A 70,826-nucleotide genomic window follows, 5' to 3' on the forward strand; every position below is an offset into this window, starting at 1 on the left:
TTTGGAGAACAAGCTCCGTCATGATTATTTGCTATACTTATTTACTTTCCTCTATTTCTATTTTAAACTGTAGAGTCATGATAATATTTAGGTTTTTACGTCAGCACCAGTCAATCAATGCACATCAACGGGCTGGTCAGGGAAAAAGAGACTGGGGCTGAGAGCGTAAGAAGAGAAGGATCAATGTGATAATCTCCCTCTCTGGCCTGCGTTAAAGGAATCCTCTCCCACTGATCTGAGTGCTCTGATGACGCTACATTTCTCCTCCGCGTTTTAAAAGATAAACTAACCCCAAGATAAGTGCTCTCGCTTTTCCCACTCTGACACATTTTGCATGGAGGCACCTGAGACCAGCCTCGGTTTCTCTCTGCTTCTCTTTGTAACAGTGGAGTGAACATGCAGACAAAGAACGGTCTGATAAGACCAACTCAGGTAAAACACAACATGAGTTTGGCCGGGCAGAGAAACAGCTAGAAAACAGGCTATTATAGGATTAGGTTTCCACTTGCATTTCTGAGAGGCTGTGATACCTGGTTTTTTATCTTTTATGTTATCATCTCAAATCAGGAATATAAACACACACACACACACACACACACACACACACACACACACACCTGCAGCCTGTGTGGGATTTTTGTGTGTGCGCTGTGGAGACTGGCACTGACACTGAATGCAGTGTATTGTGGAGTGGTGGAATGTACGAAGCATAGTACTATATTTAAGTACAACTTATACAAACTTGTACATTTCATGCTATTTCATACCTCTGCTCACTACATTTCAAAACAAGGTATTTTACTTTTTATTTATTTAAGAGCATTAGTTACTTGCTTTACTAATTAAGATTTTCAATACAAAACACAAGACCCCTTTTAAATGATGACACATCTGTTCCAAGTCCCTTCTTATCAAGTCATGTGAGTTTGGGATTGGCTCCTAACCTCTTATTTTATCAAAAACTTTGATCAAAAACCCATTGGTGCAGTAAGAATATTCCGGCCTATTTTCAAATCAATGCAAATGATTTGGATATTATTTGCATATTTTTTCAATATTTTCTCAATTTAAGTTTGATTTTTGATAATTCTAGTTCTGCAATGGGACCTACTTGTGTAGGGATACAGTCCTTGGGACAAGTTCAGATCCTCTTACTATGCTAACAGGTCTTGCAGAATTGGCTTTGAAAACCCTTGACCAGCTCCAAAAGTAAAATGCTACTTACACGTAAGTACTTCAGTAATAATAATGCAATAATATAAACAATAACTACTCCATAATATTTGCTGAAAGTGAGACAGATAGTAAGAGATTCATTGCAACATCTCCTCTTCCCTAAACACAGCCTGTGACATGTTTGCAACAATGCAAACTCTCAACATTCACACACATTCATACATGCACACACACGTGTACTATGGAGTTGCGAGAGCCATTTGTTGAATGACGGCCTGTTTGGAGCTGGGGTGGGGTGAGGGGGAGGTGTGGAGAGAAGTGGAGAAGGGAGGCAGAGGTGTGGAGGTGAAGACAAGCTGGACGTTCAGAAACAGACTGTCTTTGTGCCCGAGGCGCTGTGTATGAATGCATGTGTAACTAGGCATAGCAGCTCTATGGAGAGTGTGTGTGTGTGTGTGTGTGTGTGTGTGTGTGTGTGTGTGTGTGTGCGTGTGTGTGTGTGTGTGCGTGCGTGTGTGTGTGTGTGCGTGTGTGGAGAGAGATTAGTTAGTTTCAGGGCCCTCTGCTCCCGGGGCTCAGCTGTGCTGTAATTGATTAAATGAATTAGTATGAAATATAAAATTAATCTGCATGAATAGGGTCATATGTTACCAAGGTTTCTGTGTGTGTGTGCGTCTATGCAGATGGATGTATGATTGGAATGAAATATGAAATTAGCCATGATAAATAGCACCATATGCATACATGTAATTGAATTAACCACCCTGTGTTCAGAGTGTTAGCACAAATGAAATGTTCAACGAGTGAGCCTCATCCAGCAGAGAGGTGCACGGCAGGTTGACAGCTTGGGCAGAGAGGCTGTCAAACGCTGCTTGTTTTAATTCCGGTCCCAATAGTTGGCATCCAGGATGTAGAGCTGGGTGGCAAAATGAAAGTTAAACAGCAATAAGTGTCCCAGCGGGGTGTTGGACCAGTAGGACTGAATCAACTGCTTAAAAAACTGCTTCAACTGAACTCCGCTGCGAGGATGAACACCATTCTTCTGAAAGATATTCCCTCATTCTGTGTTTTGATGATGGTGATGGAGACTGCTTTCAAACATGCTGGCCCAAAATCTCCCATATGTTTTTAACCGGTTATGGTCTGGTGACTGTGAGGGCAAAAATCTTTTTAAAGAGTTTTAGAGCATTTTTGTTCCTTATTATTTGATACTCAACTATATAAAAGGAAATGAATTGAATATGCAGCAAAGTTCCCCTTTATAGTCATAAAATACATCATCAGCATAAGTCCTGGAGTATGTACAGCAAACGTCCTTATTTTAAAGAATGGTTCTTTTGAATGGTGTTATAGTATCATTATTTGTTTTGTAAGAAAGGTAACTCTTAACTTACACTGTCAAATGAATAGAGTGAAGTATAAGGTGCAATAATTGCCTCTAAAATATAGCACAGTAAAATAATAAAATGGCATCAAAGGGAAATACTCAAGTAAAATGTAATTACCCTAAAACTATGTACAGTACTTAAGTAAATTAGTTACTTTTAACCACTGCTAATCGAACATACAGAAGCATGTTTCACCATTCCTTTTTTTCATTTATTTCCTGTCTGTGTGTTAACATGTTCCAGGGCTAAAGGCACAAATACACACACATATGTGTTTACTACAATACAACAACACCTGCTGAGGTTTCCTCATTCACAGACACACACATGTGGACGTCCTCACTGGTGAGATCAGAGGCTTCTGCCACAAACAGGAAGTCAATATAATCTAATATCAGAGCCTGTTTGAGGTGCACACATCATCTCAGCTGGCCACACTTACTGTCAAACCCTCATGAGCTGTATAGTGACTGTGTGTTTATTTTACTGACACAATCAAGAAGGAACGAGTGGCCATGGCCAAACTTATGGCCGGCAGTGGTGTGAGTGAGTGTGTATATACTGTAGTTGAGTCATATTAGTAGTGAAACTACCCGGCTATGACACACATGCAGCACATAAAACATCAGCCACAGAGAAGCTCTGTTTGCTGCAATGGAGACACTCATGCACACACTCATATACGCACATATGCACATACACTAGCAAACAAGTTAAGACAGGGTGACACAATCTGGCAGAATGTGGTTCACACACACTCTCCCGGCAGAATACAAAGTATTAAAAGAACAAACACAGTGCAGATAAGCAAACTAAGTAAAAAATTATCTAAAATGCCTCGGTGCTTGCTTTGAAACCTGTCCAACTCCATAACCTTTACTTGAAAAAGGGAGGTTTGGATCCGGTTCAACTTCTTTGCAAGAGAAAGTTTTAAAATGGATTTCAACAGCCTCCAGAAACTGGGTGTTACGTTATTCATTTATGAATTATAGCTGGCTGTAGGTGGGGTGAACAGGAGTGACAGCAAGGTAGAGGCTGTTTTGCATATACAGCTGTGTGTTCAGTATTCACTGTCTGTCATTATTGTACCTTCTGCTGTTTTGTTTGACTGTGCATATTTCGAGCTGTTTGGTGTGTCTGTGTGTTGTTATGTCTGGACCCTTTTGTGTCACAGAGGTGCTGCCTTCACACCCTGCTCTGCTCTGTTACCGTCCTCAGCAGAGATGCAAACTTATCTGAAAGAAAGAAAGGAAGGTCGATGCACAGCTCCCTCCAACTGCAACATAATTATCTGGCATAAAGTTAAAAATGTGATGCGCCATCCTCAGAGGGTTTCATCGGAAAACATAAAGCGAGATTTCAAACATGGAGTTAGCCACTTGATAGTGAACGCCCCCCAATTTATTAAATTTTCTCTGACAAAATGTCAGAGTCTCTTCTCTTCAGTGGATCAACTACATCAAAGGTTTGATGCGGCAGATTAATATCATCAGCAGAGAGGAATCATTGTACATTAAAATTGATGATATTGCAAGTCACTCTTCAGATTATGGTATTATTTTGGTGATAATACAAAGCTCATAATGTGCATTAACGGTAGCTGAAAAATATAATTCAAAAAAGCGTTTTTATTTAAATAATGAGACTGTATTTCTTCTTTCTGCAGAAAATACATTTAAAGCTGAATATATTTTTAATCATAAAATAAAGTTTTATAATTACATGTAAATCGAAAACCCGAACTTTGCAACAACTATCGTCACTGTCGCTGCTGCTGCTGCAGGAAAGCAAACGGGAGAAAAGAAAAAAAGAGAAAAGAAAGAAAAATATAGTGATTTCCTACAAGCTCTGGTTTGTCTTGATCAGCTTTGACTCTGCCATATAAAATGCCTTGGCAGCACTGCATCGGAAACCCATTATTCTCTTCTTTGTACACAGTGATTTAATGGCATCTTACCAACGTTTTACAACTTTTATCTCCGGCCTCTTCATTATTCTGCAGACTGGCCCCTCTCTCTCTCTCTCTGTCGCTCTCTCTCTCTCTCTCTCTCTCGCTCTCTCTCCCTCTCTATCTCTCCCCTCTCTCTCTCTCTCTCTCTCTCTGTGAGTCTTTGTAGGCGGGTTTTCCGCCAGCAGGGTTTGGTTGATTCTCTATTGATTTGCTGGTGGGGCAGAGGAGGAGGAGAAGAAAGTGAAAGGGGAGGAGTGGAGGAGAAACCCCGGCCTGGTGAGGCAGGGAGAGAGAGTGAGGGAGAGGGAGAGAGAGTGAGAGAGAGAGAGAGAGAGAGAGAGAGAGAGAGAGAGAGAGAGATAGATGTGATTGTGCGTGTTTGGGACGAGAGAGCGAGGAGAGCACACAGTGATCACAATCAAGGCAAAAGTCCGACCGCGGAGGGAGCGCTCTTAAATCACGTGGGGGTGTGGATTTGTACAGGGAAAAAGTAAAAGTGTCGTCGGAGTGACTTCTGGTTGTACTTTGTTCTCCTCCTCTCTTTGCCTTTCCACCCCCCTCCGCCCTGCATTCCGCGGAGCAGCTGTGTTTTAATGCCCCTGCGCACCCGAGGAGGAGAGGAAGGAGAGAAGAGTGAGGAAGAAGAGGCAGAAGAAGAAGAAGAAGTAAGAAGGCCTGGACACCACCCCTCCTCGCCCTTTGGAGGTCTGTCCACTCTCCCCTCCTGGCCCTGCATGGACGGGGATGGGGAGAGCCGGATGCTGTTGCCGCGGGGCTGAGCGCCTCGCCTCCCCGTCTCTGGTGCGCCGCTTCCGGCCAGTGCTGCTGCTGATCATCGCTCTCTGCTGCGGTGCCCACATAGGTAACAAACTACACTTAAACACTGCATCCACGAAACGTCTCTCGGTCATAGTCGCAACTCATCTGTGATTTTACGCACTTTTTTGTCCAGTTTCGCACTAATTGCTGTGCGCTGCTGCAACTACAGCCTCAGAAACTATATTTTATTTTCAGTCTGTTGCATTTAACAGTCATCGGAGATACTTTATTGGTTATTAAGCGATTGCAATCACTGTGTTGCCGATCCTGGTGTTAGGCCCAGAGCTGCCTGACAATGGCTCTCTCTCCAGCGGCAGTGCAGCAGTCTGAGCACGGATCGAGTTTCTCCTCCTCTCTCCTGGGCCGTCATTCTCCTGTCTGCCCCTTAATGGCTCATGGAGGAGGGGAAGAGAAGGGAAGAGAGGGTGACTACCTCTTATATCCATAGCTATATAACAGATTGCAGTTATACTCCATCTATCTGAGTGTGGATGTAATCAGAAAAAGTTTAGATAGAGGCTGTGGTGTGTTGTAAATCCTACAAAATCTATTGTGGAGTACAGTTTATGGCCAGTTGGATGATGTCAATAATTAAATGCATCATAAGAAACGGTATCAAAGTGATTATAGTCTCACAAGCTAGACTCTTTAAAGGGAAAATGCATAAAGTAAGTGCTTTTCTGAACAGCAGTTTCTTTGTATTGGTGCTTGTTCGTTTTCTGATCATCACCAAAAGCAGAAACTCACAAATCTCAGTCTGAGCCCAATGCTAGATATAAAACAAAATAAAACAGAGATATAAACAAAAGAAGAGTGTGTTGCTGAAAGCCAAAGGTTAATAAGGTGTTTGTAAGGATCACTGACACTGACTTCATGATTTACTAACTCCTTATTTACCACATTTCATCACAATTCATTTGGTTATGTTTAGTGAAGACAGATGCATTTCTCATTTGGTGCAAAAAGCAGTCAAATCTTTTTTGTTTTTTTTGTTTTTCTTCTTCTTTTTTTCTTTTTTTTGGCCAAGTGTGTAGTGTTGCTATGTGTGCAGGGGGTTGGCTGTTGTGGCGGCTGTCTGTTGAGCAGTCACACCTCCAGTAATTAGTTTAACACGGCTCAGGCAGCGGGACAAAACCGCCCCTGCACGCAGCCGGGTGGGAACAGAGAGACCCACTTCACATTAAAGACCCTCCTGGCACTTTCTGTTACATGTGCGTCACCTGGAAAGAATGTGTATTATTTAGTCTGTTTAGCCAAACACAATGTTTTATTTGTTATAACTTGAACATTTCAGGATATTTATATCCATTTCACTGTCACTCCAGCTGTCAGCCCCATGTGTCTGTTTAGACTGGAAGGCAGGAACGTCCGAATTGTTGATTATTGTTCGCAGTGTCTAGTCGGGAGAGAGAGAGACAGAGAGAGACAGAGAGAGAGAGAAATAGAGAGAAAGGAGTGCAGGCTGTAGTGAGCTCCTGTAAAGCTTTGTATCTCTAAGCTTGGAGGGCTGTTTGTGTGATTTGAGCTCAGTGTGTGAGAGAGTGCACACAACAAGGTGATCAATAAGCACTTCACAAGCCATTCCCTCGGTTGAGAGATGATCCCAGTAGATCCTTTTCTGATCTCTGGAGATCAGAGAGGTTGGAGGCAGCCGGGTTGGGAGACAAAGAATCGCTAAACCTGCGAGATTCAGCTGGTGGAGCTTTTGACCTCTGTCTGATGGTAGAGAAGGTGCCTAAGGATGCGGAGAAGAGAGGCTGGGAGACGACCGGGGGGGGGGACTGGCCAGGGAATCGGGCGAAGAGGGCTGACAGCTGAAAACAGAGTAATGCTGATGGAGGCAAATGATTCAAGCTGAGGGGAAAAAAAAAATCAGATCTGAACAGATGAAGCTTGAGAAAAAAGAAGAGACGAGACCAGTGCGATGATGAAGTCAGCTGGGAGAGGGGGATGGAGTGAAAAGGAGAGGTTGATATTATGGTAGGACGTGGTGTGGGCATTGCTGACTGTTTTATTGTGTCTGTATTAGATTCTTGCCCCAGGGGATGAAACAGACCAGGATCTGGGTGTGTTGAACAGCCCTCACAAGAGGAGTTATTTATTCTGTTCTTCACACTATTTTCAAGTCAATTCAGTATTCATCACCTCAGCTCTATTTACCACAAATTTCTTATGTGTATGATGAGATTTTCTTTTGAAAGTACAGCTGCGGAATACTTATAGAGAGCACGTAAAGAGGACGTCCTCACTACAGGGAGATCACGGGAAGCCTTGAAGAACATCATATGAAAATCCTGTTTGCTTGATGCGTTCACAGGGAGGAAAGAGTGCGGCGTGGGCTATAAAGGGGAGGTGGTGTGAAACTTCATCAGATGCCATGTCATCAGAGAAGTTTTAACCTTTGTATAAGTCAGCGGTTTGAACCCCGAGTCCTTCAGTTACAGGGTCAACTCCCTTTTTGCTACGTCACCATGCTGGGGACAGTGTCAGTGAATGAGCGCTTTTGTGCGTTTTCAGAGCGGCTCATGATTCCGATACCCTCTGAAAGAGAATAAACCCACTCTGATTAGATTGGAAGCGGTATTTAGGTAGTGCAGGGCAGATAGGAGGGAGAGAAGGAGGCGTTTTCGGTGCGCCAGTCAAAGACACAATGTGTCCTCAGTGCTCAGACCGTCTGTACAGTGGTGGTTGGCATGGAAGGCAGCCTGTGTATGTGTGTGTGTCTGTGGGTTGTGGTGTCAGTATTTAACGGGCTGGAGAGAGATTCTGAGGCATGGTGTGAGTGGGGGTCCGTACCTGCACCCTGCTTTCTAAAACTCAGAACACTACTGCCCCCAAATGGTGACACCCAACTCCTTCATGCCCCAAAAATCAAATAAACGTACAAAGAAGAAAACTGGAATGTGCTGTTTTGCTTGTGCGTGTTTATGTGTTAGTGGCTACTTATGGTTGTTAAGTGATGGTGTGACATTAAGGGAATCTGTTGATTTCACTAAAAACCATGCACTTTCTGCTTTTGCTTGGCCATTAGGAGATCATACCACCATCTGAGGATCACAGACTGTGTGCGTTTAACAGAAGCACAACCAGCATTCTTTCTAAGATAGCTATTTTTGTGTGTGTGTGTGTGTGTGTGTGTGTGTGTGTGTGTGCATGTGTGCGCGTGTGTGCAGCTGCCCATACTCTCTCTCTGGCCTAATCTAATAGGAGCACGCTGTGACTGATGCATTAGGTATGGTCTCTAATCTCTCTCTCGCTCCAACTCTCTCTCTGTCTCTCCCTCTCTCTCTCTGATGATCTATGATATAAAAGGCTGGTTTGACCCTTGTTACATTCAGAACATTCGGAGGACAGAATAATCAGTCTTTTGGATGCATTTCCGTACTTCAGCCTGCTCTGGTGATCATGATTATAGCTGTAAACAAACATTAATCTGCCCCAAAAAAAAAAAGAAAACATAACTTAAAGTCATATTTGATAAAGGGAAATTTTGATTGTGTATTATTTTCAGTGTTGCTGTTATGCAGGACAGGCACAAAGACAGCTGCCTCAAAAATGACTACAGAATTTAATCTACAAAACAGTGTGAACAAAGAGTTTTACTGAATCATGGTAGTGTGTATGCATGCGAAGCAAACGCTGTATTGTCAAGTTATCTCTGGCTACCATACCTTATGTGTTGAAGATTTGTCTATCCTTGGCTTGTGGGAAAATGTTCTTTATCTTTCTCTCTGGCTGCTCTTTGGTTTATTACACTTCAGGTTTATTACACTCGCAGAGCAGCTCTGCTGATTGATCAAGACTTTGAACCAGCGGCTGGTTCTTTTTCCATCTGTATTAGGCTGGATTGTAACAGGCTGGTGGCATTGTGTGTTTAAGATCAAAGCCTTCTTCAGACAGTAGCCGTAGTTGTCTAAAGTGAGCACATCAACTTTCCATTTCTCGTGAGAGCCAGCTCTCAGTCTCATTCCTGCCTAAATTATGAGATGTGTATGTTTCTCTCTTGCAGTATTTCTGACTCTCCCTGTGTGTGTGTCTTCTACAGGTCAGTGTCAAGTGGCAACCCCTCAGTGTCGTATCCAGAAGTGCACCACCGACTTCGTCTCCCTGACCTCCCACCTGACGCCGGCTGTGGATGGCTTTCACACTGAATTTTGCAAAGCTTTACGTGCGTACTCGGCCTGCACCCAGAGGACAGCCAAGTCCTGCCGGGGGAACCTGGTCTTCCACTCGGCCGTGCTGGGCATCTCAGACCTCATGAGCCAGAGGAATTGCTCCAGAGACGGGCCCACTTCCTCCACGCACCCCGAGGTCCACCCCGAGCCCTGCAGCTACCACAGTCGCACCCAACACGCCCACACACACTCCCACGTGCATGCACACACACATGCCCATGCGCACGGCCATGGCCACAGCCACTCTCAGCCTGGGTACCTATTCTGCGGGCTGTTTGGGGACCCACACCTGAGGACATTTAAGGACAGCTTCCAGACTTGTAAGGTGGAGGGGGCGTGGCCTCTCATCGATAATGACTATCTGTCGGTGCAGGTCACTAATGTTCCCGTGGTACCTGGCTCGAGTGCCACGGCAACCAATAAGGTGAGAGGAGAGCTGTTGCAAAGGGGGAAGCAGAGAGAAGTGGGCTTTTTGGGGTCTAATTTGCTGTCATTAAGGCTGAAAGAGTTTCCTAAGTGAGAGCAGCTGGTGTAATTTAGTTTATTTCTGTGAGTGTGTGTGTGTGTGTGTGTGTGTGTGTGTGTGTGTGTGTGTGTGTGTGTGTGTGTGTTTGTCAGAGAGAAACATTTTCTATAATGACCTCTAAGTTGCTTTTCTGTGTTTCAGAGAAGGAAATCTTATCAGTGTGAGCCTGGAAAACACCCTTGCTCTCCATGCTCTATTTTCCTCTCTCTTCCCGTCTCGCTCTCTCTGTGTCTTTCACTCACAGATGTGAGGCAAACAGCCCGATCTTGTGACTGTCTTATTTGACTGAAGCAGTGTTGGAAACCTAACTTGGTTAATGGCTGCTTATAGCATGACCTCTAATAACATGGAATGAGATGTGTGAAAGGACCTACTGTTTACTTATGTGTGTGTTCGCAAGTATTTGTGTGTGCGTGCGTGTCTCATAAGTGGCACTCCTCACACTAAACTTAAAGCACTGTGTGTGTTAAAGGTCCTTATCCCTGTATGACAAAAATGATACACTTGCACTTACAAGCACATACACACACACACACACACACACACACACACGCACACACACTCTACGAAATGGATGACGAGCCACACAAGGTGATCTTTGTGGTGTGAAAGAAGCGATGTTGATGTTTCCCCCGATGATCTACCCTCTCTAGTTGAGTCGATAGCTTTAATTATTAAAGCACATACACACCCATACATACACTTAGTCATACACTCATTGGCAGAAACACACACACATATTAAGCAAACAGCAGGGTTGCTACACGGTGGAGCTGAAGGTCTAACCTTGTGTCAGAGGTGGGGCAAGTTATTAGTCATGATTATTAGGGACACACACACACACTCTTATACACACGCACACACACACACACACACACACATTAACAGCCCTCCAGGCTTAATGGCCTGCCAGGCCTCATTCCTCACAGCTGTCATGTGAACAAAGCAGCCATTCACCGGAACTATGATGCTAGTGCTAACCGTAATGCTCACACCACACCCTGTATCCACCACGGCTTCCATTCACCACTGGGGCCCCGTGTGTTTTTATGTGTATGTGTGTGTGTGTGCATGTGTCAGCATGTTTGTATAGCTGTGTCAAATTACAACTTGTTAAAAAGTCATTAAGTCATTTCTCAAATGTCGTGCGATAAGAGTCAATAACCTGTGTAGGTGAATGTTAATATTTGTGTGTGTGAGTGTGAGAGAGACTTTTTACCTAGGGCTGTAACCACTGATAGTTCTCATAATCAATTAATCTGGTGATTTTTTTTCTCGATTAACAGATTAATGATTTAGTTGATAAAATGTCCAACAAAAAAATATTCAGTTTGCAATGACACAAAACAGAGAAAAGCAACACACCTTCACCACAGAAGGATTTTCTTTTGCTTGAAAACCAGTTATCAAATTAGTTGCCAATTAAATTCTGTTGATCCACTAAACAATGAATTAGGGCTGCAATTGCGATTATTGACATTATTGATTGATTTGCTGATCATTTTTTGAATAATCAATTACTCATTTGGTCTTTAAAATGTCAAAACATAGTGAAATTGACCGTCACAATTTCCCAGACCCCAAGTAAAGTCTCCAGAGTAGAATGTTTGTCCAATCAGCAGGAAGAATCCAAAAGATGTAAAACTGTGTACTTAAACTCTGTTTCAGCTCCACTCGGCTCTTTGATGAAAGTTGTGTTTGTCCTGTATCTAATGAATTGACTTTGTAACTGCGAACTGTCTCTTGCATTTTTAAATGCACTTCATTCACTGAACTTAAAATATCTCTACAGCTTATCTGATGCTCCCTCTCTCCTGCTCTATAGATCACCATCATCTTCAAGCCCTATGAGGGTTGCACAGACCAGAGGGTCTACCAGGCCGTCACAGACAACCTCCCTGCTGCTTTTGATGATGGCACCGTGAGCAGTGGAGACCCCATCCACACTTTTGCTGGTGCAGACGGGGCAGCCGGGAAGGTCCGGGCTCTTTGGATCTCTGAGCGCACCCCGGGGCACCACGTGGAGCTGCATGCTGGCTACATTGGTGTGACTGTAATTGTTCGCCAGCTGGGCCGCTACCTGACCCTGGCAGTGCGGATCCCAGAGGAGTTGGCTCAGGCCTATGATGCCACCCAGGACCTGCAGCTCTGTCTGAACGGCTGCCCCAGTGGAGAGCGCATCGACCAGGCAGGGCATCTTCCCCTGCCCCTCTCCCCTCCTGCGCTTGGCCTTCAGCTTCAGCAGCTACGTCGGCCCAGCTACGCCTCACAGACACAAGCGTACCCCTACGGTACCCCGCAGGTTTTCGGTGTGGACGGGGCAAAGGAACGCTGCAGGGAGAAGCTGGAGGAGCCAGACATTTACTTCCACTCCTGCGTGTTTGATCTCTTGACCACCGGGGATGCTAATTTCACAGTGGCGGCTTACAGTGCCCAGAAGGACATGGAGAGTCTCCACCCACACCGGGATAGATGGAGGATTTATCCCCGTGGCTCCGCCACCTCCACCTTAAACTCTGATTGTCAACCAATCAAAAGGCTCACTCTGCTCCTGCTGTGTGCTTTGAGTGTTGCGTTGATGTATTAGCAGGAGTTGGAGTCTTTATGTATGCCCGCCTGTGAGTGGGCTCGTGTATGTGTGTGCACTAGAAAGAGAGTTTTTTGCCGAGCACTGATACTGAGCACTGATTCCTCTCTCATGCAGAGAGGAAACAGCAGGCTGGACAGTTACTGGGAACTAGATGTTTTTGTAGAAGAGGTGGCAGATCTCCCAGTGGGCACAGGGGATACTGGTGACACTAACTTCATCTTACGTGGCAGAATCTGCCCTCTGGAGGTAAAATACACAGCAGATGTGATGACGGCTTACGCTGTCTGTCTTCATCTTTGGACACACACAATTGACATAAACATTCCTGTGTGGGTGAATTGAGTATGTGGATATACACTCCAGACTGTAAATAGTTCATTTTGTCTTCAGTGCACAGTGTAATGGCGTAGACTTTGATGTGATTTTTCTTTGATAACTCAGACAGAGGATGTTTGTTTTAACAGAAGCACTTTATTTTATTTTATTTTATTTTTTTAACAAATCCACATCAGTGTTTCTTCTTCCCATTTACTCTCCTCCACCAAAATCTCCAGTGGCTCAAGTTTTGGAGACTATAATTTTGTTTTTGATCCTTTCAAAGTAAAAGTCAGTTACATTACAAGGAGCTGCCATTTTTGTTAAAGTGCATCATTCTTCCAGTAGCTGATTTGACTCAGCGCCTCATTTAAAGTCAGTCAATGTGAGTTTTTCTGTTGAATGTATTATGAATATTGTCACAGCAAATGCCATCAGTACTATTTTCTTGCTGTATGAATTTGTTGTTTTTTCTGATTTCAAATATGTGTGTGCGTGTGTGCGAGCCTGAGTGCATGCGTCAGTGTTTTGTTTTTTTTTTTACCAGTTTTGGTGACATGTTTGAATGTGTTTTTATTTCTTCTGAAAATCATGGTATTTCCACCTTTTTTTCAAGAGGCTGTGACGATACAGGCTCATGTTTGTTACTCAGCGTAAACTTTGTTGTTTTCATTTGAGCCAAAGACAGATGATGTATGATTTTTTATGTAGAAAGGAAATCATAACTCACCACCAAACCAGCACCCTCCTCCTCCTCCTCCTCCTCCTCCTCCTCCTCACAGTCCCCCCTCCCCATGTTTTTAAACTTGCTACTGTAGACTATTTTTCTCCTACTGCCAGAATTGACAAGCTGCTCCTTAATGAGATATGTGTAAGATACTGGAGTGTGGACAAAACACTGCAAATCACTGAGAAAACGTCACCACAGAATCAGCGGGGATACATACTTCAGCATTGTGTCGTGGGAAATGAATGCCATTTGATACCTGGTAGAAATGTTAATCCCTACAACTATGAGCTTTTTTTTAACATGTAACATTCTGTATAACTGTGCCCCACTTTTTTGGCCATATAAGCTTAATCTCAGTTTTTTGGCATTGTGATCTCTTACATCATGTGTGAGTGTCAGTTTGGTGAAGAGTGACTGGTCAGTGTTGAAATACTTAACTTATTTATGAACGTAGTGTCCTGTAGGGGAAGTTAAGCTCCATATTCTTGCTGTTGGATAATAATTTAAAAAAATGTCAGATGTGATTGTACTGCCACCTAGTGGTGCTCTGTTGCTATGTCAGTGTGTTACTCAAGGCGCTCAAAAAGAAAAAAAAAAAAAGAAAAAGAAAAAAATTGAGGAAACAAACTGTGTGCAAGTGTTTTATTTAAAAAACAATAAAGTCAAAATGATCAAGCTTACTTGCTGTTTATTACTTTTACAAGAATATAAAAAGCAAAACAAATGTAAAATTATTTTATTTTTTGTAAACTTCCAAAAAACGTTGTGCCAAGTTTTCACTACAAATGTTTTAGTAATTCAAGGAATTCAGAGTTAAAGATTAGACCCGACAAACAGAAGCACACACACTCACACACACACACACACACACACGTCTGTACAGTATGTGCACTAACCCATCTGTCTGAGGTTAGGTTTTGAACAGATACCAAGTTTGGCTTCGCAAACACAATCTGTTTTCAACTGCCACAGTCAGCAACACCTGGGATGTCGGTTCTGAAGGGCTGAAAATGGCGCGACAAAAGATTTGTAGCATTTGAGAGCTGCTTCTCCTGCGATCCTGACAGTGGATACTTTCCCATTTAATCCATGAAACCTTCCAAAAAGCTCTGTGTAAGACCACAGGAACATATCATCTTCCAGTGCACAAATCATCACTGTATAGATTCAGACAAGAAAAAGTTCCCCTCTCTGGGTTAGTTTGTTTTTTCAAGGTCACACAGCAGAAGCTCTCCATTCATCTGAAAAATCAAATACACTGTTACTGTCATATGAAAAAAATGTAATTCAGTTATGGTGAATAAAACAAGTTCAAGCACTTTTAGACATAATACTGTATGTACTTATACAACCTGTATAACAGTGAATGATGCCACACTTATCTGCAAGTGTACATGTGCTGTATGTTGCTCTAATTAATGCTCATAGACTCTTACCACTTAATAACAGCGTAAGTGGTCATCAGAGTGTTGAAGACGATGATCTTCATGAGAAGCAGCCTCATGGCCAGTACGACCACCGTGTTTGTCCACACATCAACGTCTAGAGACCACAAAGACCGACATGAGGATCAACATCTGTGCAGAATGTGTCATGGAGAATTGTTTTTTTTTGTTTTTGTTTTTACTGGAAACTGCAAATAAGTCAAATTTACCTTCTGTCTCTTCATCTTCATAGCAACTCTTGTCTTGATCATCGGAAATGATAAAAATGTGTTAAAGGGTTGGTAAAAAACAATAAGACTGATATTTTCACATGTGATCCGCTTCAGTCCCACCTGATGAGGTAATGCGATGTCTCCTGGTGACTTTTGGGTGTCGTCTGCGACTGATGGAGCAACTGTACGATGGCCAGTCACTGGTCACCACTGTGATTATCGCCACGGCACTGTGGCTGCGATGCTTCCTGTTTAGAGCAATGCTGTTTGGTGCAGTGAACATGTGGCCTTCTGATGGTGAGCTCCAGCTGACCTCTAGGTGCCCCCTCCTGAAGTCACTAACCATACAAACCAGCAGGGTCCAGCCGAGCCTTTCCCCTGACAGGTGCACCGGATGGGCCAGAGATGCCAGGACATCACCCTCTACCCCACCTGACCCAGGTGGAGGATGGAGGATCATGAAGAGGAATACAAAATTAGGATAAAAATGATAAAATAATAATAATAATAACAATAAAGATACATTTAACCTTATTACTTGACAGCTAGAAACACAAACTGTAAAATTCCCCCTGTAAAGGCAGGCAATATTTTGTATGTATAAGGTTTTTACTGAACAATGCTGCAGCACTTTCTTGCTCATTGATCCAAAACATACACCAGGATCACGTTTCAGAGATTAAAAGCTCTTACCTGTCCATAAATAGATGATAGGAAGGTAAAACAGACCCCTGGATGGCTCAGTCATGTCTGCTTTAGTCGGAGGGGATTCTGTGATATTGTGTGAGTGTGTGTGTTTGTGCGCCTACTGTGTGTGTGAAATGGGGGCATGCCGTTTGGATTTGCCAGGAGCATTGCATTATGGGGGATTGACATGCCTCATTGTTGGCGACCTTATACTAACAATGCTACCCCCTCCTCTATGCCCCCACTCCGTCCCAACACGCAACTGAAACACACACTCTGAGAAGGAGAGAGAAAGGGAGACAGTGTGAGCTCCCGCACATGTGAAAGGTTATCTGTATTTATGAAGACAGGAGGAAACTGAGGACAGGACATTTATGTGGACGCTGGGAGTGACGAGTCTGAACAACTGGAGACACACCTGCCCCCGGCTGTTAGATCTGAGGTGAGAAACTGATCATATCAACGCACCCAGAACATTAGACAACACTCTTGTAGGGTACACCTGCACACACACACACACACACACACACACACACACACACACACACACACACACACACACACACTGAGGAGAGAAACTGTTGTGAGGACAGCTGTCTTTTCATTGTAAATGCTCCAGTTTAGGTTTGATATTAACCACCTGACCTGATCACCTCAACCATTCTAGTTACACATTATACTAACATCAGCATCTGTATCCTCTAACATTAGCTGGAAAAGACTTTACATAAGACATTATTTAACAAAGGCACCATGTGAAGCTACATTCTCTACATTATCTTCCTCTCTCTCTCAAACACACACACTCCCACAAGTACACACACACACACACACACACACACACACACACACTCTGGCAGAGGCAGTGGGCGGGAGCTTAAAAGAGAAAGTGAAAGTCACCGGCAGGAACATGAAGGAAGGATGATGAGGCTGAAATGACTGAGGTAAAGCTTTCTGACATTTCTATTAAATATGAGCTATGCAGCCATCACACGACAAGCTTTATTTTACTAGCTGTAACGCAGTTAGTTACGTTTCTCAAATCATAGGTTGTTGTAACTAACAGCTTCCTCCTTTCAGTGTGGTAGAACAGGAACTGCTGCATGTGCTGCCTGATTTGAACTGCAGTTATGCTCCTGCAGCTGTTGTCACCTCACAGTTATAGCTGTGTCCTCACCTTGATTCATCCGCATGGAAAATCATGTGGTCCGTCTGTCACATGTTTGAGTCTCCTTTAGCATGAGTTGTGTTGTGGCCTGACACATTAACAAATCTCAGTTCGCCAGAATGAACTGAGCATGTTGTCCAGAACCGTCTACTTCCTCTAAGTATCAAAGCTAGGATCCAGTCAAACGCGTAGCAGCCCGCTGTGCTGTGTGAGCAAAGGCCAGAAAATGAGAGTCTGATTCAGGGAAGTGAGTGAAAAGTCTTTTCAGGAAGAAGTAAACTGTACTTTTATTTTTTGCCATAGTTTTTAAGTGAAGATCGTGACCATAGGATAAACCTGGCTGGAGGAAGCAAAGCATTATTATGCCGAGGGCAGAATAATAACGTTGTCTGAATGAATACTGTGCCTTTTAAGAGAATCTGTGTGTCCTTACTCCTGCACTAATGTCTTTCAGGTATAAGAAGAAGTCCTGAGAACCTGACTGACGTTTTTGCTCCAGCTTTATCAGTATCCAACACTCACATCAGGTGGTCCTTAGTCGCTCCCTGTGTTTGGGATGTGACCGAGTGATTTCAGTACTAGTTGTCAACCTGTCTCCCCATTTAGCCTTTTTTTAAAAAAATTTTTTAATCAGTGGTTGAAGGACATTTCCCCCACAATGGTCTTGTTAAGGCTGTTAGCGCTGTCTCTATTTCATGTGTGTCTAGTTGGGTGTCAGCCCAACAGTTCACAACAGGCGTCAAGCCCTCCAGGAGAACAATCTCCTTTGGGTACTGATAAACTGTCCTTCCCCTGGAGCCGTCTTCGCCTGCCAAGGTAGACTTTGCAATACGGGAAAAATGATGACAAAAATTGTTGGACCTCTGTTTTTGAGTCTCTGATTAAAAAAGCAACGCATATTTCTTTTCTGTAGGTACATCATTCCTCTTCACTACCGCCTCCTCCTGCACCCCAACCTCACCAGTCTCAGTTTCACTGGCTCAGTGCAGATCCAGATTGATGTCCAGAACAATACAAACTGGGTTGTATTACACAGCAAGGGTCTACAGATCTTCAATGCCACCATTCTGAACCAGAACCTCGCTCATCTGTCTGACCAGGTAGCTGTAAATACAGAGCTACAGGTTGCTTATCCTTGATACTTGGATAGATTGGACGCAACTTCTCTCCATTTCTTATTAATTTGACATCTCATTTTCTCTTCGTAGGTTCTTCCAGTTCTTCATAACCCTCAGCATGAGCAGATTGGCATTTTCTCTCCCAGGGTGCTCAGCAGTGGGCAAAAGTACTTTCTGTATATTGAGTTTGGGGCAGAACTAGTAGAAGGCTTCTACGGCTTCTATAAGAGCACCTACAAAACCAGCACAGGAGAGACCAGGTAAGAGCGAATAGATTCTTACACATTCACATACTGATGTGTTACAGTTACAATAAAGTACAAAAGGTATCTGCTGATGTCTCCTTGCAGAATCTTGGCTTCAACTCACTTTGAGCCCACGAGTGCTCGGATGGCATTCCCTTGTTTTGATGAGCCAATCTTCAAAGCCAACTTCTCTTTGCGGATCAGGAGGAGCCAGGAATACATTTCTCTCTCCAACATGCCAATAGTGAGTGTTGCACATGTGCTATTTCCTACATCAACTATCATACATGATCAAATGTGTGTGATCAAATGGCTACAATTAGATATTTGTGTAATTCAGGTGAAGACAGTTGAAGTAAACAATGACCTGCTCGAGGACCGGTTTGCTGCGAGCGTGAAGATGAGCACATACCTTGTAGCGTTTGTCGTCTGTGATTTCAAATCGGTCACTGCAACAACATCCTCTGGAGTGCAGGTAAGGCCTCCAAAGCAATATTGGAGTTTCTGAATTCCTTGGTTAAAATATTACTTTCTCTGTCATGTTATGTTTAATGTATTGTTATGCATCTATAGGTGTCCATCTATGCCGCCCCTGAGAAGTGGTCTCAGACCCACTATGCCCTGGAGGTTGCAGTCAAAATGCTGGACTTTTACGAGGAGTACTTCAACATCCGCTATCCTCTACCCAAACAAGGTAAAACATTTTTTTTGTTCTAGTTCTGTAACTAAACCAATGAGCATTTCTTTATCTCCACATTTCTGTCATTTATCTTGTCACTTTCAGTTCTGTGACCTGAGTTTTCCCTCCCTCAGATCTGATTGCCATCCCAGACTTCCAGTCCGGTGCGATGGAGAACTGGGGTCTGACCACCTACAGAGAGACCAGCCTTCTCTTTGACCCCCTCACATCCTCTGTTTCCGATAAACTCTGGGTTACTATGGTGATTGGCCATGAGCTTGCCCATCAGGTGAGAGTGCCACAGCGTATAATGACACACAGGATTAAGTGTTTGTTGATATACAGTAGTCCAGATGCTCATAAATCACTTCATTACATTCAACAGTCAACACAAAGCAGTAAAATTTTAAATCTTGTCTGCAGTGGTTTGGTAACTTGGTGACCATGGAGTGGTGGAATGATATCTGGCTGAATGAAGGATTTGCCAGATACATGGAGTACATTTCAGTGGAGGCCACCTACCCTGACCTCAAAGTGGTGTGTGATTTCATCTGAGACATCATTGAGTAATAGATTAATATTAATCATTAGGCCCAAGGATTATTAATGATGTTCTGTGCACAATCTTGCAGGAGGAATATCTACTGCACACCTGCTTTGCAGCAGTTGGTCATGATTCGCTCAACTCCTCTCGTCCAATATCCAGTCCAGCAGAGAACCCCACTCAGATCAAAGAGATGTTTGACACAGTCTCCTATGACAAAGTATGCTTTCAGTCACACAGAGGGCTACACAACTGATAATGACATCATCAGGAATATATTATCTGTGAAAATGTAAAACCTGCAAAATCAGGGATAAATAAAACACATATGATGACTACATAACTATTGATGAACTATTAATTGATCTCTATATTAACACTGTAACAGAAAACGTTTCACAAATGGCTTTGAAAGCAACCTATAGCATAGTCTGTTGTGGCTTACTGATTAAAATGACCCTTTCTCTCTCTCCCGCCAGGGAGCATGTGTCCTGCACATGCTGCGACACTTTCTGACAGATGATGTGTTTCAGAGTGGGATAGTGCGATACCTCCGCAAATACAGCTTCAAAAATGCACGCAACCAGGACCTGTGGGACAGTCTAGCCAACGTAGGAACACAAATTACATTCAACGTGCAAAACACAGTGTGGTCCTTTGTCATCTTGTAGAAGAGAAGTCAAGGGGCAGCCTGGAGGAACTGTATTTGAATTTGTCAAAAATAGATGCAGCAAAGTTTTTCTTTATGGGGGATACAATTATATGAATGGATGAGAGCTGTCTGATCTGAACTAAAAAATGAAATAGCATGAAGCTTGCGCTTGTTGAGATATGTTTTTTCTGTTTTTACAAATTATCTTCTCGTCTTTTTAACCGCTGTGGCATAAGACAAAGAACAGAAATCATACATTACATATTTTTCCAGCTGTTCTTTAAAATCTTTTTTTTTTTTGTTTTAGCCCATATATTACACGTCAGCCATATTTTATGTTTCTGCTAGCTTTTTGATTCATGTTTCCCTCCTTCCAAACAGCTGTTGTTTTCCATTCCTTTCATTGTGGGGCAAAAATCAATTTGCTGAGACTTGAAAGTTGCTTAAAGTAGGTAATTAATCAAAGTGAAGATTATGTCTGTTTTCATTGCAGTTAAAGTTATGTTGTCTGTGCCTGGTAAAGCAGTTGTGAGAGCAGATTGATTTACAGTAAAAGGAATTCACTGCCTTGCCATGCATTGAAGACAAACCACTGCTGAAAATAAAAGCAGACATAGTGTTCACTATGATGGATTACCAATCTCAAACAAGTTTAAAGTCTTTAATTTTCTTACTGCTCTGAACTCACCTGGAATGAAATCCATGAAGGTAGAAAGATGACATTCAAAATCTAAAAGACTATAGTGTACTGGTGTGTAGATATAAGGCGCATGTCATTTCTTTGCAATGGACTAAACCATGAAGAAACTGTCATGCAGGTTAATAGAATTTGAAAATGAATTGATTCTGTTTTTCAGACATGCTCAGAGGAGGACTTCATCTCAGGAAAACACTGTTACAGCAGTGGCCAGGCCACCAAGAATGCAGTGAGTAAACATTTAAACATAAACTCTTTAACCTCTCCTCATGAGTTGCCTATTATAAATGTCACACCATTTACAAGATTACGGCCACATGTGTTGATCTCCAGCTGTCTCCTACAGTACCTTTTTGCAGGGGAACATCTCGATCTGACAGCCATGATGAACACTTGGACTCTGCAGAAAGGTATTCCTCTGGTAACTGTAACAAGGAAGGGGCCTCGTCTGCTGCTTAGACAGGACAGGTTCCTGAGGACAGTCCTGCCTTCTGACCCTCTCTGGCCCATGTTGCAGAAAGGGTGAGCATGCACATGCACATCTACATGTATTCACAGCTGCATAACCATTCTCAGCAAGAATTTGATTTCAAGCAACTTTCAGTTTTAGTTTGTGTCTTTTAAGAATACTCTCTGCTCTTGTATAGTTTCCTTTGGCATATCCCTCTGACATACAAGACCGATGCATCAAGCACCATTCACAGACACCTGATGACAACACACACAGGTAAGAGGGAAGAGAGAAGATGCTAAATACAAGTCATACATATCTTAATTTTTCTTTGCAATTACATTGTTTTCTTTTGCCATTTATGTGCCATTTAGACAGTATCCACATAGGAGAGGAAATCAGCTGGGTGAAGGTAAACACTGACATGACTGGCTATTATGTGGTGCATTATGGGGATGATGGCTGGGATGAGATGACCAAACTGCTGAGGGAAAACCACACTGCTCTGAGCTACAAAGATAGGACTCACTTGATACACAACGCTTTTCAACTGGTCACGTAAGCATCTGTGAATGTGTTTGTGGGTCTGTGTATGAGAACGAGAGACACATTTTTTCTATATGTCTGTATTTTACACGTAAACAAAACAGCTTTGATTATCCCACCAGAAATAGCACCCAACCTTTTAAATATTCTTGTATTTCTCTAAAGGGCAGGTCACCTGCCGATCAATAAAGCCTTAGACCTGATTGGTTATCTGCAATATGAGACACACACAGTGCCTCTCATCCAAGGACTGGGCTATCTGGAGGCCTTTTACCGGATGATTGAGAAAAGGAACGAGCCTGAGCTCACGCACGACCTGGGGGTAAGAAGACAAGAGGACACAGACTGTATGATATTTATATCAATGTCAGCATGAAATTGAGTTCATGTGAGACGCTGTTTCCCTGTGTGCTTTGGCGCAGATGTACATCCTGCGATTCTTCCGTGCTGTCATTGACCAGCAGACATGGAGTGACAGCGGCTCTGTATCAGAGCGACGGCTGAGGTCAGAGGTCATCTCTCTGGCTTGTCACCTGGATGACCCTCCCTGCCTGGAGCGGGCACATCAGAGCTTCAAAGACTGGCTTCAGTCCAATGGAACACTCAAGTTTGTCTAAATAACATTTTTACACACATCATTATTAACAACAGTTGATACATTTCACATAAACAACTGTGCTACACTGGACCATATCACTTGATATTTCATCTCTGCTTGTGTTTATTCCAGTTTACCCACTGATGTGGCAGAGACAGTGTATTCAGTTGGAGCACAGGATGACCATGGCTGGACCTCACTCTTACACACATACAACGTCTCCCTCTCTGCAGCACAAAAGTACAAAATCCTGTTTGCCTTGACCTGCAGCAGAGACACCAGCAAACTGGAGAGGTATATCTTCTTCATATTATATTTTTCCACACAGTTAATGTTGCCATCTTGTGGCAAACATGGGGTATGGTACTACAGTATTGCTGCTAACACATATTCTACTTTGTATTCTTGGTCAGTAGGCTAAACAACTTCAAATAAAGGCTTTTCAAGTGACAGATAATGTGTCACGAAGGCAGCATTTTTGTATTTTAGTCAGCAGCACGTGTGTGTTTGTGTTGCAGACTGCTGGAGCTGGGCCTGGAAGGGACGGTGATTCGATCACAGGATCTGTCTAGTCTCATCCTGATGGTGGCTAGGAACCCACGGGGACATCACCTTGCCTGGAGCTTTGTCGAAAAGAACTGGGACACACTGGTTAAGAAGTTAGTAAAACAAAATGGAGACACTGTGAATGAAATTGTAGTATCAGTCAAAACACGTAATGCTATGAAAAGACAGAATTCCTTACTATTACAATAATATCTTACCAAGTGTACAGCGATCAGCCACCACGTTAAAACCAGGTGACAGGTGAAGTTGATAACATTGATTATTTAATTACAGTGACACCTGTGAAGGGGTGGAGTACATTAGGTAGCAGGTGAACAGTCATTTCTGTAAATTGATGTGATGGAAGCAGGAAAAATGGACAAGTGTTAGGATCTGACTGACATTGACAAGGGCCAAATTGTGATGGCTAGACAACTGGGTCAGAGAATCTCCAAAACAGCAGGTCTTGTAGGATGTTTTCGGTATGCATGCAGTGATCAGTACAAAATTAATGCTGGCTATGATAAACAGCTGTCAGAACATACAGTGCATTGTATCTTGCTGTGTATGAGCTAGTCTGTGAGTTTGATGAGAATACTCTGTGTAAACCACTGAAACTTCCGTGCAGTCCAATAACAAGTTGAACAGGTTTGATTAGACCAAAAGCAAAACAAGAGGAAGTTGATCCCACAACTATGAATGCAGATATAATAAGATATATTTGTTTGTGACTATATTCTCTGTTGTCTTCCTGACCTGCTGCAGGTTGGAGTTGGACTCATTTTGCATTCGAAACATCCTCATTGGCACCACAGGCCAGTTTTCTTCACCAGAGGAACTCGCTGAGGTAAATATACTCTTAAATCTTGAACTACAAGGTGACTTAGATATCTACCAGCATTGTCAATATCAGAAATATTGTTTCTATTGACAGTATTTTCGAAAGGTAGATGGGTATGTTTTGATTTTAATTCCTACACATAATCCAATGAAATATCAAATTAGTGATAAAATCAAAACACTGTAGTCTGAAAATGACTTTAAAATGGTAGTGTCTGAGAAACCTAACCTTCTTTGCCCCTCCATTTGCTCTGAGACACAAAGGGCTAATTACTGTTTGCAGCTGTAAAATATTTTGGTATTGACCTAAAAAGACATGTCTAAAAAAGCAAGTCATTTTTCAGTTGTGTCCCTGTTTGCATTTGTGTAAATGTATGTATGTTTGATTCCCAGGTGCGATTGTTCTTTGAGTCCATCAAAGAACAGACATCTCAGCTGAGAGCTACTCAGATTGCCCTGGACAACGTACAGAAAAATGTTCGGTGGATTCAGAGGAACCTAGAGACTCTGAGAAATTGGGTGAATGAGCAAATGAAGTGAAGGACAGCCGAAAGAGAGGTTGTGGTTGACAGATGCCATAGAATGGATATTTGATGGTGTTTTTTAATTTCTAAGTGTGTTTGTGACATCACTGGAGAGTTGACAGTTTTGTTTATAAAAAGCGTTTTGTAAATTTTGAGGGGACTAATTTGTTAAGAAAAAAATTTAAGTGGTAAAACTGGCAGCTGATCAGTAGCAGTCTGTTTGTGATGAATTGTGCGTGTACCATGAAGTGTGTGTGTGTGTGTGTGTGTGAGAGAGAGAGAGAGAGAGAGAGAGAGAGATCATTCCGATTTAACACAAATTCTCTGTAAATTGATTCTTCACCAAATACACAATAAAAGGGTTATCTGTACCATCTCTGTGTGTTAACTGACAAACATCCTTGTGTTTTTGTGTACATGTGTACAAGTCCAACCACTGTGTGTGTGCCTGTCTGTGCTTGTGTATGTGTATGTATGCTTGGTGTTAATCATATTAATTTAATTTAGGGTTAAGACATGATGTTAAGGTGTGGTAAGAACTATCATGGTTTCAGGGAATTAATTTGGAGCATTGCATTGCCCTCATAATTAGAGTGAAAGTATGTGTGAGTGTGTGTTTGGAAGTCGTCATGTTGACCGTTTGTTTGTGGATTCAGACTTGGTTTTGGGCTTAAGGTAAGACTTGTAAGTATAGGTTGAGGTTAGGGTGAGGGTTAAGGTTACGCATCTAACGGTCAGGGCTGACATCATAGACTGTTTAAAGGTTGAATGTATGTATAGCAATAGGATGTCCTCATAAGTAGTATAGTAAGTATAATAAAGAAATGTGTGTGTGCGTGTATGTGTGTGCGTGTGTACGTGTGTGTGTGTGTGTGTGTGTGTGTGTGTGTGTGTGTGTGTGTGTGTGTTGTGCTTGTGGCGCCCTGGCCCCGCCCTCGACAGTATCGTCCAATAGTGTGTGAGTATTGTAATTTGATGGGAGGTTGTCAACAACTGGTTGGGGAGGAAGGAAAGTGTCATTTGCTCGCTAGTTAGTTTGCCGAGCGTTTTGGAGTGAGATTTGTTTACATATTTCTATCGTAAGGTTTGACATTTTAGACAACTCTTGCCGTATTCACGTATTAGTTAAGCAAACAGCTATGGACGATAAAGTTAAGGAAACAAGCTAACGTTAGCTGAACGAATGTCTTTCAGTCAGTTAAAATTGTTGGAAGTTGGCTCGTGCCTAGCTAGCTACTACATAGCTAACGTTAGTACAGTGAGGACGGGCTGCCAGTTATTGTGAACGTCGGATAGCCTGCGGTGGGTCGTGGCTAGCCATAGAAACATCACGTCTGTCGAGTTGCTGTAAATGTGAGGAGGTCCCCTTGTTTTGGACGCGAGGGGCTCTTTGAGATATCCAGCCATGGATCCATTTGACAATAACAGTACAGGTAAGGAAGGAAGGTGGTAGGTACAGTAACAGCAAGCTAATAGCAGCAGGCCAGCTAAAAACTAACGGGATGTTAGCTGCAAGATGTCTGGGAGTGACATTCACCCGAGGACACATGTTTAGGGGGGTGGGTTTGACTTTTGACGAACCCAACGAAAACTACATTTGTGTTTTCCGATTAATTTGTTTCTTTCTCTCTTTATTGTTTTATTTATTTATTTATTTACAGTTGATGGATTCTCAGAAGCTGACTTAATCGCACTGTCAGTCTGTTGACAGTGCTGCAGAGACATGATAACATTTCTCTTCCCCTAAAAGCACAAAGCAGAATTTGTAAATGTTGTAATTTATTTACGTATCGTTTCGATTTTATTTGAACTGAACAAAGCCAGTAATACATTTCTAACAGCTTAAGCAATGGATGTCTTGAGACTCCTGACAGAAACAAGTTGTCTGTTAGTTGTTTGTTAAAACCCAGCAGCCCTGTTTGCCCAGTTTAAACCTGTCGGATTGATAATAGCCATGTTTTGTTTGGTGTGGAGAGCTGATAAGTCATGCCCGCTCAGCTCAGGCTACCAGCAGCCAGCCGCTTTATAACCTCTGTTATGGTCCCATGGCGTCAGGGGCTTTATTGAAACAAACAAAAAGGCCAGTGCACACACTATAACAGCTCTCAGGGAAGCGTTTTGAGTGGATGTCATTTAATTTCAGTTTTGTCTCGATGACCAAATCACAGCAGTTTAACTTCCTGTTTTCGTGTTTGTGTTCTCTTTTGTGACTTAGTGGTGTTAGTAGAAGACCAAGCTCGCATTTCGAAATCACATTTTGATCAGATATTGATGAGAAAGCTTTAGCAGAAAATCCTTCCCACAAGTTTTTCATCATCATCTAAGCAACAGATAACAGTGCTCTGGCTCAGCACTCAGTGTCTACAATATGTAGTGAATTTGTTGCCTGTTCTTACCAGGTCTGAATCAGTGGACATACCTGGCAACTCAGACGCATATATTTAACTGTAGTTCTGTGACTCTAAGGTAGGCTGGATAATGTTTTCAGCTAACAGGAAGAGCACAGTCAGCAGATAACATGCCTGACTGCTTCATTTACATACAAACTTGATGAAAGTGCAGGAGTTGTTGGTTATTCACATTCGCCTGGCCTGTTTTCTAATTGTAGTCTAGATAAAAACCATTACATAAACTGCCTCTCCATTGTCATCTTGGTGGTATGAAATAAATATCAACATAACAATATCCCACAGCTGTTAAAAATAGATATGACAATCATTTAAGTTTGATACATTTTTTTTGGGGGGTATTTTTTATTATATCCTCTTCTGAACATTACACATTACCTCCTACTTAGCTCCAAGCCTATTTTTAGACATTCATACCACAGCACTGAGGTCCAGACTGATACACAGTGGCAGTCCATACAGTCATATCAGAAACACTGTACAGAACTGACAAAGAGCTAAATTCCCCTCTCACATTTCTGGGCTCTTGTCTTCCTTTTGGGGAGTTAAAGCTCACTTTGTTTGGTGTCATTGTGTTTGTGTGAACAACATGCATTCAGTAGGTGTTTACTGTCTCTCGGTTCTTTCCACTTAAAACCATCACCAACTGAGACTGAAAAAGCATTGTCCTTAGCCTATAACAGCATGAATGGAACGTGAGACAAAATGGGAGACATGCACAGCGTAGCAGTTTGCTACTTCTATTATTATTAGATTAGGAAGTTGAAAATGCTTCTGATTGTTTCAAAATTACTACAGCAGCCAGAAAATCACATGGACATTTTGTAAGAGGTGACTCTTCTTAAGATGCAGGTTAGTTGTGGGAATGCAGGCTTTAAACTGCAGTAGTACATGACATGGTGAGATGATGAATATTTGTTATATTTGCTTTTTCCTAGTTTTGAAGCCATTTCCTCAAATGTTTAACACTGTTATTAATGAACGCACTATGAAGGAAATAGGAGAGTTGTCTTAACAGACTTTGTAAAGTAAAGTGCTTTGTGAAATGCTTCAGAGTAGCTGCCTCTCCAGCCTGATGAACCCATTCTATGTAGGTCAAAGTACCAGGAAAGACTTACTAACAGGAAACTGAAGAAACTCAGTGCTTTGTTAAATGTGGTTTCATGTTACCTGCACATTCAGTGACATTACCAAACCTTTGTGTTGAATAGTGGCTTGCTTCCACTGCTCTCTTTGGAAAACTCCAAAAACACAGCACATACGGTATACTTACATACCATGGGTGTATCAATGTAAATGATCTTCTCACACCTCTCTCATTTCCCCTTTTGTCAGTCCTCTGTCTGATTTCTCTTCCTCTGTGTGTTGTAGAGCGAGCCAACCTACCAAGGAACATGATTGAGAACAGCATGTTTGAAGAAGAGCCTGATGTCGTAGATTTGGCGAAAGACTCCACTGCATTTCCGGTATATCTATATCATCTTATGCCAAGCTATGCATTCCTTCACTTCAACGAATGCCTGGCTCAGTGAATGTCTTAGAAGACATATTTGCACCACTCCACCCATTTCTCACATGTGCTTTCATTTGTAAATCTATAACTCTTAACAGATTGGCTATTAGCAATATAAATAAGGATCACTTGTGGGTAGCCAGTGATGCTTATTTGCAAACTTTCAGTTCAGCATATACAGTGCTCCTCTTGTACTTATATTCTACCTATATATAATCAGCATTGTGTGAATTACTTCTAGCAACAAGGAACTTAATTTTAGCGTGATGAAGATGCTGTATCTTCACAATGTAAATTGTAAATTTGATCTTATCTTTACAATGAATTCTTCCTCCATGTCAATTTCTGTTGATATAAACATTCTTAATCATAACGCCACCCAACAAACCCTCCTTTAAATATCATCCCCCTTTACATCCCTAATGTCCAAGATTGTTATTTTGCCACAACCACATTTCTAATTTGAAAAAAATGCTAAAAATGCTTTCCTGTCATTATGATTTAACTTGTCATCTGTGGCCTGTTGTTAGACCCTTCTCTGTCCTGATTACTTCCCATTATTCCCCTCTCTGCCCCCAATCTGCTCACCGCCTCCACATATGACATCTTACCCTGTGCTAATTAATTTACCTGGGAGTGCAATCCAGTTATTAACATTACATGGGAAACACTGCACAGCTTAACTGGAGAATAACAGATTGTACTTTGCATGCTCTCTGCAGACATTTCCTGCTCTTGACCCAGATGAGGTGGTGTTTGAGCCCCGTAGCTCACGGCTGCTTGTGCGAGGCCTGGGAGAGAATGACATGGACGAGGATGAGGAGGACTGTGAGTCTTCAGCCCGTCTGTTGGGCATGTCCTTCATGAACCGTAGCTCTGCTCACAGATCCAACTCTTCCCCATACACCAGACAGGCTCCACCAAGGTAATGCACTGAAAAGGTCATCATTTGGAATAATGCGCAATATCTTGGCATAAAAAGATTCTCAGTTATCAGCCCAGTTCTCAGTTTGTATGATCATTCTGAAAAGATCAGGCTGTCAAAATGATAGACATTAAAACTTTTGTGCAGCTTAATGTCAGTTTATCTTGTTGGCTGTTTATATGACAGTTTATTCCCTGCTCAAGTCTTGGAAAATTTATACAGGTGTCATTTTCTACATTATGCAGATCCAGTAAACCGCCAAAGCATGTACAAGTTAATGTACATTGGAATGCTGCTACCTTTCATTCTTTATGTAGAAGCATTCAAAGTAAGTGATGTTAAACTCTTCCTCGTTTCAGGTCATGTTCACGACCCTCGGCCCGTACCATGGTTGTATGTGTGTTATTCCTGGTGATAGTGGCGTCTATGACCATGGTACTGTACTTCTTACCTGGATGCACCTTTACCAAGGTAAGAAAAATATTCACTAGTTCTGTTTAGGTAGGTTTTGCAATAACATTAATCACTGTTTCTATACATTAAGTCAATATCTCTGTCAGACTATTTCCCTCTTTATTTCTCTGTTGCTCTATACTCAATCACACACCTATTTCCTTGGCTCAACCCAACCCTCCATCCTTCTGCAGACAGGTTGTCGTAAGCCAAACAAGACCATTCCCGTAGAGACAGTCTACCCTCTGTCCACAAATGGCGAACTGTTTCCATGGGCTCAGCTCCGGCTGCCTCACAGCATACGTCCTCTCAGCTATGACCTCACCCTGGCACCTGACCTCGACAACATGACCTTCACTGGCTCCACTGTTATTTCCATGTCTGTGCTTCATAACACCAAGCGGATTGTCCTGCATGGTGCTAATCTCAACATTACCAAAGCTACCTTTAAGGTGGGATTGGGAGAGGGGGTTTGTGACAGAGTTTAGATATTTTAGATGTCATTCTCTAATGTGAAAAGTCTTCCTGACTAGTTGAACAGAACTGCATTCAATGATTTAATTTCTGCCTGAACAGCTTTTGTCTGCTAGTTGTTAACTGATAATTTCTCCCTCTTCCAGCTGGGTGATGGAGAGGCCAGTGATGTAACTGTACTGGAGTACAAACCCAGACAGCAGATAGCTGTTAAATTCTCAGAGGAGCTGAAGGCAGGCCAGTACTGTGTTTTGACCCTGGATTACTCTGCCAACCTCTCACACACCTATGATGGTTTCTACAACAGCTCCTACACTGATAAAGATGGAAACAAAAGGTAGACTTGACTAATTATCTGTGCTGTAAGTACTTCACAGTGGCTGAAAGATGAACTGCAGTAACAAATAACAGTTAGAAATGTAAATTGGAGGTAGCTTTATTGTTTTACATGCATTTAACAAAATTTTGTTTTCAGTATTATCATGCTCCTCTCCCTCTTGTCCCCAGAGTCCTAGCTGCAACCCAGTTTGAACCACTGTCAGCCAGGAAGGCCTTCCCTTGCTTTGATGAACCAGCTTTCAAAGCCACCTTCCTGATTAAAATCAACAGGAAACAAAACTATATGACTCTTTCCAACATGCCAAAGGTACTGTAACATTACTTATGATCTGTTCATTTCACAGAATGAAGCCAAGTGTTGAAAAATCTTGTTTGCTAAATGGCTTCTTCAATGTATTTGTTTGGTTGACATAATTTTTTCTACTCTAGCATTTACAGAATATTTGATATAAGGGCTGCCAGTATTTGACAGTTGAAACTAAAAACACTAACATAAAACAGACCCCAATTTTTAATTACATTTGGTTTCAATAGTGGGACACATTTAATTTTCAGTACAGGTTAAACTGTTAAAGAAAACCATTTTTAAAAATACTTTTCATGTAGTAAGTAAAAAACAGAGTGTACCAGTGTCTGTGCTCAGCATTACTAGGTTAGCACAGATGTTTAATGTTTACAGGCTTAATGTGTTACTAGCATTTTGTTAATAACACATAGTCAACTGCAGCTCATCAGAAATGTCATGTTTGTCACCTAGCTAGCCACAATTTTCAGAACAACATTATGTGAAGTCACTCACTCTATATTCTGCCCTGTATTGAGGGACCGGTGACTCATTCCTGTGACCACAGTGACTTGTTGGTTGTCATCTTGTCCTTATGCTGTGTGTTTCAGGCTAAATCCACACCACTTACTGGTGGCCTCATGCAAGACGAGTTTGAAAAAACCAGTGTCAACATGAGCACCTACTTGGTGGCCTTCGTTGTTGCTAATTTCACCCCGGTCAGCAAAAATGTCTCAAAAACTCAGGTAGGTATGACAGTGATATAACTTGTTTTTCCTTTTAATTCAGGTTGTACACCCTCTAATCTTTGTTTACTTAAGTTTGTGTTGTTGCTGATAAACTGTCTGGATGTATGTGATAGTTATGTCTGCTTGTTTTAGGTATCTGTGTACTCTGTACCAGAGAAGAAGGAGCACACTGAGTACGCTATGGACACTGCCTCCAAACTCCTGGAGTTCTACAATAACTTCTTTGAAATAGACTACCCCCTCAAAAAACTAGGTGAGGGCACACGGACATTTCATGCAATGTGTACAGTATACACACTATTTATCCCCCACTGATTATTACTTTTCTTCACTCTTTACACACCCGAATATGCTCCCTTTTCTTTTGTCAGACTTGGTAGCCATCCCAGACTTCCTGGCAGGAGCCATGGAGAACTGGGGACTCATCACTTTCAGAGAGACCAGCCTACTGGTGGGCAAACAGTCCTCTCCTCTGGAGAAACAAGTAGTTGCCTCGGTCATAGCGCATGAGCTCGCTCATCAGGTAGGTTTGTCTCCTTTTGTCTTTGTGTAGCAGAGGCCATGAAGATTATCCAAGTTGTAATCTTTCTGTGATTGTGTTGCAGTGGTTTGGAAACTTGGTAACTATGAGCTGGTGGAATGACCTGTGGCTCAATGAAGGCTTTGCCACTTACATGCAGTACATGTCGCTACAGATAGTGTTGCCCAAGCTGGACATTGTAAGCTCTCACATCTGGATCATGAATTCATTCTCACATACTTGAAGAAGATTAAGTTGTGTGCCTCACTGTGTGCCTGTGCAGTAAGTCCTGTGTTTGTTTGCAGGGTAATTTGTTCCTGGCGGTGCGATTCAGAGCCTTGGACAAAGATGCACTAAACTCCTCCCATGCAGTGTCGACCGACGTTAATACGGCGGAACAGGTGGAAGAGATGTTTGACTCCGTCTCCTATGAAAAGGTACACTTTTATATACAATATGTAAGTAGATAAGTTTTCATTAAGTCACTGAACTTCCGCAACCAGCAGAGACATTTCTTGACTGGACCTCACACTTGGTTAAAACTGTAGCACTCTGTTTTGTGTCTGATAACAGATGCTTTGTGCCTCTCTGTCCTACCAGGGTGCATCCATTCTTCTGATGCTGAATGCCTCTCTGCCAGGAGATCAGCAGTTCAGAAAAGGTATCATTCAATACCTAAAACAGTTCAGTGGATTTAACACAGACACCAACGACCTCTGGAACAGCCTTACACAGGTGTGTCTGTGTGTGTCTGTGTGTGTCTGTGTCTGTGTCTGTGTCTGTGTGTCTATGTGCCCTTTTGTTTTTTGGTGCAATTTTCATTGATTATATTGGATACTACACATCAGCAGTTTATCTCTTTGGCTACTACCCTTACGTCCCCTCTGCAGTCTGTCAGCCAACCATCTGGCTAAAGTTTATTTTCCCTGACATCAGCTGCTTTTAGCGTGTGTTATTGTCATCACATAATCACACCTGATCAGTGTCACAGGAGCTACATTATTGACATAAAAGGCAGAAAATGACTTGTGATTATAGTTGATAATGTTATAATGTTGTATGGAAGTCAGAGGACAGGATACTTTAGATACAGACATTACATTGGATAATTACTGTCAAAAGGGCTTGCACCAAGTGCCCTTAGTTTAATGGCAGTCTGCCATCTCATTACTTGCCCCTGCTGCTTCTGTTGAAGCTTTAGTTGCACCTGCCTAGTCTTGCATGAGTCATTAGGAGGTATGCCACGATACTACCAGTCCTAAAAATCTGTTAGTATTAAAAAGTTAATTAAATGGCAAAACAAGAATAGTGGATTTTGAGCGTGTTGAGGCTTGGCTTATTTAGTTAAAGGACATGGTTTAGATGGAATCTCTGAGTTGTGTGAACTTTTTGTGGATATCCCATTTATCTATTTGCCTCTGGTAATATGCTGCAGAGATCTCATAATTGTACCTCAAATCTTCACAAACTCTCAGACCTCTCCCACAATTATCTTCATATATACAGAAAAGACAATGAAAATGGTGTTTGCCTGCACAGACTCTGGATTTCTCTTCCTGTCCTCAGGTCGAGGTCTCAACGCAGCACCAGAATGTGTCAGAGATGATGAGCTCATGGACATCACAGAAAGGCTTCCCATTGGTCACTGTGAGCCGCAAGGGAAGTCAGTTGACCCTCACACAGGAGCACTTCCTCCTCACATCTGACAATGCCACGCATACTTCCAGGTGGGTTACATTACCACACACGCAGACACACGCACAGATCATAGAAACACGCCATAACCATAACTGCATTGTGCACTCTCTTCAGCCTGTGGAATGTTCCAGTGACGTACGTAAACGACAGCTGTAGTTTGGCCCCTGAGTGCAGACAGGTGTTCACTCTGAAGAACAAGACAGGTAAAACACCAAGTTTTAATCTTCTATCTTGAACGAAGAGTAAGATATTTTAATCTACACAGCCCTGGCTCTGTAAATGGGAAATAAACAAAGTGACTCACACCAAGCAGCACAGCACTATTCCAGCCAATCAGCAACAGGGGGCATTTGTGCCTGTGCACAGGAGAATGGAAAGAAACGGAGAAAAGGGGAGATGGGTGATATTCCACCGGCACATATCGTTTCCTATCAGCAGAAATGTTTAAGTCTTTCTCTGTTCTGCAGTTGGGATATGTGCGATGCTTTTGACAGTAAAGTAATTTTTAATTCTGATTCTGACTCTGGGCTAACATAACCTTTGTTAGCCTAGCCAGTAGCCACAGTGGCCAGTCTGACTAATCAATAACATGAATTTACAGCCAACGAACCAACTAACGTGTATTACTTTTATATAATTTCACCAATGTGTCCGTGCTTTAGCAGTTCTGAAGAAGCACTGAAGGGAGGGGTGTATTTGTTTTGCTATTGAGTTCAAATATTAAAAGTCTTCTCCTGCACTGCTTACTCTACCTTTAAGCCTCAGAATCCTTGGTGCATTGTCAGAAGATACATTTGTGTGTGTGTGTGTGTGTGTGTGTGTGTGTGTGTGTGTGTGTGTGTGTGTGTGTGTGTTTGTGTGTGTTTTTAGGTACTCTAAAGCTGCCAGAAAGTGTGAAGTGGCTGAAGTTGAACTACAGAAACACAGGTTTCTACATCGTCCACTATGGAAATGAGGGCTGGGATGCTCTCATAGAGGCTTTGTCCAAAAATGTCAGTGTTCTTACACATGAGGACCGTGCCTCTCTCATACACAACATCTTTGCTCTCTCCAGGTATGAGAGAAAATCTAAAGAGTCTTTTTATACCTCCGCGCTGGCTGCAGCCTGGCCGGAGGCATTATGTTTTCAAGTTGTCTGTCCATCTGTCCCATTCTCGTTAACACGATACCTTGGGAATGCCTTTAGAGAATCTCTTGAAATTTGGCACAAACATTCACTTAGACTCAAGGATGACCTGATTAGAATTTGGTGATCAAAGGTCAAATCACAAAATTTTACACAAATATCTAATTGCATAAAATGATGAAGTGAGGACCTTATATAACTAAAAAACACAAGTGGAGGAGTATTTTCTAATTCTTGCATTTCACTCTCCTTTCACACACTTCTTCCGGTCACTTTCCTGCATTGTCACCAGACTGGGACGTGTATCCTTCAATCAGGTCCTCAGACTGTTGAACTACATGTCCAATGAAACAGAGACTTCTCCTGTGACAGAGGCCTTGCTACAGCTCAATCGTATCTACATGCTGCTAGACAAAAGACAGGAGCATGTTCTTGTGGCCCGCATGAAGGTACTATATACACACACACACACACACACACACACACACACACACACACACACACACACACACACACACAGTCTGGTGCTGGTTGGACAAAATGAAACTAGAGGATCTGCCGTTTGTAATTGTGGCTTAACAGTGACAACATCACTCCTGTAAATGACTGCGGAAGGAACAGATACCTGCTACCTTCAAATGGCTGTAAAGACGCTCACCACAGTAGAGGCCATTAGTGTAGACTACTTATGTTATGGATTACAGAGCTGATAACAATCATTCATTCTATATTCTGTCTAGGTGGCATTATTACCAGTCAAATATAAAACTTTTTTGTCAGCTGGTTGAAAAATGGAAAATTAAAGTGGTAAGATGAGCAAAACATAATAAATTGTGATGAAAATACTGTGGAACAAAGGTGTTCCAAGTAGTTGACCTGCTCTGAGCAGGTGGGCACAGGACAGTGCGAAACACACTCCTTGGAGATAGAGCCCATTACATGAGTTTAGTGTTTGTGTTCTAATGTTAATTTTGTTAATCTGTTTTTTTTTTTTTTCTTGCATGTAACAGAATTATATTACGCATCATTTTGGTTCTCTGATGGAAAATCAAACATGGGAAGAGGAAGAGAGTGTGTCTAAACAGGAGCTGCGCTCAGCCCTGCTGGAGATGGCCTGCAGTCTGAATGCAGTAAATTGTACTCAAAAAGCCAAAGCCCTGTTCAAACAGTATGAGTCCAATAGCACTTTACGGTATGTAAAGCACACAAGAAACTTTCATTTTTCTTATCCTGGTCATGCTAGCAACAGGGTGAGCAGTGTAGGGCACACATCTTTTCTTTTTAGAGATAGAAATTACCTTTAGTAGGGGTGGAGGCGGCTGTAACTTGATTGAATGGGTAACTGGAATTTGAGCTGGTGGAAGAAAACTGAAATTTTAAGCAGTTGTAAAATATGTAAATTATGTTTACATATTTATTCCTTCTATATGTATTTCCATAGGATACCAGGCGATCTGCAGCGAGTTGTATTCACTGTGGCTGCTCAGTCAGATGAAGGTTGGGAGTCTTTGCTCAAAATGTACGGACATAACACTTATGATGCAGAGAAGCGAAAAATGCTACAAGGCCTAGCATCCACTCAGGACACACGTCGTTTAGTATGGTAAGTGTTTGTATGTCTGTGTGTGTGTGTGTGTGTGTGTGTGTGTGTGTGTGTGTGTGTGTGTGTGTGTGTGTGTGTCTGGACAGAATCAAGCAGCAACATCCTTTCTTCATTCATTCATGATTTGTTGAACACACACACTTAACAAGTCAGTTTCATTTGGACCCATCAGGGCAGCAATGTTTTAAATGTTAATGCATGTTGTTTGCTGTAAGTTCATTCAAGTCCACTCCAACTGCTTTGGTTTGTACTTACAGTGGATGAAACAGGCTGCTTACTAATGCAAGTTCACAAAACTGTGCATCAAAATCCTATCAATCCATCCTGAAAGAAATTTCATAGAAAATTCAATGTAAAAAAAAAACAAAAAAAAAACTTGACCACACCATCCTGAGGATTCCCACCTAGGCCAGGGTTTGATATAATATTGTTGCTTCATATACTTCAGTGTCACCCTCATCACCATATTATATATCGTCATATATTGTACATTACCCAGATGATACTTGATTTTTGAGGCTAATCTTAAAATGGACTCCTTGGTTTTTTGTTTAGGTTTGTTTGTGTCCAAGTTACTGAATGAATGGGACAGTTTACAATGGAAAATGCAACTTGTCAGTGCTCTCAGTGGTCACAAATCAACCTCAGTATTTCTGTACTGCAATTACTTGTAAGTTATTCTCTGAATTATACACAGATACAGATATCAGCTGATATATTGGCATGGCCAGGTCATTGCTCAACTTTGAGTTAGTGTCCAGTTATATAGATTCTATGACATTCTCATCCAGAGTGACTTTCAGTGTGTGCAAAGAATGAAATGCATTTTCAGCTCACTCTGCTTGTGCGTAACAGGCAAAATAAATGCACGTTGTGTACTCGCCTATCTTGGTGCATATTACTATCTTGATAATGAGCCCTTGGAATAACAGTGAAATACTGCGATATTCAGACCAGGTTTTTGTTGGTCAATCGCACAATTGCTGTCCACCTCAAGATAGCAATGCGTGCCAACAATGCGCTTGACCACACCTCATTTTAAGACCAACACGCCAATGACCACAAGTGTATTTGCTCTTTAAACAATGTGGGTGCTGGACCGGAAAATCACACCTGTGTCTGAAACTAGCAAAGACACTTGCATTTTGCTTTGCACTGGGTGTAATAGAGGAGTGTACAGAAGTGATGATAATGAGGTTGAGGGTATTGTCAGTGCTGTTTATGCACTTAAGAGCATTTGAACAGAGCACTTATTTCGGTCTGTCTAGGATTCTAAAGGCAGGTCTAAACGGGGATATCATCCAGACACAGGAGTTGCCTTTGGTCATCAGCACTGTGTGTAATGGCTTCGCTGGCTACTTGTTTGCCTGGGATTTTGTACAAGAGAACTGGGACCGACTCATAGAGAAGTAAGTGGTTTGTGTCTGCTTCATACATGTTGTCATTGAGAATACATTTAAGGATTAGTTCACATAAAGATGAAAAAATTAAATGACATCAGTATTGATTTACAATTGTTTTTTGCTATAGATTCCCTGTGGGCTCCTTTGCAATCCAGACAATCATTAAGTCTGCCACCTCCCAGTTCTCCACACAGGCCCACCTTGATCAAGTATGTTTTTTTTCTTCTAATAGAATATGTATTTGAGGCTCTGTTCACTTGTTTATGGTGAGACATTAACTGTTTGCCAAATGGTCTTTATTGTTTTACTATATGTCAAGTCTGATCTAGCAAACATCTCACTGTGTGTGTGTGTTTGTGTGTTGTGAAGGTACAGGGTTTCTTCTCCGGTCTGAAGGAGCGTGGCTCTCAGATGAGGAGCGTGCAGGAAGCTTTGGAAACCATCAGGTTGAATCAGCGCTGGATGAACAACAATCTGTCTACACTCCGAAAATGGCTCTAATACAGGCACTCCATCCGGTCTCGGCCCCACTAACAGGCAACTGGGGCATGTCGTCAAGACAACAGCAGTGTTTGCACTATTGTAGGACTGTGTCTCCTAACTCCCTTTATCCAGGCCAGAGTATTAAACAAAGCCAGAGGTTGTCCTCTACCTGGGTGGACAAGGTGTTTGATTTTCTGAGATTGGTCCTGTAAGTTGTATTTGCTAGCTCAGGGTGGCTCTGATTGTGTGTCTGACAGGGAGTTGTCAGATGCAAACACACACTCCTCACACTTTATGCTGTCGACCAAACCTCTCCTCTGCAGCTCTCATATAAACCTCATGCCTGAGCAGACAATCATGCTTCCCCCACCCTTCTTTCGCTCAGCTTGCTCTCAGGCATGTAACTGTACGAGCTGTATAATGGCCACTTCAATAAGACTAAGTATGAAGAATGTCACTGTTTATGTGTCAGTCCTGGACTTTCTCTCAACTGTCGGATAAATGTAGATGCAGTTGTCAGGGATTCCTCAGCGATGAGAAGTTGACATTACAGTACTTGAGAGATGTTAGTATTCTTAGAATTAAGCTAACCTCGTATCTCTGTGTCATGAAAATCTGTGTAGAAATGATAGCCGCGCGTCAATCTTTACTGTAATTATTCATATAACTTGAAGCATTTACTATATTAGTCATGGTTTGGCTAGAAGATTGGTTGATTGTGCGATAGCTTAAAGTACCAATCTTGTGTCAGCATCACTTGAATGTACTGAAAAACCTTCCCACTGTGTACAGTAGATGGCGTAGTGCACAGCAGTGCAGGTTTAAATCAACCAATGTGTCTTAGGTGAGAGCAGGCAGTGCACACTGGAGCCAAATGTCGTTAGTTCTTTCTTTCTTTCTTTCTTTCTTTCTTTCTTTCTTTCTCTCTTTCTCTCTTTCTTTCTCTCTTCAGTCATAAGCCCAATTTAGCTCTAATCAAAAAGTTTTATTTCCATTGCTTTTTTGCGTGCAGTGCAGTCACTGTACACGCTCATGCTTTAACCCTGTTTGCTTGTAAACTTGTAATTATAATGTAAATATGCTCAATCCTACAACCTTTTTCCCTGCGATTTTGGATGTACTGTTTTAAACATCATGACTTTTAACATTTAAAGATTTGCTTTCTGTTGTGTGTGTATATATAGTGTAAAGGGGAAATGTATACAGAGAATTGATCAAGAGTCTTGGTCAAATACTTTTTATCGTATTTCCTGATTTAGACCACCACAAGGAGGTCCTTAGCTGATGAATGTTTGTGTTTTAAGGGCTAATGTGCATATTGAAGATACAAAGTGTATAGAAGAACATTTCTATTGGGCATGATTAATCTGCCCAATAAGATGTTACTCATCAGCCAAAAAAAAATACAGAAGGTTTAAAGTTACTCCAACGTTTAGCCAGCTGCGTAGCCTAGCTATTTATTGAGAGAGTGTCTTTACATAGTTCCCCAAGTTTTGCTCCAAGATGTTATTTAAATACAGCTATACCCATCCTGAGCTTTATTTAAAGTGATAGTTATTCACTTCATCACTGAAATTCAGGATAACCGACCTCCAATAGATCAACTGATTTTTCTTTAGAAATCCTGGTTATCTTCATCAGGCTTGTATCTGTTGTTTTTCGTTGTCATATTGTTGTTTAAAGTCTTTTTGTGTCATTTATGTAAAAACTGTGCTTGCAGGAATTTTCAAGTTCAGAAATACAAGAATACAAACACCAGTAATGATACCTCTGTGTGCATAGGTGGGAAACAGGTGTGGGATGATGTGTTAATCTTTGCACTAGTGACTCCTATTGGTCAATTGAGGTGTTTGCACAATATCAGGGTCTGCTAAGCTAACCGCAGGACAGGTTGGGTTTTGATGAAACTGAAAAAAGAAAAGACACACAGAGTGACACAACGGGTACTTGACGAGGCACCCGTGTGTTTACTTCCTCCCCAGGTTAACAGTGGGCAGGGAGCAGTATGAGGAATCACACTGCAGACAATTGAAAAACTCCTGACGAGTAACTCAGACTTACAGGATCTTATTGTGGTTTAAATTTGTATCCACAGTATTTCCATTGACTTACTCCATGCAGCCCATCGTAGTTTCTCAGACTGTGATAATGTGTGGCATTTAAGAATAAATGCACATATAATAATACTTTTATATCCTGGCTAATCGGAACAGTATTATCACTCCAGACACTTTTCCCACTGCCAGGAATCACTTCAGTTCAACTTTGTCATCAGGATGGCACACTGATTTCCCACCTTACTTAGCATGCACTTAGCATGGACCAGTCAGATGGCGTAGGGTCTCAGATACAGGTGTTTTTGATGTCATTCTTGCTCTTATCAGGTACGGGGTTCAATCAAAGGTATTGAATCAGTGATAAGAGAATTGTATGGGGTACCAGATGTGCTATAAAGCCCATCAGATTGTGTTCACTGGGGTGAAATGCTGCAGACGCTTTTAATAACTGTGTTGCTCTTCATGTGAACAAAATATAAATAAAGTTGTTTTCTGAAAGTATTTGATTTTCCTTTTTATGGCTCTACACTCAGCAGCCCACCAGACCTTCCCACATTGTTGACCTTAATTCAAAATAGACTTGCATTGGTTTTCTGTCACTGATTGACAACGAAATTGCTTATTGGCTTTTTGAATTATTTTGAAGTTGTTTGCTGAAACAAAACTTTTTGAGTGGTGATGGTTCAAATCAACTTAAGCTGCATTCAAATTCTGTTTAGTTACGCTAGTTTTGAAAAGATTGATTTGTTTGGTTTGTGGTTTTGAGTCAGGGACAGGGACTGATTTGAGGAAGGATTTAAAACAACTTCTGGGAGTTTAGTTAAAGCAGATAAGCTTACTTAATGCAACATGGAAAATACACATTACTGCTGTTCTTAAAGCTAAGCCACCTAATAAAATGAGTTGACACGTGAGAAGAACATTAATCCTATCTGGAAGAACAACAGTCCCAGGACAAGCCAGATGCAAAAAACAAAGGCAGGAACAGCCTTGAGTTTATAAAGAAGTGTGTAAAAAAACCAACTCTTTATGACATAACACTAGAACAAAACGCTGTGTGGTAGAAACTGGACGCTGGTGTGCTTATATCAATAAAATGTGCCAAATGCAGGGAGATTATTTAGATCAATGTGCTTACAAGAGTGTGCAGGACCATAGAAATCATAAATTAAGTATTTTATCTACATCTTTAAAATTATCCTCCGCTTTACAATAAATAAATAAATTTCATGTTGCAAAACACCAAGATCACAATACTAAGAGGATGCTGTCTAAACGTAATGTAGACAGTGTATTTATAGTTAAATGCCTGATGATTCTCAGTTGAAGCACTAGAGGTCTTTCTAGCTCTTCTGGAAACTTGCACTTTGGCTCTCATTCATGTTGTTGAAGTTTGAGATATTACATGGATGTAAATGATTTTAAATGATTCACTTATACTCTGGAGATGTTCTGGGGAATGATATTATAAAAGGACTTGAAGGCACTACTTTATGTCAAGTCTGCAAAACAAAATAAAGCCTTTAGTCCAGCAATTAAAGAGATTTTTCATGTTAAACATCTGCAAGTTTTGTGCATTTTAATCCAGTCCACTGTGGTGAACTGTTCCCTCTATGTGTGTGTTTGTGTGTGTGTTGTGTGTATTGTGTGTATGTGTGTATGTGTGTGTGTGTGTGTGTGTGTGTGTGTTTTCAGAAAATCTGTTTTGTGCCTTGAAGACTTGTTTTGGCCGAGCGCCACACAGCTGGAACACATCACACAGGCAGTATTTTCACCCTCATACTTTCTTTCTTGGCCAAACAACCCAAGTGCATAAGATATAAAGACAACTGAGGAGTTTGTATTGAAATCAAATAAGTAATCCGAACTCAGTGAAATTAATTAAGATGCTGCATGAGACCAGACGCAGCCACCACATGGGCCTTAAACAGCTTGCTGGTAGCAGTAAAGGTGAAGTCCCATGTTTCAACAGTGTCAGTTACTCTGTCTTTAATGATGGCCATGAAGTGAAGGAATTTCTCTGGTCTTTTGTCAGTGTTGGCAACATTAATTACATTGTGTTAGGTTTTACACATTAGAGCCAAGGTACAGAGTTGAAGCAGCTGACAAGACACACAAGGCCATGATGAGACACATATTATTCATGTTATTTAGAACTAAGCAACCATTTTCTTTGATTTTTCAGCATTTGTTATTATTGGGTTTTTTCCGTTCCTGTGGCTATTTTTGACAAAAATGTTTGCACATATCTTATTATCAAATCTATCTCATTTGATACGTACATTCTACAATCCCCTTAATTTGAGTGTTTTCTGAAGAGTTCACTGTTTTTATATAAGCCCTTAACACACCTTTTTTTTTAAACACACTTGTATGCTTGTATGAAGGTACAAATGCTCACCTGTGATTCTTGAGACTCATAGTGATGGATCACATCACATAGAAAGGTTGAGCTCACTCAGTTTTTAAAGGTAACTTGTGATTGTCACAACATCAGCCACAAGTGTCTTAATGTTGTTTACATCCTTTTAAAACCTGATCAATCACATTATGTCCTGTGCAAGTTTTAATGTGATAAGGTGTCGGCTCTGTGCTTCTAGAGGTGATGAACTGTTTCTCACCTTGCCGGAGGCACAGATGTCATGACAGCTCATTGGTTTGTTGGTCCACTCCTTCAGTTCAGTCAGTTGTCACATCAAAGAAGGCAAGGCCTGAGGGTGTGAGCCATTCATAACAGACGTATCTTTCAAATCTCACACGTCTTAATAATTGCATATAAAGAAAAGTCATAAAAAGAAAAGTCATATATAATTTCTCTCTGGCATTTTCAACTCTGTTAAAATGCCATTCCTTGGAGATTTCTCATAAGTCAACTCATAAATCTGAATAACAAAAAGATGACACCTGTAAGTGGAAGAGTTCCATCCACTGCTCATGTTAAAGCAGTTATTACATATCATCCTTGAAACAACAAATTTAACATTAATGTTACTGTTCAGATTTTTAATAATAAAATAAATAAAAATTAAAAAATTCATTGTCCTCCTAAACTTCTTCGTTAATCGAATCCTGCTGTTTATTATATATATTTATTTCAATTGGTCTTTCAAATTAATGACACTCCCATTGGCATCAGCTGCACTGTACTAATTAGTAAACGTGAGCATGCTAACATACTAAACTAAGATAATGAACATGCTGAACATTATGCAGTGCTTGCTTTACATCAGCATGTTAGCATTGTTATTGTGTGCATGTTAGCGTGGCAATGTTGGCATTTTCCTGAAAGCACCACTGTGGCTTAACCGCTAACATGCCTGTAGACTGAGCTTTGTTTGCATTTCCCCGCTTTCCATTTAAATACAGCACGTGAGGCAGTATGTACAAGTTCATCAGATTAGCTTGTACAAAACAAAAACATATAAGTATGTTTTTGTGGGTGATGCATGGTTTCTACAAGACAGGAATACTAACCAGTAATGACGTGTACGTGTTTTTGCATTTGCTGAGAAATGTGAACATTGATGTCATAGTATGGTACGAGAGAGGAGATGACAACTGCAGCTTGTCCTCATTCCACAAGCGTGCACATGTAACTTTCGAGAAGCTTCTTTGCATTGCACCAGAGATATGCTTAAGATATTAATCATGTCACATGACCCAAAAATCTACATAGCTTTACTTATAGCCTATGTGCTGAACCACCCCATGTTTTCAGTATGTTCTCTGTACAGGAGTACATGGTGGGTGCCGCTACCACAGATGGAAAAGGTGCTTAAGTCTTTTACTTAAGTAAAATTATCAATGCTGCAATGGAATTATACTTCATTAAAAAGTAAGTCATGCATTCAAAATTTTATTTGACTAAATGTGTTGAAGTATTCAACATGTACTGTGTCAAAAGTAAGTGTTGTGTTTTTGCATCATTGTATTAATTTATGTTGACACGTTAAGCATTCCCTTTCAGAATTACATTCATTTTATACGTTTAATCACCATTGATCAAAAGGAAGAAAATAACTGTAAATTAGCCAGAATTAACCTAGAAGGCTAATTTTGATGTAGCTAGATGTTAAAAAGGCACCCTAAATACACAACTAAATTACATATCTTATATATCTTATATATAAATCTACTGTATGATAAATACAAGATCTTACATAACACATTAAACATTAAATTTCCCATCTGACAAATCTCACCAAGAACAAATACTCCTACTTTAGAATATAATACTTATAATAATGCTACACCTCTACTGTATACTCAGCATTTTTACATCTTAGCAGAACTGATGTGCATCTGCAGATTAAAGTCCTTTTTCTTAGAGAATGTGGCCATCAGGAAGCAAAGTCATTCCCTGGCAGATCTGCAGACTTCTTCAACCTGCATGTGTAGAGTGTCGTCAATAGCTCTGCCGGGGTTCCTAAAGAGATCAGTACTTGTAAGACACGAGATTAAAGAGCAGAAATGGTAAGAAAGCAGATAAGATCACTGTATCAGGCCACATTACATGACTTCAGCCTCTGTGTGCGACAAAAGTCCTGGGCACGTACACAGACGCTGATCGAGGGCGATTATCAGGTCACATGACCATATACACTATAAAGATTTAAAATGCTAGCTGGTCTCGGATCACCACTCCTATGCTATGAAGATGCTAAACGCGCATCAACCCTGTTGTTATGTGCCAAACACCCGGTCCACCAACCTATCATCAGTCAGAGTCATAGTTGGCCCCATTAAGTCACAACACTTGCTGGAAGCACAAGAACCATTCAAGCTATGCAGCCATGCTCAACAGAGAGGTCAGGTTGACGCTATCAGCAGAGCTGTTCACAGTCACAGCCACCTGCATCTGCAGCTTCACTTCAGTGTGAATCAGATTGAAAAGAGCGACCCATTTGTGATCCAGTGAGATTACGCATTGCATTACTGATATGCAAGGAATTGCGGGGAAAGTCTTTGAATGAGGAAACGTAAGCAGCAGCAGGTGAGCAGTGAGATAAGATGCTGATGATGAAAAAGACTGAAAGGCCTACTGGAATTTGTTGAAGGCCACATGCAAACATGAACTACTTGTGCTGGTTTCATGAGCTGTCAATGGCGTGCTGTAAGGGGAGCACAACTCATGATTGTAGTCACCAACACATTGCCCCATAACTCTGCTTTTCAGTCTCTTTGTCTCTTTCTCTTTCCCTCCTCTCTTTCACCCCAGCTGTCATCAAATGGTGTGTGGATAGAAACGTGCCTGCTCCAGTTTCATAGCTTGTTTGTGTGAGTGTGTGCATGTCACTGCACACATTTTGAGGCCTAGCCTGTGATAATTGATAGCTCTGAACTGTGACTGCAGAGCTTAAGCCAGCAGACTCAGCTGGTGATGTTAGAAAATGTTCGATGAGATGTTGCAGATGAACTGAAGCCTTATGAAAATGGCGAGTAGTGTAGGTGCAATGGGGCAGTGCGCATTCGGAGGAGAGCTAGAGGTGGTACTTGACCTCATTCAAGGACACGTGAGTGACTGTAGGTGCAGCCTTTACCCTTGTGATTTAAACCACAGCGACATGGTCACAATTCTGGGTGTCACAGTCAAGAACTCTGCTAAGTAAATGTATTATTTAAAGTACACTTGATGTAGGACTTTAGATGCAAAGTTATTTTTATTGATAAAGAATTGAATTTGCCATTTTGTGCCATTTTAAAGTTGCCATTTAGGACGGACTGTTCAGTTATAGTCTTAACACTTTTACATAACCAGCCTTTTCACAAACAGTGTGATAAGATGTCTCAGGAATCTCTGATTGTGTGATAACCTGTACGCTACAGAGACGTTAGGATAGGAACACATCAGAAGTACTGTATCTACAGATCATAAAAGCCATTTAAACAGCAGTAACCTCAGGTCATATCTGCACATGCAATGAAACATTGAACAATACTTTCTCTCTCGCCTCTAAGCATGTACCCAGAGTATGAGCACCATCCAGTTTTAAAACACTTTTGGTTTTTGGTGTAAGGCTGCATGAGGCCAAAAATCCCACACTGCTATGTAAAGCCTTACGTAGGACCATACACATTCAACAGAAAACTATCCATAGACATATTGGTTCACCTCATGGTGGTTGTGCTTTTCTGATAAACTTAATATATTCAGTTCCTCTAAGTCAGAGAAGGAAGGCCATGCAGTTTTGTAATTTAGTTCTCTAAACAAATTGCAGGAAAGCATCTGGCTTGATATGAGTACATTTATCTGATCTTATCTACAACTTATCTTACTTATCATACTGTATCACACACACCTCCATTGAGGAAGAAGGCCCTGCAATCTTCTAGAAAGGTTAGGGTTAATTAACCTTGTCTCCAGATTGTTATGTTTCCAAGAACTGTGAGTTTATTTTATGATCACATGAAAGGCATTTATAAATCCCACCAAAATGTCTTAACCCTTCAAGTAGAGTAATAACATGAAATGATGAAAGTTGAAATTAAGTAATTAAGTTCTGATGGCACATTTGTCAGAGTCAGAACAGGTCTGTGACTTACTGTAAATACAAAACCAAGGGTAGGTCTCCATGCTGAAGGACACCAGCTTGACCTGCTTACATCTGTGAGATGGTAGGTGCAGAATAGTGTGTGCTGTATCCACACATGCAAATAAACTTAAAGCGATGTTAAATTTTAATGTGTTATTGTTTTAATGATTGCAGGGAATGGATACTGTCAGTTTAAATGTGTGAAAACATAAAACAAAACCTTAACTTGAAACTAGTTGGTGAAGCCTTGGAGGAAAGAGAATGGAGAGATGTTAATGGTAAAGCCATTTAATGGGCTGAGACCTTTCATTGCAAAATGACAATAGCCCAAAGCAATGCTTAAGAAAAACATTAGCCCATTTTTAGTAGTGTCAGATAATTAATAATTTATCTTTATTCTTTATTACTTTGCCTTGCTCAACCGTCTGCCCTCCTGTAAAAAACGACCCATAGGTTGTCTGTGCATGCAGCTTATTAAGACTTTTATTGTTAGACGATCGTCATGATCATTTTAGTAATTATGACGAAAGCAAAGGAGGAAGTCAGGTGACATGGAATATAGATTGACAAAGTCTGCATTAGGAGGAGACTACACAGCAACATTGTTTCTTTTGTCCATGACCGTTATACAATGTGTTACCTTTGGGCAGAACCCAAAAGATAACAAAAGTTGTCAGACAATTAATTCAGGAATCAGGTTAAACCCAAAGGGGAACGTATGCCGCTCCTATTAAGGGAAGTATATTTTATTAAGTTCTTTTTTTAAATTATTTTCAGCATTTGCATTTTACACAGATTTGGTTTTGGAATAAAAGCTTGAATAATTTTTTTGGGTGCCATGCCAACAACATGTCCTCTCTTACCTATTGTTAAATCTTTATTGAAGCACACCCAGAGCAAATGTGTCATAAAGATGGAGAAAGTACATATCATGGGCACAGCCCTGAGGCCACAGAACAGCTTGGCCCTTGGTCCCAACATAGACAATCAGGATTGCAAAAGGCATCTCACAGTTCCAGTTATTTTTTGTTCAATGTTCAAGTGTCTGGCATGACCTGGTAGTGTGTTGTCACGTACAATCTACAAGGTGTGGCTATTAAGTATTGAGACCCGTTTTATGTTACTATGACCAGCATTAGTGTCATTATTAACAAGTCACATCGTATGGTCATGATAGGAAAGATGAAGGAAAGAAAATACTAAATATGAATATAATAATATAATAATATATATATATTTTTTTTAATTCAAGGAAACCAATAATTAAATATGGCATTTCAATAGCATTGTTAATGGTCATTAATTAATCAAAATAGGTTACCTCATCTTTTCATTAATTATTACATTAGTACATTGAATTAGCGCCCAAACTGAATTTAGGTCCATACTAGTCTTGATATATATATGTATCGGCTGCACATGCTAACTCTAACTATGGCTTTATCGAGCTAACAATTTGACAGATTCATAGTCAGCGGCCCATGCTTCTCTCAATTAGATTTCTTGAACATTCTGGGCTCTTGGATCTCTGTAGATTATATCGTACAAGTAAACTGCGCAACCATTCAACCAGCATCCACATGCTTCATTAAGCGCTGGAATGTTCCAGGTACATTATGCAACCCAAATGATATCATCAGACCAGAGAGACTAACAAATGCACAAAAATCTCATTTTGAAGGCTATTGTGCACTGACCTATTTTTGAAGGTCATTTTTTACTGAGTGGATTTTATTAAATCTAAAAAAGTCAGTACAAGGTCTAAGTATTCCAAGGTCCAAGTTCTCACATACTGTATCTCAAGCTCACCTGTTACCAACTATTTTCCCAAATTAGGCTCATATATATGTTTGAAACTTCTATTGGATACTTAAAACCTAAACATGATCTCAGTTCTTACCCACTTTTCATTGGGGATCTTCCTTGAATTTTACCCTAATAGCAGAAGAATGTAAGGTGCTTATTACTAAGTAGTTCATCTATTGAAATGTTTGTATCTTTCTACACTCACTATCACTACAAGTCCAGCTTTAACCTTGGTTCCAATTGCCACTGCTGATGGGAGTGGAGCAGCTGCACACTTACTTGGATGGAGATAAACTATGAACTACAGTGACCTGTGATTGACCTCGTACAGAACACAGTGAAACAATACAGATGAACTGAAAAAAGAAAGTAATTCCTTCACAGCAGACTGTTCCAACAAGTCATAGGCACATTCCTGAGGTCACACAACAGCTTGGCCCTTGGTACCGACATAGACAATCGGGATTGCATAAGGCGTCTCACAGTTCCAGTTCTTTTATGTTCCTTGACTAATTCAATTGTACTTTAACTATGTACAATACGAACCTAAGTGAAGTGATGTGATGCAACGTTTGGCATTACCATGGTTGGTAATGTGTTGTCACAGACAATCTATGAGGTGTGCCCACTAAATAATGGGGCTGGTCTTATGTTCAAGTTCAACCAGCATTAGTCTCAGTATTTACTAGCCACACCTCATTGTCAAAACAGGGAAGGTGGAGCCAATAAAATACTCAGAAGCATTTTTATTGTGTGTATTGTGTGTATAACCAATAATTAAATGTGATATTTCAGCAGCTTGGTTAATTGGTCATTAATTTATTAAAATATGGATAATAAATGTTAGCAGTGTACAATTGTAATATTTTACAATAAAATGAATGCAGTCAGGATGTATATGTCGTATGTAACTATGGCTTTAGCAAACTAAAATTTTCACGGATTCATAGTCAGCGGCACATGCTTCTGTCAATTAAAAATGAAATCTCTTGAACATTCTGGGCTCTTGGATCACTGTAGATTATATCGTACAAGTAAACTACGCAACCATTCAAACCAGCATCCACATGCTGTGCAGGAATGCTGTGCTCACAACATTCCTGCACACTGAACTCCACATGATGAACTCCACATTTAAAAACAGACCCCTTCTTCTTGTGATTAAACTTGTGTGGTTTTTATGGTCAGTTTGGGTATATTAACGCGACAATGCAACATTTGGCAGGATGTAAAGTATAGTAGAAAGTAGAGTAGATGTATGATGTAAGTGTGTTTTCTCACTGTAGCTTGAACTGCATAATATTTCTCTTGAACTTAATTTATATGGATCCCCATTAACTTGATCAAACCAGCTATTCCTGGGAGTAAGTTCTGGAGGAGGAAGAGTAAAAGTGGCTTTGCAGAACAAACAAACAAACAAACGACTAATTTGAAGGCATTCTACTTGAAATTTAACCAGTGGCACATAATTAGTAAGATATTGGATTAACATCCAGCCCGTGTCGTGGTGCACGAGACAGATGTGAGACTACTGCATCTGCACCGAGGCCTGGTTCAGCTGCTGCATCCTCAACCTTGACTTTTAGTGAGAAAGGACACAGAGTTGCCGTAGCCCCCGCCAGGGTTTCTGTGATGTCACCCATAGGTTTCTGAAGAGCGGTTTTGAAGTTCAGAGTGAATTTGTCCACCACCATCATCTTGCTAGTACCTCACTCTGCCGAACTCCCGGCTAATCCAAAAATGGGCAAAGAGGAGGGGCGTGTGTGGAGCCGAGACTTGGGTGCATGTCGGTTTGTGGCAGGTATACGCTCACCCACCTGTCATTCAAACTAGCACGCCCTCATCTATGAATCAGAAAGAGCTAAACTTACTTATTACTAATAACTTACTTAATACTCAGATGCTCAGAGACTAATGCAGCATTTCAAATGTGGCATAACAGTGGCTTGATTTCCTTCAGTGATCTTTTCATAGATGGCCCTATTGTGTTCTTTGAAATTATTCAACAGGACCATGATATACGGATACCTCAGCTGATTGCTGACCTAGCAATCCTACTATAGTTGTGTCCCAATTCAGGGGCAGCATATCGGAGGATGTGGTCTACAAAGGTGTGGCCCTTCGTAGACATTATAGACTGCAAAGGCTGAACCGAAATGAGACTCTTTACGTCACTAACTGTGCCTGCCCTTACCATCGCTGTGCAAACTGCGGCTAGCAACACATATATTTTTTTTCACAAAAGGACGCATTTTCTCTTGGCGGCATTTGGAGGAGCCTTTCGAAATGGGACAGCCAAGTTGCGGCAATGTGAAGCAATCAGTCTTCAAATCGGGCCTCTGAAAGGATGCAGCCCCTGACTTGGGACAAAGCTTACATGTTCTTCTTGCTGGCCATTTTGTTTATTTTCGTTCCGCAATTCAAATGCCAAAACGTGCAGCATGATCAGGAGAGGCCAATACTTTTTTATGTCTCAAAATTTTAAAATATTAAACATTTTGTCTGCATTTCTTTCCCCATACTAATGAATAGACGGAATGTTCATAGCCTAGAGTGGATGACATCACACACTTCAGGTTAGGTTACTTCAGGTTACGTTACTTTATTTGTACCCGTATAGTAAATTGTCCAAGAGACATCAATGACGTATGACAATGTTGTGCAACACACAATATGCCACACAGAATGCTTCGACATCTGAAGCACATTTTCAGCCAACTCTGCTTGTGAGTAACAACTTTCCGCAACTCAAGTTAGCGAAGCTCCAACAATGTGCCTGGCCACACCTAATTTTAAGACCAACCCCACCCATGGGTGCTCAGATGGGTGCAAGTGTATTGGCTATCTAAACAACGTGAGCGCTGTACGAGAAAATGACAACTCCGTCCTGAAACTAGCAACGACACCTGCGTTGTGCTTTTCGCTGGGTGTAAGATAGGGGCCCACGTCTCACTCAGTAGAAACCTTAGCACCATGGTAACCTCTGAGTGCATGGGGGGACAAACAGTTTCTCAAACACCTGACTGACTTAGACTGTAGTCCTGCTACAGACTGTTGCAACAAGACAAGACACATGGATTTACACACATTTCAACAGTTTTCACTGGAAACATGTGTTAGTGCAGTTTCATTCAGGAAACATTCGGCAGACAGACAGATAGAAAGACATAGACATGCGCATTTATGTTTGGATCACTTGACAAGATATTATGTTGGCTTGAAATTATTTGTGTTACACACAACCAAACACATATACACACACACACACACACACACACACACACACACACACACACACACAGATTGCTATTTCTATTCCAAAAGATGTTTTTTTTTGTTTCTGTTTTTGCAATGCAGTTTAGCCTCAGTTTTTCCAGAAACCAGCAATCCCACCGCAATTTCTTACTATGCTAGTTGAATTTAATGTCTTAAATCATTTTCATCTCATGAGAAACTGTCCAAGTTCTATCCCAGTGCTGATCCGACTTGTATTAAGTGCCACATGAACCAACCCACTGGAATGCCCATCTTTTACTACACTTTTACAGTTGTATCTTTGAAAGCCTAGAGATTTGTTATCTGCATTTTGAAGACTGACAAGCCCCCATTATTTACAAATTGCATCAAGACGTACTATCCTTAATTCCATTGGAAAAACTCAGATATAAGTCCCATCAGAAATTTAAAGACACTTGGTCCCCTTTATATATTTCACTCTTACTCTATCTTTTCAATAGATATCATAATGGATCCCATCTCAAGTAACTATCATTTTTATTGTAAGTATCAGGGCTAGGTATGGGTGATGCTATAATAACTCAGAATAATTTGGCAGGAATGAATGCTTGAATAATTACTTGAAGTTATTCAATGTATTCTCATTTGGGGGAGAATGGGGGATGTGTGTTTAAGTGTTTGTGTGTATATTTTCTGAATAACTTACAAAGTTAAAATTCCTCAGCTATTCCTGAAATACACACACACACACACACACACACACACACACACACACACACACACACACACACACTATAGCAATAGCACAATAAAATTAAGGTTTATTTATATGAAAGTGATTTCTAATATCTTTTTTCATCTGTTGTGTTTCTCAGACAAGAATAACCGATCATATCAACAAGTGATAGATTTCAGAGATTATTTGTAATCATTTCATATTTGACCTCAATTACCTTCAGACAACATTGAATAAACCAACATGCACAAGACTGATTATTAATAATAATTTAATAAAAAATATATACATTTAATATCGTTTTACTGAACAAATTAGTAGGCTACTACATGTCAACAAATCATCCAGTGAAACATCAACTGGCTGGAAATAACTGCCAGCATAAGTTCAATGTATAGTAAAATACACAAACACACTGAAAGAATACTTACAGATACATTCAGTTACATTCTTCATACATTATGTGCCACTACTGTATTGTCATTTCATTCTCTCTCTCTCTCTCTCTGTCTCTCTCTCTCTCTCTCTCTCTCTCTCTCTCTCTCTCTCTCTCTCTCTGCAGAAATGTAATGTTAAACATGATCAGGAAGAGTGACCTCAGTTAGATCACTGTCTGATTTCATGCTTTGTTGTTCTGCCTCAGGTGTCTCATCATTTTCACCCTCTGGTGCCTCACTTGCTACCCTCCCTTCTTCCATTCTTTCAAGCTCAAGTCTCAGTTGCTCTTTCTCATTTAGTATCAGTTCTTCTTCAATGGTTCTCTGCTGCTCTTCCTTCTCTTTCCTCTCTTTCTCAGCCTTCTCCATTTTCTCCTGCTTCTTCATCTTCCAGAAGAAGCCCAGGTTTTTCTCAGGATAATTGACTTTGGCCAGTGGGAGTTTGAAGATCCTATTGATCCCCGTGGTCAGGAGGAGGAAAGTGAGAGCAGACAGACAGAAAGGCCAGGTGCAGGCTGGCAGACCAAACTGTAGATGAAGAATACATCATGTTGCAATTAGTAACTGGTGTTTATTATTGGCTGATATATAAATGCAGTGATAGAAAATGTGTACTCACATTGGACATGATATTGGCAATGGCTGAGCCAAGGTATGCACAGAAAAAAGCTGGAGAGGAGAAGAAGGGAGATACCGTGAGATGACATTTGTGTGCGTAAGTGTGATCACAGATTACAAATACCTGCTGGCTCTTCCAGTTGTTTACTCACCACATGCAATGGCAAGCAGGTGCACCTGCCAGGTGAGAGCGTAAAACATTCCTCCGATGGCGATGCAGGCTAACACACAGTTATATCCCCAGAGGCCGAAGTAAATGTCTCCAAATGGTGCTGCCAGAGCCAGACCTGCAAAACAAACACAGAAATGCTATTCTAGAGGTGGCAATCTCAGTTTAAGTTTGGATTATCTTAATAAATAATAACCCTCCTGTTTATATGGCACCTTTATTTTTGGGGTCATCTTGGAGTTGGAACATATTGAGGCTTGAATTCATTCTATAAGTATGTAAGGAAGCAAAAATAAGATGCGCTGTTTATTGAGGTGAGACAGAATTAGTCTTATAGTTGCCATGGTATCGTCTGGTCCTCTCACCTGAAACCATGCCCACTGCAGATCCCAGGACAGCATGAGCACAGGTGATGGGGGAAGAGATGAAGAGCGAGATGATGAAGATTCCTCCTGTCCAAGGGTTGTCACAGCCGTAGACTTGGCCTATTCCCACAGGCACTGACATGAACAGCTAAAGAGATAGAGACAGAAAGGTTAAACATAATTGTAGATGCACAACAAACCATGATGTACAGAGGTGTTTTCCAACAAGAATTCTTCCTTGGGCTGTATAGTTTTGTAGAAACGGATTGATTGACATTTCCCTCACTAACATGTTAGCTTTGATGCACCAGCACACAGCAAGTTACACTCACGCGCTTAGGTACGACAAGCAAAGATCTATCAGCCAGAGCAGCTGAAAACACCTTCCACGACCTTAATATTAGAGTACATAGATAAACCCTGGTCTGTCACTGACCTTGGGTAAATCAATTTCAGCCCAGGTGATGTTGGGCAGCTCTGAGCGAGGCTGAATGAGGACTTGGGGGAAGTGGTGGTTGTAGTGGCCCGTGGCGACCATGTGGAGACACACCAGGATGTTGAAGGGCAGAGTGAACACCGGCAGATCCCAGCGACTGTTAATAGAGGCCAGGGCGCTGGACACGATCGGGCTGAAACACAATGGCACACAATTATTTAAATACATTTAAAATTATGTGTTCACATTTCCTACTTATTGATGTCACATTATGTAATTATACCAGCACTTGAACAAAAGGTCTTTCATCTGCTGAGACCTGTTAGCTCTTAACGTCATGACATCTATACGCTCATACTACAATAAACTTTTTTGGTTTGGTTTATCTACATCTGTACATCTGCTTTTCATTTCTTATGATATGAATTTGCTGCACCATTTCACCATTACTCAGTCTATGTGCTTACCACATCATGGACATGAAGATGTTGGGCAGCAGAAGCCACCAGTACCAGTCTCCTGCATTGGAGAACACAGCCATCAGCAGACCCACCAGGATGCCGTTGTAACCATACAGCCCTGCAGCTATTGCGCCCCTGAAGGAAAATAATGCGGATGAAGTAATTCATTCATATATTCCTTTTGTACAACACAGTGTCTGTGGCTCATCCTACATAAACATTTAACATTATACCGCCAAAACGGACACTATCCACTTCTGTTCTGATTTTTGAATCATGTTTCATGTCAGCACACGCTGCACTTATCTAACATGTTGTGATTAACAGTGAGTTCAAAAATCATTCTTTATTTATTTAACATTTAATGATGATGTGATTAATTATAATGTGCGGCAACAATTTAAAAAAATTATAATAATTGAGTGTTCAAACCTGTTCTGTTGCAGAATAAGGGCAGAAATGGTAGCAAAGAGTGTGCCCACAAAGCCGTTGAGGGCCCACCAGTAGTTCTGCAGGATGAGGCCGGCGAAAATGATGAGGCCGCTCAGAGGGTTGTTGACAAACATCACTTGGGCAGCTCCACGTAAAACCCAGTCCAGCAGCTGCAGCAAGAGGAACTGTTCTGGACGATGGAAAGAAAGAACAGAGAGAGGGATGACATTTTCACAGAGCTGCTAAATGAGGCTTCCCACAGTGAATCCTGGGCAAGTTTTCGTCTTTTCAGGCTGACTGTTGTGCAGCCAGGGGCAGGATAAAACAATACTGGGTGGTTTTCAAGTAAAGACACATTTATCTCACAGTGAGCAAAAGTGTTTAAAAAGTGAAAAGACACAAAGTGAGAAGTTGAGGCTGGGACACTGAAATCAGTGGACTCGGGTGAATCTGTGTCAAAAATTTGTCTCTCTCCCAAAACTACTGGAGAGTAAATGTCTCTGTTAACCAGAAAGAGCAAAGGTGAAAGGGATTCAGTATATAATGCTGATAATATCCTGTAATTTTATAATAATGTCATTTCCAGAGTACGACTGCTGTGTATTTTAAAGCAAACAGTTATTGTTAACTTACTTTCCATCCATTTTCCGAAAACCTTCATGTCTCCAGAGAAGTATGAGACTCCCTTGAGGAAGCGAGCCGTGAACCTCTGCAGGGCTGTGGGTCCTGCAGGTTGCACTGGGTCCTTCTCCTTCATGTCCTTCTGGGAGTTGTCATGCTCAGACTGCAGTTCGAGGGGCGCCATCAGCGGCTGGAGTTCCTGGAGCCATCATCGAGGTTGGAAATGAATTAGAGAGGTACTGCTAGAAATATTCTGTATGTCTGAACTGTGAGCTCTGACTTACTGTAGAGGTGGTGACAGGAGAGCTGGTGGGCAGCGCAGCAGAAGTAGAACAGTTGATATTCCTCTGAATATCCTGAAAGGAGAGAAACTAGTATGTCACTCAGCTGCAAAGTTTGATCTTGGTTTACTGTCCTGCTGCACTTTGACAAACATTTACAAGTGCTCCTACCTTTGTGCAGTGTGATCCAGTCATATGTCCCAGAATAGGCACCTGCTGCATTAGTTGCCAGCTTTTCTCGAGCTGTACCGCAGACTTCCACTGAAGGCTTTTATAGTAACAGACAACAGACAAAACCCCACCTCTTCCCTCCTCTCCATCTCTCCATCTCATCCACCTCTTCATTTTCTCTGCTCATTCTCAACAGGAACCACTGACACTCAGCAGTGATAATCTGTCCCACGCCCAAATCTCTAGACACACACTCAGACACACCATGTCTGTCCACTCTCCAACCCTGAAAACCACAAATGAGGTGAAGATGAGGTCAGCCAGGAGTCAGGGTGTTGTTTCTTTGACTGCAGGTGTTTGTTGATTGAAATGATGAAGAATCTAAAGCATGTCTCACCTCAAACTGGTTTCAGGACTATTTAGTCCTAGCCTTCAATGACATTATTGCTTATTATGACTTATTGCTCCTCATCTTTGCTTGAGGCTAGGGGCTCCTAACGCACACAAACCTCCAATTGAACTGTCGAGATGGAGTTGTGGGTAACATGGGTTTCCACAAAGACAAAGAATGCATAGAATAAATGCATACAGTAAAAAGGAACTTGTCAATTAATCAATTCAATGTAAGTTAATCATTAATGAAAATGACAGAGGACTCTGTAATGGGAGTGTAATGCATTCCCCACAGGTAGAAGCACAACAGCTAACTCAAGATCAAGTCCAGGAATCCTGACCCTCCAGAGGTTCAGATGCACCCTGGGAAGTCTCCCTATATTTATAAAGGAATATATCTGTTGAGACTTATTCATTTATTGAGTAAATGCCATCATGACGTTTTACATTTATTGTAAACATAACATAAAAATACAACTATTAATCTAAGTTTATTAGAAACCAGAAAAATGAGAGACTAATGTTTGACCATGTCTGATTGTTCATGTTTGGATTGATAAGATAAATAATGACAAAATCAAGACATTCCTGCTTGAAATATAGACAAATATCATTCTGACCCTGACAGTCATGCAAGCTCAGAATAACATTTCATTGCGTTTTCACTGCGATTGTTTGTATTATAACGGGATTCAATCTTTAACGGCTGACTGGAAACATTGCGGTCATGCGTGATAAACCCATTGTGTGAGCTTGTCACGGGTTCGTAAACCCTGCTTTTGCTCTTCTGTAGGAGTCATTCACTTTCATGCTTGTTCACAAAAGCAATGACACAGTGCACTACGTCTACGTAAAATGTCCTCTATGTCAAGAGCGACATGTGCACTGCAGCACCTGCTCGCAATTGTAGGCCACACTGACGTTGGGTGAGGTCAGAGTTGAACTTTGTTTTGTTTTGCTGTGTCATCACTGTGTTCACAGAGAAAACCAAGAAGCAAATGTTTCTCCTCTCCTTTGTTTTTCAAAACAATAGGTTTTAAATATGATTAAAAAGAATGTACTTCAAGTATCAAAAGTAAAAGTATTTGTTATGCAGACTGACCAGCATTAATGATATATTGTTATATGACATTATCAGATTATTAATGCTGGTTCATCGATGTGCACGCAGCATTTTACTGTTTTAGGTGGAGCTAGTGTGAATTACTTCATATACAGTTAACCTTATTCCGGTGGTTCCTTACCTGTGGGTCAGACCACTTCCAAAGGTTCACAGGGTAAATCTGAGGGGTCATGAGCTGATTGATGAGGTTGGACAGAAGAAAAAACAAAATGCTGCTGCGCAAACATTTATTTATTTGTGGACTTTTCTCCAATTTTTTGTAAAACAATAGATCATTTTACGTCTTTGGGCCTCACACAGTTATTCAAATCAGTTTCCCTAAAAATTGATTCAATTTTTTGTGGTAATGTCTGTTAGGTGGAACTGCAAATAACACATAGACATCTGAAATATGATAAAGAGCACAAATAAGACACTGTATTTTTGTAAAGGGTCACAAGCCAAAAATGTTGAGAACCACTGACATGAAATTTAACTATACATTGTATTTTATATGCTTATCATATTGTTCTTCATTTAAAATGCATCATCATCATCATCATCCAAGTTACATTTTCATATGCAGCAGACACACACACGTGCACACACACTTACAGATGAATCATATGAGTGCAAAGGGGTGTGTTTGTTCTTTCAGTGTTTATTTACTCATTGAACACAATAATTACTGATGGAGGAAGAGGAAAAGCCTGAAATGGAAAATGGGAGGGTGTTCAGAGAACTGAAAAAAACAAAAACCAAACAGGTACATATGTTTCCAGTGAACTTATTATTAGCTTGGTATGATTCATCAGATAATTTTAGTTCTTAGTTAGTTTTAGTTAAGCTGTAATTATCTGCTCCAGCATGACACTTTTTCTACTCTCTTTGGTCTATGCAATCATTTATGTATTGTGAAGTCTTAACATGACTTAAGACTGATTTCTTCTCTGGAAAGGTGCCACCATGTTCTTACCATATTGTTATTATTATCATAATCATGACCATCTTGCATGGTAATGAAATATTGGGTTATAAAACACGAAACAGAACAACAGTTTTTGAGATCTTTCCCCCTCCAAATATATAAATATATATCTCCAAAAGATATATCCAGAAATACTTTGAGTTACCAAATATAGCGGTTTTACATTTAGAGTTTGTCCATTTAGATGTGTTTAACAGATCTGTCTTTCCCAGCAAACCTGACACAGTGTTGCATGGTTGCAAAGCATTTCATTCAAATAGATTTTTGAGTACCAAAACTAGAACGACTTCTATTACTTCATTCAAATGTAGTTCAGTGTTATAGCTGTTTAACCAACAAGCTCTTTCAATTTTCTCAAAGAGTTTGATCAATACTAGGATCCAAACTTAAAAATTGGATGAAGACTAAATGAAAAGTCTCAGATGTTTCGGCACCTTAAGATATCACAGTGAAGCTAAATGTTTAAGTAAAGTCTTTATTCAACAGCTCAGCTCGATATGGCAGCAGCTGAGTAACAGAGCGTTCATCGTGTGCTCCACCAGCAGAGTTTGAACGTGTCAGTTGAGTTAAACTTTCAGGAATGAGCTGTCCGGATGAAGAGAATTGGATGGAGCAACTTTTCTAAGCATAAAACCTTTTTATTGATTGTTTTATTATACCTGTCTTCCTAAGCCTGCTTTGCCTAACAGACTATTTATTGTATTGAGATTTACAGTAGGTCAAGTGACTGTGATGAAGTGTTTGTATAAAAGTATTTCATGTTAACACTGTGATTTTAAAATGCTTAATTTCTTCATAAATTGGGTGTGATGTAAAACTTTAGGAAATCAGATTTTTGAAAGTCTGAGCATTGATCTGGGTTGTAGCCACTTGCAGCATCGGTGGCCTTAAGAAGAGCAGGTTGATGCTGACATCTTGTGGAATAATAAGGAATTGCACATCAGCTGTGTCCCTTCCTCACCCTCTTCTCCTCCATAATCATTTGACCTGTGGGCCTCACACTGGCCCAAACCAACAAATTCCTTTGCATTCATTTGTCTTTAAACAGCGTCTTTACCACAGAGTGAAGAGGTTTTCTTGTAGACACACACAAACTCTCGCAAAATAAAACAAAACAGACCAGGCTGCATTCAAGATCAGAGACTTCTGCCTACACTTTTCCACAAACAGATCTAACAAAATTAAAAGAGGCAGCAGTTTCAGTGACTTCATGAAGCCAACTCGCCCTCATGCACACACAAAAAGGAAGGCGCTGCACAGTATGCCCCTATGCATGTGTTTGTTTCTGTGCATGCGTGTGTGTGTGTGTGTGTGTGTGTGTGTGTGTGTGTGTGTGTGTGTGTGTGTGCGTCTGTGTGAGAGAGATGGGGTGGTGGGTGGTGAGGGTGCTCTCCAGCGTCTGCCAGAGTCTATGGAACCTGATACTTGATGACTCCCCATCACAAGAATGTGAGTTTCCTTCTCTCAGAGCATCTGGCCCGACGCCCGGCCACATCTCCATCTGTGTGTGTTTGTGTGTGTGTGTTGAGTGTGTTACTTGTTACTATTTGCCCCTTTTTCAGAATGAGCGGCCTCTTTCAGCACAGTGAGACATTCTTTGTATGATGGTCGTCTGATTTGTCTTCTCAGTCTTTTGCTAATGTGCCGTCATTTTGATTTGCAAATTTCTGTCTGGAAAAAGCAACACTTCCAGGATTCAGCTTGAGAGATGACAGAAACAAAAAAAAAACTGCCGTTGAATGTTTGTTTCTAGCACATTTTCAGATTATGTAAACATTTTATGAGGATTAAAATAACCTGGCGATAATTGCTGTTACTTACCAACCCACCCAAGTGTGGTGGTCAGAGGTGTTAAATCTTTTCTCCCTGTTTAATGCTTTTATTTGTCACAGGAAACTCCCTGGCTAACAAACAATCACATTCACACCTATGAAAATAATGTTTCTGATGTGGTTTTAACTTCTCACCTTGCTTCTGCGATGTCAAAGTGTACCTCAGGTCGTGTCAGTACACTGTGACATCACTGATGGGTGTGGTTTCAGGTGAAATACAACACACTTCGGACCACGCGTAAAAACTGCCGGCTGTGGCCGGGTCAGGGGTGCAGAGGACATGAAGCTTTCGACCAGAGAAGGCAGTGAAACGCAGCTTTTCAAACTGGGAGCATCTGAGGAAACCCACACAGACGCAGGATAACACCACAATACACAAGGGACAATGCTAACTGCTGGTTATGCTTTCTGGTTAATAAATCAGGATTAAAATGCTTGTGTGAAAGCTGAGGATACAATTTCCATTCATAAGAAACTAAATGTATACAATACATAATCTCATATATTCGTTCTAACATCCCAAAATAAGTAGTGGATACTAAATAGTGGAGTGCATTTTTTTCTATTCTGAAATCAGTAGTATTAAGGATTGTTCAGATTAAAAAACATAATCTATTTGAAATGATTAGGTAACATGGGACCAGTTAATGTGATATCAAAGTATTAAATTGCAGATGAGGGTTCAATGGATTTGCCAAAGTACACACATAATGTAAAAGATGTGAGATCATGGTGATTACAGGCTCAAACCATTCGCTCTTTAATGAAAACCTGAAAATTCAGGATGAGGGAAAAAAAACATGGTCATGTCATCCCTCTGTGTGTGTGTGTGTGTGTGTGTGTGTGTGTGTGTGTGTGTGTGTGTGTGTGTGTGTGTGTGTGAGTGTGTGCTCATGACAACCCTTTCTCAGCACGTACTGCATTCTCTTAATTTTTGCACTTTGTTAGGTGGATATAGATGGACAGAAATTGTCAAATATTTGGACTCCCTCTCTTCCTCGGGAGCTTCAACATAAACTCTGTCATGTAGCCATTTCGTCCACTGATTTCCGTTGGAGAGAGCAGATGTGTCTTTTGTTGTTTTTTTTCTGTTATGTTGTAGTTGTGTCAAGAGGGGAACAGGTTGCAAATGCAGTCAACACACACATGCCAGACTCACCAGGCATCAGATTTTTCTTTTCTGTTGTCTCTAGGCAGAGAAAAGGTTAGCTGGCTCACTCATTGGCTAGGATTTCATAACCGGAAAGTAAACTAACTAAAACAAACACAACCAAAACCCCACAGCTGGAACTTTAAAAAATTGTTTTCATGTTGGAAGAAGTGAAGAAGAAGTTGCCCCATGGACTGAAATGGAGTTCACATGACAATATTCACAACCTGGAATACTTTTACGAAAAAGCCTTTGATTCTTTTGAGCAGTGGACTCTTACAAACTAAAGGAACATAAATAATCGTGACAGACACTGGACTTCACAACCTCTTCAAAGGTAGGGTCACCATCTCTTCTGTAAAATGAACTCAACAGTTGAATTGTGGAGAATCTATCCAAGCTAACGATGTGTAGCATGTCAATATTGACATAAGTTTACCCATTTTTGAAGACGGTGTAGCCCCCTCAGTTTTATTGTTTTGCTCACACTGTTTAAAGCGGAAATGAAACATGCATGTTTTTGGCACTGGTAGTGAGGAAATTTATTAGAAAAACCACCTTGCCTAAAATCTGATATTAAAAATTGTGAAAACCACAAATATGTCCACTAATTTATATTCGTAATTTCTAATTGCTAGCTAACTAGCGAGCAGCCATTTTGGTGTGACGTCATTGCCTAGGTAACGGGGTTGGTTGGGTGCGTTGGCCAGTGAAGACAATGAAGCATTTCTGAACCGAGTTAAACTGGAAATGGAGGACGACGGGATTAATAATGTTATCTATCTCTCTGTCTAACCCTAACCCATCCATAGGTACACAGTTACTAGAACTAGTTTTTTTTTAATAGTCATCTGTCATGAAGTGGCGTCATAGCAGTCCAGGACCAAAAGAGGGCTCCAATACAATTTGCATAGTATCTAAAATTTCAGTAAAAGGCGAAACATTTCCTTATGCATAAATATATTATTTTGCCTACTGTCGCTACTATTGGTTCATATTGCTGATTTATTATTGTTATGGTCATGTTGGTCATGAATAAAACCAGTGCAGTAGCGAGCAGGCAGAGCGGACATCGGCCAATCAAAAATGCTTATTTTGTCGCGAGCCAATTCCGGTGTGGTTAAAAAACAAACAAACAAAAAAAACAAGTCAGGTCTCCAGCGGTTTCCTTCATGGACGGTCAGACACTTTAGGTTGAGAAAAATAAGAATTGCTCCAAAAGTTAATTATTGTGCGTTTACGTTGGTTCGTGGTGGGTACGATATTTTTTTTAATTTGCCACTACACATGTGTGACGGCTTTTCGGCATTCGGGCCATGTGAAGGAAAAGCTGGCGAAAAAAACTTTATTGCACGCATTGCAAGAAGAAACAAGATAATGGTGAGGAAGATAACGGAACTTTGGATAACGTCTGTGGATTATAACGTTTGGAGTATAAAGTCTGGAGTGTCTGAAGTTACCGACTGTTGGAAACGGAGTCACGGTAAGAAATATTTCTTATGAAGTTTGTATCAGCTGTGACCTCTTGCTGAGGGATGTACCATGTATGGTGTGGAATGACGTGAGTTTTAGGTGAATACTTGCTTCATGTTGAAAAATAGCAAAAAAAACAACAAACAAAAACCGCAAACACAGCCAAGAGGTCACATTGAATGATTCAAATTAGCTGAGGTGACGCCTAACAGACAGTGATGGCACACACCTGTCACTCAAAGCTCCCATGGCCTCAATTATGCATAACTTTAAGCCTTAATAAAATTTAAACGGGTGAGCTATTTACAATTTCACCCCCTGTACAGTTGTCATGAAAGGGAAAATTAGCTATAGAGACCAAATCCGTTTTGTACAAGGCTGTAAACATGTATATTTCTGCTGTAAAGTTGGGTATTTAACATGGTACTCTATGGGGATTGACTCACTTTTGGAGCCAGCCTCAAGTGGCCATTTGAGGAACTGCAATTTTTTGCACACTTGGCTTCATTTTTCAGTGCAGGAGGTTGCTGCTTGCTTCCAATAAACCTACATGGAGTGTTAGCATCACTCTGGTTCCCTATAGGATTTTTATTGGCTTATGGATTTCTGCAGAAAATGTAGCATTCTTACCTCTTCTACAAAAGCCTTTCCTCGTACAGAGTTAGTACTATTTTGCAAAAACATGAGTATACAACATAGCAAGGCTGTCAAAGTGGATTGGTGTGGTGAGTATATCAGTTTTTGTGTTTAGCATGATGACATTTAATGAAAAAATCTAGACTTCGAGAAAAGGGAACTGGAAGTGCTCAAATGCTGACTAATGCAGGTTTTAGGACTCATTCCTGCAGCACTCTATACTGATGATCAACTGTCACTGTTACAGACGTTCCTGGCTTCAACTGTATTGAATTTAAAGGACCATACCAGTGTTTTTGCAACCTTTAGCTCCTTGGATAAGAATTATGTGTGCTCTCCATTTACATAGTTCATTACCAAATGCATGCTTTATAGTTTTGGAAATCTGAAGGCGTTTCAGCCAATGATTTCCTCTAATTTCTGCATGGTTTGGAAATTAATTAGCAGATTCTTGAAACTTTGAGATTACAAAACTCAAGAGAGAGTGTGCCACTAGATTTTCTTATTGTATAAAAAGTAATAAACTATTGCCTGCCTGGAATAGTAGGAAAACTGCATCCAACAATATAAAACCCAGCATGGTTAGAAAAATAAAGAACTGTGATGCAAAGTACATTTGATTTGTTGTAAATACATTCAAAACCAGTGGTACGTTCCTTTAAGCCAAAACTGTTTTACCATTTTCTGCCAACAACTGTTAAAGCAAAGAGGCTTATGTTGGACAAAGTACAAGGATTCACCAACAGTTGATGGCTGCACTTCACAGGCATATTACGCCTCGGGTACGTCTGTGTTGACAAATTAAGTGGTTAAAATGTTTTTAGACATTTACAGAAATAAACGGAGCTGATGGGGAAAAAAATCAAACTCAATTTTCTCCAGTTATGGATCTCAACACAATAATCAAACCTATTCCAAAAAAACATCTATATTTGTTTATTTCTTATTTGTTATTCAAAAGTTACAGATAGTTTGAGAAGATGGCGAAAAAAAACCTCCTTTTGGCACCGCCACTTGAAAAACATCATTAAGTGTCTCGCTCGCTCACTCTGAATGAAGTGCTGAATTCTGTTTCTCTTCTTTAACATTCAATAAACTGCACTTCCCAGAAACCTAAACACGGTACAGCCGTTTAAATATGTGTGTGTGTGTGTGTGTGTGTGACAGCAAGAGAGCGAGAGAGAGCAGGTATGAGTGAAGACAAAGGCTCACTTGTTCACAGCGGTGCTTTATCCTCATTACAGTCCTCATTTGTTTACACTGTTAACTCTCTCACTTCCTCCATCCTTCACTGCCTCCCTCTCCCTCTCTGCTGACACATCCAGTCAGTACATGATCTGTGATCAGTGTTTACACTCCTGCCGCCCTTCACTCATGGCATGAATTGCAGCTCAGACATGTTACTGTAAATTGGTCTGTTAGTCGTGTTGGCAGCACATGCAGCCTTACAAACATTTCACATCTGAATCAATAAGCCTGAGGTGCTAAGCAAAATTAGGAGAAATCCACACCAAAAAAAAAAAATTATTTAAGAGGATGATAAGGAGGATGAAGTAATTTGGATGAAAGAATGATCAGGGGAAAGGTAGAGGTGGAGTTTGGTGGTGATGAGATATATCAGTTGGTGCAAGGAAGACGTGAGTGAAGGCAAAGTAGAGGGGTTAACTGAGAAGCTGACTCTTGGTTCACAAAGAGACAGGCCTGCAGAATTGAAATCAGACAGACAAACAAAATGGGAGCAGAAGGGAAAGATGAAGAGAACGACAAAGAGGGAGAAGGGAAGAAAGAGGGAGAGCGAAGGAGAGCAAAAGACAGAAAGTAATTGGTTCTATGATGGCTTCCAGCTGCATGGCTGTCCGCCAAGCCAACTCACACACACACACACACACACACACACACACACAGACACACACACACACGCACACGCGCGCACACACACACACACACTTGAAGTCAGTAGTGCACTGTAAACATAAGATCTTGGTAGTTTGTGACAATATATGTTAGCAACTTGACATGCTCAGTTGCTCATTGTGAAAAATCCATTTTGTGATTGAAATAATGACCTGTTACTTTCAATACAATGCAGATTTCTTCCTGTTCTGGCAGCCGAAAATGTAAAATAAATAAAAAGTAGATATAAATGTGTCTTTGTCCATAATGGCTGCAGGATTTTAAAGATGTATCTCTGCGGCAGAGCACCGTGAGGCTTTACAGCACCTACCACTAGGGTGCAGAAGACAGGGGACCACACTGACACGCTAAAGTCAAGTGATGTTACACATTTATTCAATTATTCCCCTCTGTAACGACATCTCAGTTATACAGTTAGATGCTTTTATGAAGATTCTCTTGTGAACAGTGGCGTTGAAACCCAGCTGGAGACGTCAACTCTTGTTGACAAAGACTCACTGACAACTGGTTTAAGCACATATGGGCAGATGTGTGTGGATGTTAGACGCATAATGTGACATCTGTTTGAGAGATAGTAAATTAGCAGCTTTCCCTGCGAGCGAAGTGACAGCGTGTCAGTCAAAACAAACCATCACAGTGCACGGCAGCAACATAACCACAGTGTCATCACACAAGCTATCATAAACATTAACTAGTGGAAACATGATAAATAACTGTGGGACAAATCGCGGCAGGAGTGAACGACAGATTAACGCCTGTGTTAACAATTTTACAACTTACTGTCAACAAATAAATGATGTATGGAAATGAATTGTGAAAATGTCGAAAACACAGAAACACTTGTGTGTGTGTGTGTGTGTGTAATTTAAAAATGTAAAAAGCAGAAAATCAGCCTTCCTTTAACGAGGGCTAATTTCCAAATCACAAACAAGCACAAAACAGTCCTGACAGTCTTAAATTAACTATCAGGCAGACAGATAGACGGACTGCCAACAAGAAACCAATATTAAATCTTTGCATATTGTATGAATCTGAACATCATAGCCATGAGCAGCTCCCATTATGCCTCAAAGGGACAGATTTTGGCATTTCCATTTAGAGGACTTTTTTTCTGTTGCGGTTGAGAACATTTTCAAAATGCAAATTCACTGTCACAGATGTTCCTACAAATGACTTTTAAAATCTGACAAACAAACAAGAACAGACGTCATTAAATATGTCTTTCTCTCTTTTTTTTTTTTATGCATGTAGCAGAGCTTGGCCGAACTGCTCACAGAGATGGGGAAGAAGTGAATCTGTTGGCCAGTTTAACAGCTCAATTTCAGTTCTAATGTCTAGGCCTATCTCTGAAGAGAATCTAATTGATATGCAGCTAACACATTGTTTTACACTGTTCGATAGTCATGGGTTGTTCAGTAATACTGGAACTCCTAAAACACGGCTTCGCATGGCTAATCCATGTTTTCAGTCAGTAAAGCCGTCTGCTGTTTGACATTCTCACAGCTTCTTGCTCCTTCTCCCTCCAACCCTAGTTGCCTGGAGGCTTTATCCGCTAAGTCAAAACATTGGCAGCTCCAATATTTAATTCCTTTTTCAAAACTGATTTTCCCCTTTATGGCTCATGCTCATCTGTTTTTTATGTGGCCGTGACCAGGAGAATAATGTCATTAGAGTCCAAGTAAAGACAAGAGTGCTTTTTGGATCACATAGAACTTGATGAGGGCTGGAAAGAGCAAGAATACGAATCTTTGTGGCATGCCAAAACTCTCCCTCTGTCTCGTTCCCTCTCTCTCTCTCATTGATGGACGTCCGCTGATCTGCTCTCAAATAGATGGTAGAGGCATTAGGACGGGGATCTTCAGAAACGAGCAAAGTAAAATTATTATCTCTGACATTTCAATACAGCCTTTAGTCCAAGCTTCCACAAGGGCTTCCAAATCCATTCACGCTAATCTAGACCTCCTCTTCACACAGCTTATCCTTCTCAAGCCTCTTCCTCTTTAAGCCCCTTGGATCACTACTCGTCAAAATCATCTCAAACAATTTATAGTGTGTAGAGCACACCCACAACATAAAGACACCATCATGTAATGACATTTAAGCCCTCAGTCACTGACTGGAAGTGACTCTATCCATTTCTCATGGTGTTTATGCTCTCAGCAGGAGACAGGCCAAATCCCAGGCTATAGCATGGTAAATTAGCATTGCACAAGTTGACTGTGGTCTTCACTTTCGCAGCAATATGAGCAGTTATCAGAATCACACAAGAGACTCTAATATGCATGGTAGTAAACGACTAATCTTTAATGAGACCCACATTTAACCTTCTAATGGCTCTTTATTAGACTAACGAGCTATGCCCCAGTGTGTATGGGTGTGTGGAAGAGAGGAAATGCTTGTGTGTGTGTGTGTGTGTGTGTGTGTGTGTGTGTGTGTATGTGTGCGTGCGCGCGGGAATACTGTATGTGAGAGCAGCAGTGAAACACTAATTAAGCTGTCGGATGGTGCAGCAGATTAGGCAGGGCCCCCTGCAGAGTCTTCAGCCCGGTAGGCAAACAGGCTTCATCCCTCAGAAAGCCAACCCAAATACATCTCAGCCCTGCTCTACCCAGAGCTCAGCAATAACATCAGCGCTCACTACACCCAAATATCTTTAGCCCAGTGAGGCCGGATCAGATGGCCTGCCAGAGCCAACAGCCCAGACTGCTGGGTGACTCAGAGAGGGCTGGACAGAGATTCTGGCCTCAGCTGAAGGGGAGATTATTAGCCCTTCTCACAGCGGTGTCTGTACTCGCGCATGCACATTTGCTCATATGCAGCAGGCACGTATGCACACACAGATGCACGTGCACAAAGGCTTAAAGCATGAACATAGAAACTGGTGTCAGAGATAAAGTTCAATAAGGAGAAAAAGAGAAGAGGGGACTGGATGGTTTGCATAGAGCACAGCATTTGTCTCAGGGTTTGAAAAACCACAAGATTATAAACTTCTTGGATAATGTGTGTGTATGTGTGTGTTTTAAGATGTAGTTACTCCACCGCAAAAGGAAGGAAACTCTAGCCCTGGCTTTGCACAAATAACAGTTAAAACTACTGTAAGAGGCATGATGGGGAAAATGTTCAAATACCTAGCATATAGTTAATATAATTTCTTAACCCTTTGTAGCTGTTTCTCTCTTTTTCTCTCACAACACACACACACACACACCACACATGCACACGCACACACACCAAACCCCACAGCGGTTTTGATGTATCTCTCTCTTTCAACATTCGCATCATCGCTGTGTGTGTATACCGCAATAATTCCAATGCATCTGCTCTCAGTTTACATAAATTAATGAGCTAAATTCTGTTCCTTTCCTTCTCTTTTAGTCCCGCTCAGCACTGAAATTCGTCTCTGAATGTTTTGCGAGTCCTGCATCTATGGTGGCTGCACATCCTGACCCGGGATTAAATAAATTAATGGAGGAGTTTGCCGCACATTTTTCATCATACGAATGACATATTTTATGTGTCTCTGCTGGATTTGTGGGTTTTTCATCCAGGGTGGCCACAGATTCTCAGCTGAGTTTCTCCCACAGACAGTTTGTACAGTATCGAATACGGCATCCTGTCCAAAGGGAACGCTGCACTGTTACTCCGCCAAACAGTGTGTGATGACCACAAATAAGAGAGAGGTCATTTTCACCTTTCAAGTGTTCACATTTATAGTTATTAATAGTATGACTATTTCAGCTGAAAGCCCACCTCAGGCTGTGTGCATGTACCTGTGTGCCTGCGCATGGCCTGCGTGTGACTGCAGCTCATCCTGGAAGATGCGAGGCTGCTCTCCCAGGCTCTTAAAATGGCCGCCTGGAGGCATGAAGGAATAGAGCTCCCTTTTATTAATGCTACACCTTTGATTAATCTGAGCAAATCTGTTCCCCATCCAATGGCTGACAGCTCTGGGGCTGAGGCAGGGACCCCAATACACACACACGAACACATGCACGCACGCACGCACACACACACACACACACACACACACACACACACAAACACTGTCAGTGAGTGTTGACACAGTCCAGATGTTGGCAGCTCTGTTCCAAATGAAAGCAGGGCAGCCGGCCAACAACCTGAACCACTCTCCCCATCAAATGATATGTTTACAATAATACTGTTCTGAGACTCAGGAGACACACGCACATGTGCACATGCATGCACACGGAAGCGCACACACACACATGCAGCATGCAAGCGCATTCTCAAAGCAAGGGAAATGAACTAATGGAAAGCCAGCGTACCACATTGGGTGCAAAAGCGAACCAACTTGTGGTGGGGCAGAAAAAGAGAGAGAGAGAGAGAGAGAGAGAGAGAGGGAGGGGGATAGAGAGAGA

At 41.1% G+C, this 70,826-nt stretch overlaps 5 protein-coding genes across 6 annotated transcripts; 3 read left to right on the forward strand and 2 right to left on the reverse strand.

Annotated features, from left to right (window-relative positions):
- The first annotated feature begins 4,847 nt into the window (after nt 1-4,847).
- Nucleotides 4,848-14,350, forward strand: rgmb (repulsive guidance molecule BMP co-receptor b). The gene is made up of 3 exons (XM_023413635.2): nt 4,848-5,377; nt 9,380-9,933; nt 11,861-14,350. Exons 1-3 carry the CDS (start codon nt 5,260-5,262, stop codon nt 12,620-12,622), a joined length of 1,434 nt encoding a protein of 477 aa, XP_023269403.1. The 5' UTR covers nt 4,848-5,259; the 3' UTR covers nt 12,623-14,350.
- On the reverse strand, nt 14,341-16,283 carry LOC147818718 (uncharacterized). Its single transcript, XM_087175900.1, has 5 exons — nt 16,021-16,283; nt 15,448-15,759; nt 15,325-15,357; nt 15,107-15,212; nt 14,341-14,911 (listed from the first exon to the last, which is right to left on the reverse strand). Coding segments are annotated over exons 1-5 (507 nt in total). The 5' UTR covers nt 16,076-16,283; the 3' UTR covers nt 14,341-14,910.
- Nucleotides 16,284-16,334: 51 nt separating this feature from the next.
- Nucleotides 16,335-24,993, forward strand: erap2 (endoplasmic reticulum aminopeptidase 2). Of its 2 annotated transcripts, none has more exons than XM_023413488.2 (21): nt 16,335-16,456; nt 17,637-17,998; nt 18,096-18,282; nt 18,391-18,560; nt 18,651-18,789; nt 18,886-19,020; nt 19,119-19,239; nt 19,359-19,513; nt 19,648-19,761; nt 19,857-19,988; nt 20,248-20,379; nt 21,278-21,346; nt 21,464-21,639; nt 21,765-21,844; nt 21,943-22,126; nt 22,280-22,436; nt 22,537-22,721; nt 22,845-23,006; nt 23,231-23,371; nt 24,024-24,105; nt 24,492-24,993. In XM_023413488.2, exons 2-21 carry the CDS (start codon nt 17,841-17,843, stop codon nt 24,636-24,638), a joined length of 2,826 nt encoding a protein of 941 aa, XP_023269256.1. In that variant the 5' UTR covers nt 16,335-16,456; nt 17,637-17,840; the 3' UTR covers nt 24,639-24,993. The 2 variants fall into 2 exon arrangements, with proteins under 2 accessions (XP_023269256.1, XP_023269255.1); XM_023413487.2 differs by lacking the exon at nt 16,335-16,456 and adding an exon at nt 16,831-16,958.
- Nucleotides 24,994-25,643: 650 nt separating this feature from the next.
- lnpep (leucyl/cystinyl aminopeptidase) lies at nt 25,644-41,157 on the forward strand. The gene is made up of 22 exons (XM_023413562.2): nt 25,644-26,055; nt 28,402-28,496; nt 29,266-29,468; nt 29,828-29,939; nt 30,116-30,373; nt 30,542-30,732; nt 30,903-31,041; nt 31,629-31,763; nt 31,899-32,019; nt 32,138-32,289; nt 32,372-32,485; nt 32,592-32,723; nt 32,887-33,021; nt 33,853-34,013; nt 34,099-34,187; nt 34,855-35,038; nt 35,403-35,559; nt 36,121-36,302; nt 36,552-36,713; nt 37,982-38,122; nt 38,244-38,325; nt 38,486-41,157. The coding sequence occupies exons 1-22, from the start codon at nt 26,028-26,030 to the stop codon at nt 38,615-38,617; spliced, it is 3,105 nt and encodes a 1,034-aa protein (XP_023269330.1). The 5' UTR covers nt 25,644-26,027; the 3' UTR covers nt 38,618-41,157.
- A 12,065-nt stretch (nt 41,158-53,222) lies between these two features.
- Nucleotides 53,223-57,042, reverse strand: slc14a2 (solute carrier family 14 member 2). Its single transcript, XM_023413530.2, has 10 exons — nt 56,960-57,042; nt 56,792-56,863; nt 56,520-56,706; nt 55,887-56,076; nt 55,461-55,589; nt 54,994-55,186; nt 54,558-54,705; nt 54,176-54,310; nt 54,025-54,074; nt 53,223-53,933 (listed from the first exon to the last, which is right to left on the reverse strand). Exons 1-10 carry the CDS (start codon nt 57,008-57,010, stop codon nt 53,541-53,543), a joined length of 1,548 nt encoding a protein of 515 aa, XP_023269298.1. The 5' UTR covers nt 57,011-57,042; the 3' UTR covers nt 53,223-53,540.
- Between the last annotated feature and the right edge of the window lie 13,784 nt (nt 57,043-70,826).

Source organism: Seriola lalandi, unplaced genomic scaffold (genome assembly GCF_002814215.2).
Source record: "Seriola lalandi dorsalis isolate HSWRI2012SDOR001 ecotype SW California unplaced genomic scaffold, Sedor1 jcf7180002054517, whole genome shotgun sequence".
In the NCBI taxonomy this organism is placed as follows: Eukaryota; Metazoa; Chordata; class Actinopteri; order Carangiformes; family Carangidae; genus Seriola; species Seriola lalandi.

Bases quoted from the DNA above. Each gene is read 5' to 3' on its own strand.
- rgmb (XM_023413635.2), top strand. From the start codon at position 5,260: ATGGGGAGAGCCGGATGCTGTTGCCGCGGGGCTGAGCGCCTCGCCTCC. The intron at 5,378-9,379 runs GTAACAAACTAC...TGTCTTCTACAG, and splicing joins CTGCTGCGGTGCCCACATAG to GTCAGTGTCAAGTGGCAACC. The intron at 9,934-11,860 runs GTGAGAGGAGAG...CCTGCTCTATAG, and splicing joins GTGCCACGGCAACCAATAAG to ATCACCATCATCTTCAAGCC.
- LOC147818718 (XM_087175900.1), bottom strand. From the start codon at position 16,075: ATGACTGAGCCATCCAGGGGTCTGTTTTACCTTCCTATCATCTATTTA. The intron at 15,358-15,447 runs GTGGGACTGAAG...CCGATGATCAAG, and splicing joins ACATCGCATTACCTCATCAG to ACAAGAGTTGCTATGAAGAT. The intron at 15,213-15,324 runs GTAAATTTGACT...TGTGGTCTCTAG, and splicing joins TGAAGATGAAGAGACAGAAG to ACGTTGATGTGTGGACAAAC.
- erap2 (XM_023413488.2), top strand. From the start codon at position 17,841: ATGGTCTTGTTAAGGCTGTTAGCGCTGTCTCTATTTCATGTGTGTCTA. The intron at 18,790-18,885 runs GTGAGTGTTGCA...TGTGTAATTCAG, and splicing joins CTCTCTCCAACATGCCAATA to GTGAAGACAGTTGAAGTAAA. The intron at 19,021-19,118 runs GTAAGGCCTCCA...ATGCATCTATAG, and splicing joins CAACATCCTCTGGAGTGCAG to GTGTCCATCTATGCCGCCCC.
- lnpep (XM_023413562.2), top strand. From the start codon at position 26,028: ATGGATCCATTTGACAATAACAGTACAG. The intron at 30,733-30,902 runs GTAGACTTGACT...TCTTGTCCCCAG, and splicing joins GATAAAGATGGAAACAAAAG to AGTCCTAGCTGCAACCCAGT. The intron at 32,020-32,137 runs GTGAGGGCACAC...TTCTTTTGTCAG, and splicing joins CTACCCCCTCAAAAAACTAG to ACTTGGTAGCCATCCCAGAC.
- slc14a2 (XM_023413530.2), bottom strand. From the start codon at position 57,010: ATGCAGCAGGTGCCTATTCTGGGACATATGACTGGATCACACTGCACA. The intron at 55,187-55,460 runs GTAAGCACATAG...ATTGTGTTTCAG, and splicing joins ATCTTCATGTCCATGATGTG to CCCGATCGTGTCCAGCGCCC. The intron at 54,311-54,557 runs GTGAGAGGACCA...TTTGTTTTGCAG, and splicing joins TGCAGTGGGCATGGTTTCAG to GTCTGGCTCTGGCAGCACCA.